Genomic DNA, 72,089 nt, shown 5'->3' with positions numbered 1-72,089 from the left:
GTTATACAAAGAAATTTTGGGGACAGTCAGCAAAACTTCAGTGAGGTAGTTATTAAATCGGAAGTATTTGAAGATTAAATAATAAGATAGAAGATTATCTAGGTATTTCTTGGTCATGCCATGTCATACAAAAACTGTCCTTGCTGTTAGAAAACAATATTACTTAGGGGTTTGAGTAATCTACTTTCAAATGATTTGAGAGAAGATCATTTGAATTGTTTTTGCAAAATTTTTCCATTTCAAACTATGAGTAAGTGAAAAAGTTCTGGATTTTTCTAGAATTATCTTCATACAGAAATAGTTGTAAGTATAGAAGTACTTGTTTATATTTTATCACAGAAATGAGAGAATGCACATGTGATGTTTCATTTGGAACATTCCTCCTAAGGGTACTTTTGGCAATAAATGCATGTGAACATATTTATGAGAAGTTCAGAAGTACTCATTTTTAAAAATAGGAGATTAACCATCTGGTTTTTTGAATCACAATTCTTTAAAAATGGTTATATGATCATATTCTGACCTTGATAGAAAACTTAACTGGTTATAATTTGACTGATTTTTCTTGGGTTTATAACCACATAAATTCCTTATATGTAAGAAGCTTCCTTTTCATGGAACTTATTAAAGAATCTTTCACCAAGTACATGCATGTGCATGTGTGTGTACATGTGCATGCGTGTGTGAGTGTGTGGACCCTCGTAATCACAAAACTTAATACTTTCGTTTCTGTTTTTATGCATCATTTTGAAGCAAAAATGAAGAACATTTGTTAATTTAAGAAAAATGGTACTGGCGTTAGTGAGGTGGCTCAGTGTTTGAGAGTATTTTCTGTGTAATCATGATGATCTGGGAATCCACATAACAAGCCATGTACAAAGTGAAGGATTCTGACAGGATAATTATCGAGGTTTGCTAATTTCCAGTGCAACTAACAAAATGTGAGCTCCAGGTTTAGGGAGAGTCAGGACCTCAAAGGAAAGTGATACAAGGGAAAACCTGATCCTATTTTCTGGCTTCCACATACAGGCACAGCTGTATGAACCCTTACATACATATGTACATATATTCACACAGATATACACAAACACTTGTGTATACAAATACATAAATGATCTAAAAAATAACATCAAATTCTGTCTGAGGATTGTAATTGTCTGAACAATCTTGTTGATCATCAGTTACTATTGTACAATTACCTGATATATTTTTTTCTACAAAAATAAAATAGCTGTGGTTTGCTAAACTCAAAACATAAGAGTGACTGCTTTGAGAACTCCAGTGGCAGTTAGGCTAATGTTATCTGTGACTTAAGTAACAGGTGGATACTGAACTGTCAGAATCTTAGACTTTCAGAAAGTTTAGAACAGCAGAGAGGAAAAATTTACCACTCTCTAGATTATCTCTCTCAGGATTTCATTTTATGGATTCCTCTGTCTAACACTTGAACCTGTTCAAGTCAAAACTTTAGGACCATGGAGAACTCCTCTCTCTCTCTCTCTCTCTCTCTCTCTCTCTCTCTCTCTCTCTCTCTCCACACACACACACATACACACACACACACACACACACACACACACACACACACACACACACCCAGCATACTAGGAGGAAAGTTATGGATCAGTGGCTCATTCAGCAACTAGTGATTGCCAGTAGTTTAATAAGTATACCCCAACTCTTATTTTTGTGTGGTGACTAAGCCCCTACTTTATATTATTTATCATCATACCTTCTGAGAATAGGCTACAGTTGACTTCTAAATTCTTTCCTCTGTCACCCATATCCTGTAAACATTTCTTGCACTAACTAAATAAACTACTTGGTATCAAATACTAGTGTGGAGCCTGATACTATATTAAAAAAATAAACGAAAGCTTCTTTAAAGAAAAAAAAAAAAGAATCCATAGCACAAATACTGATAATTAAATAAGGATCATGAGAGAACTACCCAACTCAGCTCTATGTATAACGCTAGTCGATATCAGGTTGCCCAAAAACCTAGGATGATAGAATTCTATGACCAATCATACTAAAAACATTTTTTAACCACTAAAATTATCTGCACTATGATTTCCTCCAATATGCCTACTTCCATGTCTTCAATGAATAGGAATACATGCTCACTAGAAGCACAGATTTAGCTTCCTAGGAAAACCTTTTGTTCTAGTTAGAGAATTAGATGGTCAAACCTTTGCTTGGGAGTACCAGATAATATAAATTCCTCCTCCATTAGCAGATATTATAATATTTGTATACAGCCATATCCTCTTCTTTGTGATCTTTCCAGACTAAATGTTTTCAAATTCTTTCCATCTATATTAATGACAAATTGTGTGAAGTCACTCTGTGATCTTAATCCCTTAGTTATACATAACAACATTGGGCCAATAGGGCTTTCTGGATCTCTTAGTATAACACAACAAATTCAAGCGTCTATCTGATTGTGTAGGCACATAGGGGAGGAGGCAGTTTTACCAGTTAAGACCACGGGTTGCTCTTCCAAAAGACCAGAGTTATATCCCCACTGCCTATATAGGATCTAACAACCATTTGTAAATTCCAGGGGATCCAGTAAATTCTTCTGTCTGCCACAGGTGCCAGTGACATATGTGCACAGATATACAAGCAGACCCATAAATTAATAAAATCAAATACAAATTTTAAAAAATGGAAGGGGATGTTGTATTGGTGAAATTGCTCAGTGGTTAAAAGAACTGTCACTTTTAGAGAGATTTCGAATTTAGTGTCCAGTACCTGCATAGAAGTTTACAGGCACCTATAAACTCCAGATCAAGGTTTTCTGATACCCTTTACTGAATTCTGTGGTCACTAGGTATGCATATGGTACAAACCCATACATACATAAAAACACTTATCCTTATAAAATTAAGTAAATGAATCTAGGAAAGGCCATCCAGAATCTGTCCCACCTGGGGATTCATCCCATATGCAGTTATGAAACTCAAACACTATTGTGGATGCCAAGAAGTGCATGTTCAACGGAGCCTGATATGGCTGTCTCTTGAGAGGCCCTGCCAGAGCCTTACAAATACAGAGGCGGATGCTCGCAGCCTACTATTGGACAGAGTGTGGGGGTCCCCAATAGAGGAGGTAGAGAAAGGACTGAAGGAGTTGAAGGGGTTTGCAACCCCATAGGGAGAACAACAAAATCAATCAATCAGACATCAACAGAGCTCCCAGGGACTAAGCCATCAACCAAGGAGTACACATGGCTCCAGCTGCATATGTAGCAGAGGATGGCCTTGTCAGGCATCAATGGGAGGGGAGGTCCTTGGTCCTATGAAGGCTTGATAGATTCCTCAGTGTAGGGAAATGGAGGGCAGGGAGGTGAGAGTGGGTGGATGGGTACAGGAACACCCTCATAGAAGCAGGGGGAGAAAGGATGGGATAGGGGGTTTCTGAAAGAGGGGGCTGGGAAAGGGTAGAATATTTGAAATGTAAATAAAGAAAATACCCACTTAAAAAATAAATGAATCACAGAGTGGAAACAGACTTTACTTCTTTTCTGTACATTGTATGAATACAAGCTGTGCGCATACATGAGAGTGCTGTGTATTTTTCTTGTTGCTTTTAATTTCTGTGTATTTTTGCATGTGCGTGCATGAGCACACAAGTGCACACATATGTGAATATGTGCTCCCATGAGTATACATGCAAAAGGCAGAGGTTATATTTGGTTGTCCTGCTTGATCGGTTTTCTCTTATTGTTTTTAAGACAGCATTTCTCACAGAATCTAGAGCTTGCTAATTAGTTCATGCTGGCTAGCCAGCAATCCCTAGGATCTACCTGTCTCTACCTCCCAGTCAGGGTAACATAGGCAAGTTATTACACTGAATTTTGTTTCCCTTTTTAAAATTAAATTGTTTTATTTATTTACATTCCAAATGTTACTCCCTTTCCCAGTGCCCCCTCCCAGAGCTTTTCAACCTATATCTTCTCCCCTTTGCCTCTGAGAGAGTTCTCCCTCACCCACACACCTCCCCCGTCCCCTCCCCCCAGCATCACCCTTCCTTGAGACATTAGGTCTCCACAGGATTAGATGCATCTTCCCCCACTGAGACCAGACAAGGCAATCCTCTGGCACATATGTATTGGGGGCCATGGACTAGACCATGTATGCTCATTGGTTGGTGGCTTTGTCTCTGGGAACTCTGAGGGGTCCAGGTTAGTTGACATTGTTCTGCTTCCCATGGGATTATCAATCTCTTCAGTTCCTTTAATCCTTCCCCTAACTCTTCCATAGGGATCCCTGACTTCAGTCTAATGGTTGACTGTAAGTATCTGCATTGGTCTCAGCTGCTGGTAGTGTCTCTCAGAAGACAGCCATCCCAGGCTCCTGTCTGCAAGCACAATATGGCATCAGTAATAGTGTCAGTGTTTGGTGCCTGTCCATGGGATGGATCCCATGTTAGGCTGGTCACTGGATGCCCTTTTCTTCAACCTCTGCTCCATTGCTGTCCCTGCATTTCTTTTAAACAGAAATAATCCTGTGTCAAAAATTTGAAGGTAGGTGCGTAGCCCCATGCCACTATGTATTGGAGGTGCTTTCTTCAGTTTCCATCTCCCCACTGTTAGGCATTTCAGCTAAAAATCATCCTCATTAAGTCCTGGGAGCCTTTTACATCCCAGGTTCTGGGACTTTCTGGAGGTTTTCTCCCATCCCCACCCCCTGAAACTGCATATTTCCATTCATTTTCTTGACCCCCTTGGCTTTTCTCCTGTCACCCCCATAACTGATCCTGCCCCCCTTTCCCCTCCATCTCTCGTCTACCACCCAGGCCCCTCCCTCCCTCTGCCTTCCATGACAATTCTCTTCCCCATTCTAAATGGGACTGAAGCATCCTCATTCAGGCCATCCTTCGTGTTAAACTTCATACAGTCTGTGAGTTCTATCATGGGTATTCTGTACTTTTTGGCTTACATTTCTTGAATAGAACACCAATGGCTCAGGTTCTAAGATCAACAACTGACAAATGGGACCTTACGAAACTGCAAAGCTTCTGTAAGGCAAAGGATACTTTCACTAGGACAAAAGGGAAACCCACAGATTGGAAAAAGATCTTCACAAACCCTACATCAGATAAAGGGCAAATATCCTAAATATATAAAGAACTAAGGAAGATGGACTCCAAAAACTCCTAAACATCAGAATTAAAATATGGTTGACAGAGCTAATCAGAGAATTCTCAAGAGAGGAATCTTGAATGGCTGAGAAGCAATTAAAGAAATGTTCAAGATTAGTGAAATGAAAACCAAAATGACCCTGAAATTTCACCTTACATTAATCAGAATAGCTAAGATCTAAAACTCAATTGATGAGAATGTGAAGAAAGAGGAAAACTCCTTTATTGCATGTAGGATTATAAACTGATACAATTACTCTGGAAATCAATCTGGCAGCTCCTCAGAAAATTGGAAATATTTCTACCTGACTACTCAGGTATACCACTCCTGAGCACATACCCAAAAGATGTTCCACCATACCACAATGCTCATAGTAGTAGCCTCATTCATAGTAGCCAGGAGCTGGAAACAACCCAGGTGTCCCTGAACTGAAGAAAGGATACAGAAAACATAGTTCACTTACATAACAAAATACTATTCAGCTATTAAAAACAAGAGCACCATCCATTTTGCAGGCAAATGGATGGAACTAGAAAATATCATCTTGAGCAAGGTACCCCAGACCTACATGCATGGTATGTATTCACTGATAAGTGAATATTGGCCAAAAAGTATATTGGTTTTGACATGGGTGCTGGGGCCCTGGATTTAGAACTTTATGCTTGAGCATTGATCATGTTGGCTGGTGAGCATCTTCTTAGCTCCACAAGTTCAAATTCAGTCAAAGATAATACTAGTGTTATACACCATTTCTTAATCTGGAGACAATTTTCACAGCCTGTAATAACAGGTTCAATGGCCACTCAATGTTAGTCTATGCACATACTTCTACTATTTCTAATCTTTACAGATAGACTAGTGGTATTATTAGACCCAAATTCCCATTTATTCCTAGACAAACCAATAAAGTGAAATATTGTTTTTCTAAATATTTTGGGGGGTTGTTATAATATCTTTAAATAGAGTAATGGCAGTGGAATAAAAGAACCCCCTGTAGTCCCCAGTACAGAACTTGCCAAAGCAGTATAAAAAGTTGTGGTATTTTTATTCCCATTTTTTTTTTCTGGATAGGGTATTAGGATAGCAACATCTGCATAGGCCCAGGAGTATCTGTGAATAAAAATATCATAATGTTTTATTCAAATTAAGGAAAAAAACATTGACACAAAAACCTCAGGATATTTACAATGCTTTCTGGGCTAGAGACCTGAGTCTGGTACCTAGAAATAGTGCCAGTGGTGGTGCAACTTGCATAATGCAAAAGCATCAAAGAGTAGACAACTAGACAGGTGAGGAGAGGTTAGTCAGGTAGCACCACTGGGATGTGTCCTGCTAGCCTTTGTGATTTAATGAGGTTTACCAGAGAGCAAAAAGTAGACAGGTTAAGTTTTATATAATGAGTTTAATTCATAGGAGTGAAAACAATGAAGGCTTTGCTCACATTTGTTTTTAAGAGTACATGAAACTAATTGCATCAAAACAAGCCGGGCGTGGTGGCGCACGCCTTTAATCCCAGCACTTGGGAGGCAGAGGCAGGCGGATTTCTGAGTTCGAGGCCAGCCTGGGCTACAGAGTGAGTTCCAGGACAGCCACGACTACACAGAGAAACCCTGTCTCGAAAAACCAAAAAAAAAAAAAAAAAAAAAAAAAATTGCATCAAAACAGCAAGAGCAACCATATTAGAAGAAGGCGCTCCTCATTTTACTACCTCCACTTGTAAAACTTGGGAGGAAAATAGAGCACAATGACCTTGTCAGGGTCAGTTTCTTCTAAGTCATTGCTTATTGTTCACCTCTTCTACTACACTTGGTTTGCATGTGGAGACATCAAAGTCTTTTATGGAATATCATGGTCAAGTCTAGACACAGGATTTGAACATCTTTGGACAATGGAGCCAAGTTAGGCAAAGACCAGTGCCACAGACTGGTCTCAGTCAGGCCCCTCCATTCATGGGAGAATCAGGGTCCCAGTACAGGGGGCAAAAAAGTGACAGACACAAACACAAGGGATTGTTGTACCTGAATGTATTTTTTCTCAAAGCGAGCATCAGATTATTAATACAGAAGAGAATAGGGAAGTTAGGCGACACATCAGCAAGGTACAATGAGGTTACCAGATGCTTAATGACTCTTACACAAAACAGAGGAATGAACATAAAGACTGGCAGGAACTGGATAATAAAACAACTGATACAAAGGCAGCTCTATCTAAGGTCAGCTATATTCTTAGAAGCCAGGTGTAAGATCTTTACACTCCCAGGGAAAGGGCTTTCACAACCAAGCCCTAGTTTTAATTAGGGAGTTCTGTTCTAGCTAACCTTTTCATGAATAATGCAATACTCTAGTTCCTCCTTAAACCACAGCCTGATCTACTTCCTAAACCATTGTAAATTCCTGTATTTGGGAGTGACTCGGCTTTTATTATGATTGTGTGGGAGGACTTTCTACTAATAAGTAATGTAGTCTACCATACATAACTATAAGAATTCTAAACTTACTTTGCTAAGCTTGTCCTGAGGTTTCCAGCTCTATGTAGTAGATGGTAATGTCTGATTTCTTTCACTATCTGTCTTACAATACTAGAGGCAATTCTGAATGTTACTGAATAGGAAACATTCTTATTGATTTCCAAACCCAGGGTCGGCTCAAAGACTACCTAGGGCTTTGGTGAAGGCCAGGAAGCAAAGTTCAATTTTGCTTAGGTATTTGGCAAGTCACTGCTTGGAGGCACCTATAAAAAAAAAACAATACTGAAAGAAAGCACACAGATCCATTCACTGACTAATGCAAGGACAAGTTTGGAGCATTCGTTTTACAGGACGCCATGGTTCCAGGAGACTGTTTCCATGAACTTTTTGCCTCGGGTCTGCATCCAAGTTTTTAGGCCTGTCACGTGAATCACTACTGGAGTGGGTGTGGCAGACCAGAATCTAGTATCCAATGGGGGTGGATGGAAACATCCTACCTGTATATGTGTACCTGTCTGATGAAATATAGAAGATATTTCAATAAGAAATTTATTTATCCCTCCTTTATGTCTGCAGCCTTTCTTTTTGTGGGACTGGAGATCAAACTCACTTATTTATGCATGATAGGTAAGCATTCTTGTAGTAATATACATCCTTAGATTCTACATTTGTAAGATATTGTCTTATTAAATACCTCTTCCTAGCCTTGAACTCACTAAGCACTCCTGGTTGCTCTCACCATCTCGATCCACATGTCTTTACCTTCCAAGGGTCAGTATTATCACCATGCATTCTCATGTCTGGTTCTTTGACTTTTTCAGTGTGAGAATTGTTACTACACTAGGCAGAAAAACACACTACTTTCTTTACATACAATGTGCTTAAAACATTCTGATTAATTTTTTTCTTATTTTGTATGAAATGGAAATTCTTAACTTGGGTTACTAGGTTGCTCACGCTGAAATTTTATAAGCAATTTGTCACAAATCTCATTTGTGTGTGTGTGTGATCTTTTTCACATCAATGAAATTGTTTGAGAGTCATGTGTCATAGTATAATGGGAATACTTTATAATTCTTGTCACATAGTAGCCCATTAATTAAGGTTGAATGTGAATGAATGAAGTAAGATCCTCTAATTGCTGACTCGAGTTATCAGATGCAAACACATGAATGGGTCATTTCCCCATTTTTTTTCAGTGTACATATCTGGTCTATGTAAGCTTCAGGCTAGCAATTGAAAAAAGTTCTATCTCTGCTCCCCCAACACCTTTTTCTATATTCTTCATGTAAAGACTTGTTTTTCATAATTACTCCCTTTCTTCCACAGAAAGCAAGATGTGTGTGTGAAAGATATGTCAGGCTTACTTATCAAATTCATTTAAAATAGTATTTACTGATTGATTCATGCCTTATGTATATTTTGGACAGAGCCATGTTGTGAAGTCCAGACAAACTTCAATTATGATCTCTTTTCTCAGCCTCAAACCAGTTATGATTAGTGGCATGTATCACCATGCCCTTTAATGTGATATAATTTAAGCAGTTTCTATGCACAATCAATCCCAGCTGGCTCTAAACTTTGGCAATACATGAGTGTTTGAATGAGTGGCATGTTTTCTGTATACATTTATTTCCCTGTTGCCATCTTCTGTGGAAAGAGTTCCCTTTCGTCTTGTATCTAACACTCTGAATTATTTTTCTTGAGAACTCAGAACTTATTTTCTCAAAGGAATTCTGTCAGATTTACCTATCAGTTCTTCCTGAGAGTCTTTTAGAGAACCCATCTTTAGTAGCTAGAGGAGTCCCCAGAAATATATTATGTGGCATGTGTGGAACTCTATCTGAAGAATTGCTTATTACATTCTTTATTTTTAATAGATTTAAATTATGCATTAATTCCAAGACTGTTAGCATTTGCATTTGCCTATGTTTCTGACATTTATACTCTAAGGTATGTCATTATCAGAATGTTGAATATGAGTTCTATAACTATGACTACCCTGAATAAATACATTTCTCCTTTATTGGAAAACACAGTTACTCAGTAGCTATTTGAAATATTCATTGAAATATATGACTTAATATTCATGTTTTATGTCCATTAATTACTTAACCACAGTGTGCTAAAATTCAGCAGAAGTAGTTTCAGAAAATTCAAAGAATTTTCTCAAAACATAAACCCAGGATCTACTGTATGTGATAGAACCTTATAGTCTTTTAATTATTATTTAATTATTTTCTTAATTCATGGAGTCTATTTGATGCTGCTCATATGAGTATGGGTTGGGAGTTAACTACTCGGGCAGAACAAAATTTTGTATGTTCATTTACAAGATATCAAATTTTGTGTTTATTATCTGGATTACTTACTCTTCCATAACTATAATAAAAATACCGTGACCCAGGAAAATTATAAAATAGTAAGTTTGGCTGAGAGCTCTAGAGGAATGAGTACATGAGGACAGAGTGGAGGCTCAGCAGCTGTGGCTGGCAGTTAAGACCTTACATCTAGAACCCTAAACACAAAGCAGAGAGAACAAATTGGGAATGGCTCCAGTGTTTAAACATCAAAGCCCATCTCTCAAGACATACTACTCTCAAGACATACTTAAAGCATACCAGGGTCCACCTGGTAAGCCTGTCCAAATAGCATGAACAACTGGGAAGTAAATATTCAAATGCCCAAGACTAAAGACGATGTTGTGTTCAAGTCACTGCATCCTCCTCAAACATGATGACTTAGGGTATATTTATAATACCCATGTCAAGAATGGCATCTTTTTCTTATGAATGAACAGATTCATGAATAGCATGGATCCACTTAAGAAACCCACAGAGAATATCAGAGACACGACACTGCAAATGACTCTTTTACAATGGATTTTAAAATGTTTGTTTTTAAGTTGTTACTGTATTTTCATCCAGTTGTGACAAACTCACAGGAACTTATTAGTGTAGTTACTCTTGGTCTCCTTCAAGTAGGCCTTTCTTGAATTAAAAAAGCATGTTTGAAAGCCAAATAAAATAATGAAATGGTCAGGTTATTTTTTTAAAGGTAGTTGGTATCAGTATGTTTCTCAATCTTAAATAACAATGAAACAAATAAAACATAAAAATAAAACAAAAAATATCAAACAAACTTTTGCAAACAAATGCCAACATTTCTTGACTCATAAAGCATTTATGTTACACCTATATATTAGTAGAAAAGAGTGAACCACTGGGGGCGTGGTAAAACCAAGATTATGAATTCATTTTTACCCTATGATCCAGGCACGATGTTCAATTAAGTTATTTATAATGCAGTTTAACGTAAGTTACATTAATGAGTACATCCAATTCTTGAAAGATACAGGGAAACATTTTAAAAAGGAGCCCTGCTTAAAAAAAATAGGTTAAATGACTTGGCTGTACAAGTAAAAGCTCGAAATATATTTACAAATTGTGATTTAATAAATGTTCTCCTGTGACTGTAAAACAATATCATTTTTCTGCATATGAAAAAGGTATGGGGAAATGGGATGCACTTAAGTAGAAGGCAATTATTGCTACATACCTTGCTGTAGTCATAAATAGGGGAGAAAACACAAATGCCTCCAACTGGGAATTTGTTACAAAGCCTATGGTGCCTTTACTTGATAAAATACTATGTGATCATTGGAATTATAATTTTAACAATCTTATAAGGACATGGAAAATGCTTATGGCACCATATTAACTAAATTTACTTTGCTTTCACTGCACCTGTATCAGTAATCCCTTTATACCTAATCTTCCATGCCTTTGTTCCTGAGAAACAGTTTGGAGGATTCGAACTCATATTTCTAGCCCCATGGCTCCCTCTGTAACATGTCTTCATTAAAATCTAACAGCTTACTCATGCTCCTGGGAGACTAGAGAATCTAAGTAGAGATGTAAAATTGATACTGCAGGGATGAGAAGCCTGCCGATGAACAATACCACAGTTCCAATCGTGGATGAAATTCTATATCATTTTTTTTCCTCGTTTGCTTCCCGGAGATCCTTTAAAATCTTATTTCTCAGTGAGTAATTTTGTCTTTATGGTACAAAAGGTAATTCCCATACCTAATATTGTTTCTAAGCACACGTGAGTACCCTGCTGAGTTATATATGAGTTTTTTTATGAATATGACACAAAATGAAAATTTCATTCCTAGACTCGAAAAAAGAATGTAAATTGACTTTCATGCTCAAGTGAGTTGTTTTAGAAACTGGGTTGGGATAGGGAGCCACAGATTCCTTCATTATATTCATATGTAATTGATATAACTTTTAGCAATTGTTCTTCATTTACTGGCTTCGTATTCAAAGCGTAAAGAAACAGACATTATTGGTTTTAAACAGAATTAGTTTGCCTTCACCCAAAGTTGTCGCCTCTTGGGGAAGGCATTAACAGTCTCCATAGAAAGATTGTAAACTGCTGAGAGCTACAAGTTTTAGCCTCATTTTGTTGAAGATTAGATTCCTGATATCTGCATTAAGTCTATTATGTAGTAAGGAATGGGCACCTGGACCTTTAAGCTGTCATTCCTAATATTATTTTTTCAACTTTAAGCAGTTGTCATAAAGTTCTTGAGATGAGTAAACAGTACTTTGATATGACACAAGGAACTGTAGTGACCCCAGCTGATCAGAAAGGAGAATCTGGTTCCTACCAGAGCAAATTGTAAATAGACAGCAGAACGCAAGTTTCCTAAAGTTCCACAGAGAAAACATGGTAAAAAAAAAGACAGTGATATTGAAGGTTTTTCTACTTATGTGTGAAGTGAAGTGTCACGTGTTGTATACAGTCTCCTTTATCTGCTTTTTTTTGCTATCTGAAGTTTAATGTTTGAGGTCAACTGTTGTCCTAGAAAAACATTAAGTGAAAAAATTCCACGAGTCAATAATTTGTAAGTTTTAATTCCTACACTGCTTCATATACTGTGTATTGTATTGAAAGTTCACAAGACTCCAGTGTCTTACCCAGGCTATGAATTATGACTCTTTTCACTGTATCCATGCTACATCAACATCCATCTTTTGCCACTGACTAGTTGGGTCAGCTATCATAAACACTGTCAGAATCACAGAGTGCTATTCTAGAGATAGTTCAGCCATGGAAGTGGGAGGATGGAGTTTGGATATTCAGTATTGACATAAATGCCACTTGAGTGGGTCACATACCTCTAACTACAGTCTGAAAAAGTTATTACTAGGGTATTACAAAAGCATCTAGCTTTCTAGATGCCAAGCTAGACTAGTTGATTCCCAGAGTTCTGGATAGAAGTGAAAGATCTGCCTCAATATATAAAATACAAGACAAAGAAATGGTGACTCTCAACCTTTTATCTCCACGCGCATAGGCTCACACATGCAAATGCGTACGTATGCACAACACACACATAAAAGCAAAAAGTACACACACGCACAAAGCAACCTGTAATGATGGTGTTCAAGTTTGTTACAGTATGTATTTATAAAGTTTGTCTTGTTTGACTTTGTAAACTAAAGATAACTTATAAATTAAAATTTTCCATAGGTATGTTTAGAAAACACACTTATAATGTTTATAACAATCTTGTTAACAATTATATATTTATTAATTATTAATAACAATTACAACCAGTGCATATATACACATATATATGATTTGGTATTATTTTGGGTTTGAGAATTCTACTGTAGTAGTAGTTGTCACATTTGGATGCGGAAACATGGAAAATACAGTGGTACAATGAAAAAATAATTCACATAGACATCATGCCAGTAAAGCATATTTATTTCTCATTTGGAGCAACAGGTTCTAAACTTTGATTATTTAGGTCTAGGCGTTTTAGCTAAATGTGGAGTTAGTTGTCATGTCTAGGTTATGTGACTGCACATGTGTGTGTGTGTGTGTGTGTGTGTGTGTGTGTTGTGTGCATGGTAAAGAAATTCCAAGTGTAGGCTAGTGATTTACTTTCTTACTTCTGAGATCAGTCACCATTTTTTTGTTATGTTATATACCTTTCCAGAATAGAATAATACATTGTTTATGGGACAGAAAAACAAAGCTCCAAATAGGATTTAAAATGAATATATTGATGTTTTAACAAATGAGAAAAGGTATTCCATTTGATCCTGTTATGACAACTAAAACATGCTAAGAGCCAGTTGAGTCAGCACCATTTGTTGAAAATGCCGTCTTTTTCCCACTGGATGGTTTTCCAGGATAATGCACTATTTATTATGTCAGTTACCTGTATTATGTGTCTCCACATAGAGATGTCAAAGAACACTGGGAAATACTACATAGTATCTAGCCAGTGGATCACAGAAGTGTCTTAAATTCTAGGACAACTCCCCTCCCCCATCATTCTACAAGGGAGACAATAGACATGACTTTACAATTTGAGTGAAGTAGTCTGTTTGGAAATCAAGCCATATAGTTCTTTAGTAGATATAGAGTTTAAGCATTAGACTAACTTGGTAGCAAAAGAAAAAACTGTTTCTAGGGAAATCATGGCTTTGTGATCCAGCCAACCTACAAATTTATTTTTAATTCTGCTTCCCACTAACACTGAAGTCCTCTCCCACCCTACATTTTCACTCAAGCATTCCATTATTTAACTTTGCAATGATTATTAGCAATGCTATTGTTATCACATTTACATAACACATTAATTGAGTTTATTTAGTCGAGGATATTTTCATCATGAAAAAATAATACTTGAAATGACATTTGCAAAATTTTCTTTGAGAGAAGGCAGGCTTTCAGCATGAGGTGTGAATAGCTTTGTAGTTTCACAATAGTAAAATTTCCTCAAGAATATAAAGTGATAGTGTATTTTTCATGACATTCCTAACACCCTTAACACTCATTCTTCACTTATTGTGGAGACTTTCATAAGTTAAAGGAAATTAAAAACAAACGCAAATAAAACAATGAAGATGGGGCCTCTAGTGGAGTCTCTCAGTGAACATGAACTAGGCAACAAAGATACTCATACTGTAACATGCTTCTAACTGGGAATGGTTAGAGATATTAGCAACGAAGTCATTGAATCAAGAAATTCATTTATTCTCTTCCCCACTCTGCTTAATGTCAGAAATGAGACTTTAAAATGAATGTTTGTATGTATTGAGATGTTTAACTCAAAATATATTTCACAACAATTATCTGAGAAATTGTCAACTTTTAAGAACAATATTATTGGTCAAATATATAAAAATAAGAAAGGTGAAAACCAGGCCAATAAGTTACTCAAGAGCAATCTAATTTTTTATGGATTATAAAATCTAATTTTGTAATAACATGGCTTTTCTTTATAAGGAAGTAAAGAAGAAAAGAGAAACAATGTTAATGCCTACAGGACACTTGAAATAGAGGCAGAGTTACTTCCAAAATAAGCACAGTATTATTGGCATGGATGTTGAAAACTGACTAGTCTTTCTAGTGTACAAACAATTACTAAGCATAATAAGGGGTATCAAAATTAATATAGTAGTCCAGAAACAACAGATTGGTGTCTAGTCCTTGTCCCTTGTCTCTGGACTTACTAATTCACTCCTTGCTCATACCTAATAGGCAGGTTTTATACTATCCCTCTCATGTGCTCAACTTACATCGTCCTTGCTTATTGTCAGTACAGGAGTTTGAGATTCATAAATGCCAGACACAGTTACCAGAATTGGTTGTCACAACTGTGTGGACCATGTATGGTTTCAAGTGTCCTTTTGTAATACCCCGTACATTCTGTGGGTGGAGAATCCTTGCTGCCAAAATGTTTCTGGAGTGGGGTTTTAGAGGTTAACAATCTTCCTTTTCGCAGTCTTCCCATGGAGGAAAAGACATACCAGGTTGCATTCAAGTAGGACAATTACACCTTTTGAATAACTCATTACCTTGTCCAGACTGTCCAGTTAATGTGATGCAGCTACCCTTCTCAGGAGGTGTCCTGTGTGTTTAAAGTATGACAAATGTGTAAACATGTTTCACATACTAATATTCAACAGCTCCTTCAATCCTATTCTAGATTACTTTAATCCATTTTAATACTATATTCCGACCTGCCTTTAATCACTTCTACTTTGTTTGATCTCCTTCTTTGAATTCTCACCTCAACAGAATATTACTTAGTACTGTCTCCTCAGATATCTTTGCTGAGTGACTTGGTTTCCTCAGAAGAAATGTCAAAGTGTGTCTCCTTCCATCTGACAAAGTTTTATGAAGGGGAAACTAGGTAATAACACAGACAACATCTACCAAAGAAAAACATGCTTTCTCCATGGAATACTTTAACATTGAAGAGCATATATGGCCATCTTTGTTAATTGCTGTACAAAGTGAAGTAAAATATTGATGCCTATTACTTAGTGAACTTGTGCTCTCCTTGGGAATATGAACTGCAATCTTGATCTTTTCAAGGTGGTAAGGGCTGCTCATTTTTAACTGTTGTTCTTAGTGATACAGGTTTCAGTAATGATCTGGGTCATTGTTATTTGAGTTCTTTCCTTATTTGGTATATGCACTTAAACCAATTGGTTTCATGTTTGGATACTGTTGTGCTTTGGATACTAACTGTCCGGTACACATTTCTGTTTTCGGGGTATGGTGCCTAACTAGTGATGCTACTTTGTAAGATAGAGGAAAGTCTAGGAAGTAAGGAGTAGGTGAAGAAATGATGTCACTGGGTAGGTGGGGGGCTTTGAAGGGCATCTTGTCTGGGGTTTGTTTCTGTCTATCACCCTCTCTTTTCTGTCTTCCAAGAGACAATCAAGTTTCCTTTACCACATTCTTCACAGTTGTCCCAGATACAATAGAGCTTGGTGACCATGCACAATAACTTCTGAATCCATAAGAGCCCCAAACTTTGATCTCTGAAGTTTACTTTTTCAGACCTTTTGTGACTAAAATGAAAGCCATCAAACACAGATACTACAATTTTGTCAAAGGAATATTCTTTCATCACAAGTTGTGAATTCTATATGATTTCTTATTTCTTCCTCAAAAAACTTGTATACAATGGTGACTAACTCTGTTTCCTTTTAGTAGTGGGATCCAGTGGCTGCTATCTGAGAGAAATACAAAGCTTATCCCATCAAAAGTGTAACAGGATGTATTCATGTGGCAATCACATAATGAGTTGTGAAATCATGATTTTTAATGAAACTCCATTGTCTGCTGTTCAGATGAGAGTATGACATCCTCCTGAACAAGCGGAAACATTTCCAGATTGATTAAGCCATCTTTACTGAAGCAGTGTCTCCTTTAACCCCTAAGAATAGTAGCTGATTGTAATTGCATAAATGGCATAATATTTTAGAGACCTATGGAGAACTTAGGCAGTGCAGAAGCCTTTTGTGAGCAGAGCTTGCCATTGTGCACAGTTCGCATTCATCATTCCTGGTTTCATTAGTAAGGACATTTGTATGGAAATGGATTAAGGTTTATAGGTTTATTTTATTGTGCTGTAGATTCAGCTGTAATTATACCACTGATGGATTGTATTAAACTACTTTGTGGGAAGCTTTCAAAACACATCACACTCGGAAGTGCTTGTGTTCTAAAAAAAATATCTGCTACTTTTCGTCTCACCTGTAGTTACTGATGGAGAATGCCTTCACTTAGCTCACATGGACCTTTCAATGCATTTTATTGTTCTGCACATTTGGAGAGTTAACAGATATTAACTTGACTGTTGTAAATACCTACATCAGTCACTCTAGTCCCTAGTATTTAGATGTTTATTTAAAAAAAACAGAAAAACTGAATAATGAGAGTAGAAAAGAATAGCCAATTTGTTTAATTATACTATAGCTTAATTCTATATTCTGTATAGAATATTCTATTCTAATATAATAAAGAATATTATATATGGCATGTCTGTATTCTATATAGAAGAATGGTTCTATATACAGGAGAGTTCTCATGAATATTTGCATTACAAAACCATGAACATTTTGGAGACTTCAATGTGTTTATTTTTAATTATTTATTTTAATTTTGTATATACAATGGTCTCTATGCATGTGTGAACGCATACCACGTGCATGTAGGAGCTGTCAGAGACTGTAAGAAGGAGCTAGGACCCCTGGAAGAAGAGTTACACAATGTTGTGAACTATCAAGTGGGTGCTAGGAACCAAATCTCTCTCCTTCTCAAAAGTAAGTGGCTTTTACCACTAACTTATCTCTTCAACCCTTTAATACATTTCTTTCTGAGGTGGTACATTCTTTCTGAGGATCTTACAGAGTTTGAAGATCCTCAAACTCTGTAAGGTCTTTGACCAGTTATTTAACTAGGTCATATTAACGGGTTGAGTGCACATATAATTTGGGCTATGTGTGCTCACAATTCATTTATGTGAATACACACATACAAACACAATACACACACACACACAAACACAACACACACACACACACACACACACACAATTTTGATGTTTGAGAGCTTATAAAGCCTTTCCCCTACCTATTCTCTACCTATTCATATGTCCTTAGTCTAGAAAGCTGGACTAAGAATTATTAACTTATATAATTTTTAAATCTGAGAACTTGGATAGAGGAACCTAAGAGCCTGGAAGGCGGGGGAGAAAATAAAGAAGTATAGAACAAGGTAAATGTATCGGCTTTACCCTAAAAACTACATTTGTATATCTACTAATCCACCCATATGTACACACCAAATATGACTCTGTTTTCACCAGTTTAAACAGAGGTTTAAAAAAATCTCTGTTCCCCCAAAAGTCCTGTTATTACATCCATAATACTGTTACCCTATTTTTGCTCAAGTTTATCTCATGTCAGTAATGTCACCATTTCTAGGGCAACAAACAAACAAACAAGAGAAAAACAAAAAACAAAAAACAACCTAACCCACTAAAACCAAACCAAACCAACAAAACTCCTTGAGACCAAAACCAAAATAATAGTCCAACAACTTAAACTATTTTGGTGATTCTCACATATGTTATAAGACAGGTCTCAAGCTACCAAAGCTCAAGATTAAATATTTATCTCAAGTTGACCATGTCTCCAAGCTTCAGAAGAAATGTCCTTACTATAATAGTTATGATTGCTGTTGTGGGTGCTGAAGCCATTTTCCCATTATTATGTATTTCTGTATTGGCTCTTATTTGTTTATGATACTTTTTCCATCTGGAGGCCAAAATAATCTGATAAAATTGAATATCAGAACACACCAATTATGCAGTTTATCATAGTGCAGCAATGTAACTTTAGTCAGAAATTTTTATGTATTGCTCATAGGCTTGCCTTTCTTCCATTGTCATCCCCTACACACACACACACACACACACACACACACACACACACAATTGCATCTTCAGGCTTCTTCTTGCTTCTTATTCTCATCCATTGTTGGACAACATATAACTCATCTGATCATAGTGAATTATATTTTCTATTTTATCTACTTGGGGTACTATTTTTCAATATTTTAGGACTTTAATTTGTTCTTTGAAAATCTTGCTCACAAAGACCTTAAAAACATCCATGGAAAACCTTGTAAAACTACTGTACCTCTGCCTCATACATTTTATTTCCTGTTTTTTTTAAACCTCATTGTAATTCTCTCAAAAACAATATTTCCTTTTCAATTTATTTCTTTACCTCTACCTTATTTCTCACCATTGATGCTGCTGGTGTTGACGAAATCCTAGCTTAGTGCTCAAGACAGGAAATATTTGATGAAATAATGATCACATTATAGATTGGATTTAAAACCCTGATTTTGAGTGCTGAGAAGAACTTTAAATCTCTGAAGCCTAAGAAGAGGGAAGACAATCTGAGACTAACCAAAAGAAATACTAAATATGGTGGACCCTTGACTTCCTGTCCATGAATTTATATCCCAAGGAGATATTTAGTCGTCCATAGAAAAACAAACAAGTCATCAAATCAGCTTGATGGAATGGATGGGGACAGTAAAGGAGACATGAGATCATTTAGAAGCTGCAGACTGTCCCTTTAGCAAATGACTGAATACTGTACTTAATTGGATGTGCTCCACTAGAGAAAACAGTCTACTCATTAAAACATCAATACACGAAGTTCCAAGCAATCTGGCTTCTCTTTTGAATTACAATATGTGCAAAAGAAAGACTTCTAATATATTTTATCCCAATAGGATAGTTGTTACATATAATTTATAGAGGTTGCACAAGCTATAATACTAAGAATTTTATAAATAATCATCATCTAGTTCTGGGTCAAAAATACAAGGACACACAGAAATATTTGTTAAACTGATAAAGTGTTAAGGGAAACACATTTTTAAATCTTTCTTATGTTGAGTTGAAACTCAAATGGAAAGACAAGTTCTATATAGTAGAAATACATACATAAACACACACATTTATATACACAGAGAGGCAGAGGGGAGGGCGGGATGGAGAGAGAGAGACAGGGAGAAAGAGAGAGAGAGAGAGAGACAGAGACAGAGACAGAGAGAATAAAGCTCAGAGTTCCTGTATGTGATTTAAATTTGAGTAGCTCATTAGGCCTAGGTTAGTCTTTTAAAAACCAGGTGCTCCACATATAAACTCCAGATGGTTGAAAGTCTGTAGTGAAATCAATTTATGACTGATTTCCAAATGAAAACATACCTTTAGAGATGTTATAAAAACATTAAAATTAGCACAATAGTGACCATTGTGATAACGGTTTAATAAATTATCTATTTGCATATTCATTAGGAAGTACAGTGCAACATTATCCAACAGTGTTGCAAACCTTACAGGATGGCTCCCAACTGTACCTTCCAACTTACTGATATGTGAAAATTTTGTTTCAGCATTAGTATGTCAGGCCCAAAGCTGAATAATGTTCTTCCTGTTTTTTGGAAGTTTCTTTTTCCACCTGCCTCTATCCTTTGCCTGAAACATTTGATGCATCTCCAAAAACACGTTCTCAGAAAAGCTATCTTTGACAAGCATACATAAACACCCACTTCTATGATTACCTTCCTCAAAGATATTACTGACATGTTTTACAATGTCAATTTGTAAGGCACCAAGGCCCAATACATACTATCAGAAATAACCTATTTAATGCATCTGTAGATTATTTTCTGTCCTTTTGTCTCACCTGCTTCTAGCAGGCAGTCATAAACAAACGTTCATTTTTTATTATAATATCTCCAGGCAAGATACTTGTTATGGGAGTCGGGGAGGATGGACTAAATGATAGAAAGATGGAAACACGTGACATAAAATTAACTTCTTGGATGAGCTATGGCATTCTTTGGCAATTAATTAAAACTCAGGAAATGACACAGGGAGTATGGTCAGCTTTGCTCTTCTTTCATTCATCAGAATGTAGGGACACAATCTTAACTGTAATGACAATTGGTTCCAGCAAATTCCTAGAAAGAAATGGCACATTAGGCATGCAGCTATCATCCAGTGGCCAAGCGAGGGACTAGGAAAGCCATGGCAGTAATATGAAGACTAAGTGTAAAACTCATGGACTGAAGATCAAGCAAGAGAAATCACAGGTCTTCACCTTTCTAAAAAATTAACCTTAACTTTGAAAAATTTCCTTTCTTCAAGAGTGCACGGCTGTTCGCTGCAACTACATATTAGATTTGCTGTTGTATTTTAGTCTAGAGAAAGATTTATTAATATTTAATTATAAGTGAGATTATTTTAGAATTTTCACCCTTGGAGAAATTTCTAATTCTGCTGCCTCTGAGCACCATATGGACTAGTATCCCCTAGCTGTGACTATGTGATTTAAAGAAAATTTGAAAGTCATCTCACTAGGCATAAATATTTCATCACTTGGTGTGAATAAAGCATCATAGAGATTATGGCAATTCTTCTTTAAAGTCATTTAGAGAGAGATAGTACTGTGATTGGCTAAATAATCAGAATACTAAACATTTCTAATTTAAAATGATGACATAATTTAAAATAATTTACTAAAATAATTGTTACTATTATTATTTGTATTTTATGAATTGTATATAAAATAACCAAGAATGCTGACCATGAAGCGATTTAATCATTATATTCCTCTTTGTGAGGCAGTCCTCCAATAAAATATACTGTAAAATATTTTAAAATAGTTTACACTCCATTTGAAACCCTGAGTTGTTTAAAATCTCCCCATGTAGAAACAGGGTTTCCTGATGATGCTGTATGGGTTATAAATTTGGAAGATTACCTGACAGAGCTAGGTATGAATAAAAGGAAACACACACACACATGTTAAAGCATATCATTTTTTCTCTTACTGAAGTAAGATTCTTTTTTCACATATATCACATAATATATCCTGATTACAGTTCTCCTCCCACCAGGTTTCCTCATTTCTGGATGCATTTCATTTCTGTTTCTCATTAGAAAAGAACTGGATTCTAGGAGATAATAAACCAAAATATAACAAATAAAATACAATTATTTAACAAAATAAAATATAGACAAAACAAAAGAGACTATATCAAAAAGTTGGACAAGACACAGAAGGAAAAGAGCCAAGAGCATGCACAAGAATTAGGGACCCACTCACTTTGACATTTAGGAGTTTCATAAAAACACTTAACTTGAAGCAATAATATATAAAAAAAGGACCTGGTGTACATGCTGGCAGACCCTGTGCATGCTGCTTCAGCCTCTGTAAGTTCACATAAACTCTGATTATTTTGATTTAGAGAGCTTGTCTTCTGGGTGTCCTCCATCCTCCCTGGTTCTCTCTGCTTCTCTTCCACAGGGTTCTCTGAACTCTGTGGGTAGGGATTAGATGAAAGCATCCCATTTAGGACTGGGTAGTTAAAGCTCACTTTCATTCTCTCTGTCTCTCTGTTTCTTTCTCTCTCTGCATAATACCTGGCTATGGCTCTCTGTACTTGTTCATGTCTATTGTAGGAAGAAGCCTCTCTGGGAATGGCTAAACAAGACAGTACGGTACATGTAGTAGAGTACAATTGGAAGTAATTTTGTTGCTACATTTTTGTTTGGTTCCTCTCTCTCTCTCTCTCTCTCTCTCTCTGTCACCAGAGGTATCAGTGATATTTGTTCTTTTTCTAGGTTCTTTGCTTTCTAATCTCAGGTTCTTGTTCATCCAAGCAGTGTTGGGTATTGCTTCCATCTTGTGGAGTGAGCCTCAAGGCAAATCAGAAAGTCATTGATTATGCCAAAGCTTTGTGCCACCATATCTTTGGCCTAGCATATCTTGCATCAGGATATCATTGCAGATCAAAGGAGTTTGTGGCTTGCTTGAGCTTTATATTTCTCCTTTGGTAGCAGTCACAGTACCTTTCTATACAGAAGACCCTGGAACATAAAGGTGCAGACTAAATGTAGGCATCAGCATGAGTTTTTCATATCCAATGAGTTGTGTAGGTGATGTCTTCAGTCATGGGCTTTGATGTCCCTTTGTGGAGAGCAGCTTAATTTCTTGGCAAAAGCCTGGTTTTATTTTTGTTTGTTTGTTTCCCATGTTGTTTGGCCAATAAATCAATGAGATGTAGCCCAATCTGATGAATGGAAGGGTTTTTTTTTTTTTTTTTTTTTTTTTTTTGGTGACTAGAGATGTCAAGTTGGGACTCTTGTCTACTTTATTATTTGGTGATTTCATTTAGATCACTTTAAATACTTCAGGAGGTTTCTACTGTATTAGGTCCTGTATTCCCTTTTTCTACCTCTCCCCTTCAAAAGTTGATCTTCCTGTTCCAGCATGTCCTCCTTCATCCATAATGATCTATTATCTTTCTCTTTACTAACAAGATCTATCGGTTCCTGCTACTCCCTTATTCTGTTCCTAACCTCTGTGGTTCTACACATTTTAGCTTAGTTATCCTTGACTTAAGAGCTAATATCCACATATAAGTGAATACATTCCATATTTGTCTTTTTAAATTAAACATTTAGTGCTGTAAATTTGCCTTTTAGAACCAACTTTCTTGTGTCCCATAAGTTTGAGTATTTTATGTATTCATTTTCATTGAATTCTAGATTGTCTTTAATTTATTTAATTTCTGTCTTGGTGGTGGTTAGATAGGATGTAGGACCTTATTTCAATTTTCCTTTATTTGTTGAGATTTGTTTTTTTATACTAGTATGTGTTCAATTTTGAAGAAGACATTTTGTGTGTGTGTGTGTGTGTGTGTGTGTGTGTGTGTGTGCGTGTGTGTGTGTGTTTGGGTGAAATGCTCTGTAAATATCTGTTAGATCTATTAGATCTATTTACTTTATAATATCGTTTAGCTTCTGCATTTCTGTCCTTAGTTTTTGTTTGGAATTATCTGTCAGTTGGTGAGTGTATAAGGGGCAATATCTGATTTAAGCTGTAGCAATGTTTCTTTAACAAACATGGGTGTCCTTATGTCATAGACATTAAGAATTAAAATGGCATCTTGGTGGATTGTTCCTTAGATGAGTATGTAGTCTTTCCCTGTTTCTTACAATTAGTATTGCTTCTGAACTCTATTTTGGCTACCAGCTTGATTTTTTTTTAATTTTTAATATTTTTTATTACATATTTTCCTCAATTACGTTTCCAATGCAATCCCAAAAGTGCCCCATACCCCTCCATTTCCCTACCCACCCATTCCCATTCTTTTGGCCCTGGCATTCCCCTATATTGGGGCATAAGTTTGCAAGTCCAATGGGCCTCTCTTTCCAGTGATGGCCGACTAGGCCATCTTTCGATACATATGCAGCTAGAGACAAGAGCTCCGGGGTACTGGTTAGTTCATCATGTTGTTCCAACTATAGGGTTGCAGATCCCTTTAGCTCCTTGGGTACTTTCTCTAGCTTCTCCATTGGGAGCCCTGTGATACATTCAATAGCTGACTGTGAGCATCCACTTCTGTGTTTGCTAGGCCCCGGCATAGTCTCACAAGAGACAGCTATATTTGGGTCCTTTCAGCAAAATCTTGCTAGTGTATGCAATGGTGTCAGCGTTTGGAAGCTGATTATGGGATGGATCCCTGGATATGGCAGTCTCTAGATGGTCCATCCTTTCGACACAGCTCCAAACTTTGTCTCTGTAACTCCTTCCATGGGTGTTTTGTTCCCAATTCTAAGAAGGGGCACAGTGTCCACACTTTGGTTTTCATTCTTCTTGAGTTTCATGCGTTTAGCAAATTGTATCTTATATCTTGGGTATCCTAAGTTTTGGGCTAATATCCACTTATCAGTGAATACATATTGTGTGAGTTCCTTTGTGATTGTGTTACCTCACTCAAGATGATGCCCTCCAGGTCCATCCATTTGGCTAGGAATTTCATAAATTCATTCTTTTTAATAGCTGAGTAGTACTCCATTGTATAAATGTACCATAATTTCTCTATCCATTCCTCTGTTGAGGGGCATCTGGGTTCTTTCCAGCTTCTGGCTATTATAAATACGGCTGCTATGAACATAGTGGCGCATGTGTCCTTCTTACCGGTTGGGACATCTTCTGGATATATGCCCAGGAGAGGTATGGCTGGATTCTCCAGTAGTACTATGTCCAATTTTCTGAGGAACCGCCAGACTGATTTCCAGAGTGGTTGTACAAGCTTGCAATCCCACCAACAATGGAAGAGTGTTCCTCTTTCTCCACATCCTCGCCAGCATCTGCTGTCACCTGAATTTTTGATCTTAGTCATTCTGACTGGTGTGAGGTGGAATCTCAGGGTTGTTTTGATTTGCATTTCCCTGATGATTAAGGATGTTGAACATTTTTTCAGGTGCTTCTCTGCCATTCGGTATTCCTCAGGTGAGAATTCTTTGTTCAGTTCTAAGCCCCATTTTTTAACGGGGTTATTTGATTTTCTGGAGTCCAACTTCTTGAGTTTCTTATATATATTGGATATTAGTCCATTATCTGATTTAGGATAGGTAAATATCCTTTCCCAATCTGTTGGTGTTTTTTTTTTTTTGTCTTATTGATGGTGTCTTTTGCCTTGCAGAAGCTTTGCAGTTTCATGAGGTCCCACTTGTCAATTCTTGATCTTACAGTACAAGCCATTGCTGTTCTATTCAAGAATTTTTCCCCTGTGCCCATATCTTCTAGGCTTTTCCCCACTTTCTCCTCTATAAGTTTCAGTGTCTCTGGTTTTATATGAAGTTCCTTGATCCACTTAGACTTGACCTTAGTACAAGGAGATAGGAATGGATCGAATCACATTCTTCTACATGTTAACAACCAGTTGTGCCAGCACCATTTGTTGAAAATGCTGTCTTTCTTCCACTGGATGGTTTTAGCTCCCTTGTCGAAGATCAAGTGACCATAGGTTTGTGGCTTCATTTCTGGGTCTTCAATTCTATTCCATTGGTCTACTTGTCTGTCACTATACCAGTACCAGAAAGTTTTTATCACAGTTGCTCTGTAGTAAAGGTTTAGGTCCAGCATGGTGATTCCACCAGAGGTTCTTTTATCCTTGAGAAGAGTTTTTGCTATCTTAGGTTTTTTGTTATTCCAGATGAATTTGCAGATTGCACTTTCTAATTCGTTGAAGAATTGATTTGGAATTTTGATGGGGATTGCATTGAATCTGTAGATTGCTTTTGGCAAAAAAGGCCATTTTTACAATGTTGATCCTGCCAATCCATGAGCATGGGAGATCTTTCCATCTTCTGAGATCTTCTATAATTTCTTTCTTCAGAGACTTGAAGTTTTTATTATACAGATCTTTCACTTCCTTAGTTAGAGTCACGCCAAGATATTTTATATTATTTGTGGCTATTGAGAAGGGTGTTGTTTCCCTGATTTCTTTCTCAGCCTGTTTATTCTTTGTGTAGAGAAAGGCCATTGATTTGTTTGAGTTAATTTTATATCCAGTTACTTCACCGAAGCTGTTTATCAGGTTTAGGAGTTCTCTGGTGGAATTTTTAGGGTCACTTATATATACTATCCTATCATCTGCAAAAAGTGATATTTTGACTTCATCTTTTCCAATTTGTATCCCTTTGATCTCCTTTTGTTGTCGAATTGCTCTGGCTAGGACTTCAAGTACAATGTTGAATCGGTATGGAGAAAGTGGGCAGCCTTGTCTAGTCCCTGATTTTAGAGGGATTGCTTCAAGCTTCTCACCATTTACTTTGATGTTGGCTACTGGTTTGCTGTAGATTGCTTTTATCATGTTTAGGTATGGGCCTTGAATTCCTGATCTTTCCAAGACTTTTATCATGAATGGGTGTTTGGATCTTGTCAAATGCTTTTTCAGCATCTAACGAGATGATCATGTGGTTTTTGTCTTTGAGTTTGTTTATATACTGGATTACGTTGATGGATTTCCGTATATTGAACCATCCCTGCATCCCTGGGATGAAACCTACTTGGTCAGGATGGATGATTGTTTTGATGTGTTCTTCGATTCGGTTAGCAAGAACTTTATTGAGGATTTTTGCATCAATATTCATAAGGGATATTTGTCTGAAGTTTTCTATCTTTGTTGGGTCTTTTTGTGGTTTAGGTATCAGAGTAATTGTGGCTTCATAGAATGAGTTGGGTAGAGTACCTTCTGTTTCTATTTTGTGAAATAGTTTGTGAAGAACTGGGATTAGATCTTCTTTGAAGGTCTGATAGAACTCTGCACTAAACCCATCTGTTCCTGGGCTTTTTTTGGTTGGGAACCTATTCATGCCTGCTTCTATTTCTTTGGGGGATATAGGGCTGTTTAGATCATTAATCTGATCTTGATTCAACTTTGGTACCTGGTATCTGTCTAGGAACTTCTCCATTTCATCCAGGTTCTCCAGTTTTGTTGAGTATAGCCTTTTGTAGAAGGTTCTGATGGTGTTTTGGATGTCTTCAGGATCTGTTGTTATGTCTCCTTTTTCATTTCTGATTTTGTTAATTAGAATGCTTTCCCTGTGCCCTCTAGTGAGTCTCGGTAAGGGTTCATCTATCTTGTTGATTTTCTCAAAGAACCAGCTCCTTGATTGGTTGATTCTTTGAATAGTTCTTCTTGTTTCCACTTGGTTGATTTCGCCCCTGAGTTTGATTATTTCCTGCCATCTACTCCTCTTGGGTGAATTTGCTTCCTTTTTTTCTAGTGCTTTTAGGTGTGTTGTCAAGCTGCTAATGTGTGCTCTCTCTAGTTTCTTTTTGGAGGCACTCAGAGCTATGAGTTTTCCTCTTAGAAGTGCTTTCATTGCATCCAATAAGTTTGGGTATGTTGTGGCTTCATTTTCATTGAACTCTAAAAAGTCCTTAATTTCTTTCTTTATTCCTTCCTTGACCAAGGTATCATTGAGAAGAGTGTTGTTCAGTTTCCACGTGAAGGTTGGCTTTCTATTATTTATTTTGTTATTGAAGATCAGCCTTAGTCCATGGTGATCTGATAGGATGCATGGGACAATTTCAATATTTTTGTATCTGTTGAGGCCTGTTTTGTGACCAATTACGTGGTCAACTTTGGAGAAGGTACCATGAGGTGCTGAGAAGAAGGTATATCCTTTTGTTTTAGGATAGAATGTTTTGCAGATATCTGCCAGATCCATTTGATTCATAACTTCTGTTAGTTTCACTGTGTCCCTGTTTAGTTTCTGTTTCCATGATCTGTCCATTGGTGAAAGTTTGTGTGTTGAAGTCTCCCACTATTATTGTATGAGGTGCAATGTGTGCTTTGAGATTTACTAAAGTTTCTTTAATGAATGTGGCTGCCTTTGTTTTGGAGCATAGATATTCAGAATTGATATTTCCTCTTGGAGGACTTTACCTTTGATGAGTATGAAGTGCCCCTCCCTGTCTTGTTTGATGACTTTGGGTTGGAAGTCAATCTTATCAGATATTAGAATGGCTACTCCAGCTTGTTTCTTCATACCATTTGCTTGGAAAATTGTTTTCCAGCCTTTCATTCTGAGGTAGTGTCTATCTTTTTCTCTGAGATGAGTTTCCTGTAAGCAGCAAAATGTTGGGTCTTGTTTGTGTAACCAGTTTGTTAGTCTATGTCTTTTTATTGGTGAGGTGAGTCCATTGATATTAAGAGATATTAAGGAAAAGTAATTGTTGCTTCCTGTTATTTTATTTTTTTTTTTTGTTAAAGTTGGCATTCTGTTCTTGTGGCTGTCTTCTTTTAGATTTGTTGAGGGATTACCTTCTTGTTTTTTCTAGGGCTTGGTTCCCATCCTTGTATTGGTTTTTTTCTGTTATTATCCTTTGGAGGGCTGGATTCGTGGAGAGATAATGTGTGAATTTGGTTTTGTCGTGGAATACTTTGGTTTCTCCATCTATGTTAATTGAGAGTTTGGCTGGGTATAGTAGCCTGGGCTGGAATTTGTGTTCTTTTAGTGTCTGTATAACATCTGTCCAGGTTCTTCTGGCTTTCATAGTCTCTGGTGAAAAATCTGGTGTAATTCTGATAGGCTTGCCTTTATATGTTACTTGGCCTTTTTCTCTTACTGCTTTTAGTATTCTATCTTTATTTAGTGCATTTGTTGTTCTGAATATTATGTGTCGGGAGGTTTTTCTTTTCTGGTCCAGTCTATTTGGAGTTCTGTAGGCTTCTTGTATGTTCATGGGCATCTCTTTCTTTAGGTTTGGGAAGTTTTCTTCTATAATTTTGTTGAAGATGTTTGCTGGTCCTTTGAGTAGAAAATCTTCATTCTCATCCACTCCTATTATCCCTAGGTTTGGTCTTCTCATTTTGTCCTGGATTTCCTGGATGTTTTGAGTTAGGATCTTTTTGCATTTTCCATTTTCCTTGATTGTTGTGCCAATATTCTCTATGGAATCTTCTGCACCTGAGATTCTCTTTTCCATCTCTTGTATTCTGTTGCTGATGCTCGCATCTATGATTCCAGATTTCTTTCCTAGGGTTTCTATCTCCAGTGTTGCCTCATTTTGGGTTTCCTTTATTGTGTCTACTTCCCTTTTTAGGTCTAGTATGGTTTTGTTCATTTACATCATCTGTTTGGATGTGTTTTCCTGTTTTACTTTAAGGACTCCTACCTGTTTGATTGTGTTATCCTGTTTTTCTTTAAGAACTTGTAACTCTTTAGCAATGTTCTCCTGTAATTCTTTAAGTGAGTTATTAAAGTCCTTCTTGATGTCCTCTACCATCATCATGAGTTCATGAGATATGCTTTTAAATCCAGGTCTAGCTTTTCAGGTGTTTTGGGGTGCCCTGGACTGGGCGAAGTGGGAGTGCTGGGTTCTGATGATGGTGAGTGGTCTTGGTTTCTGTTAGTAAGATACTTATGTTTATCTTTCGCCATCTGGTAATCTCTGGGGTTGTTATAGTTGTCTCTGTTTAGAGATTGTTCTTCTGGTGATTCTGATTACTGTCTATCAGCAGACCTGGGAGACAGGCTCTCTCCTCTGAGTTTCAGTGGTTAGAGCACTCTCTGCTGACAAGTTCTCCTCTTACAGGGAAGGTGCTTAGATATCTGGTGTTTGGACCACCTCCTGGCCGAAGAAGAAGGCCCAAAACAGGACCTTTCCCGGATGCTGTGTTGCTTTGGCAGGTCACAGAAGCTATCAGCTTCTGTGGTGCACACTCTCACCTGTGCAGACTAAGTTCCTAAGTTCGGAGGAGTCCAGGATCCAAGATGGCGCTCCCTGCTCCTGAGTCAGAGGGCTCCCATGCATGGCGGACCTCCGGCTGGGAGGGTGCTGGATGTCTGCGGCCCCAAAAGGGTGCTGCCTCAGCGGCTCTGTGGCTCCAGCCTGTCCCAGAAACTGTCTGCCTCTGTGGTGCACACTCTCACCTGTGCAGACTAAGTTCCTAAGTTCGGTGGAGTCCCGGATCCAACCCAGCTTGATTCTTAAGTAAATTTCCTTGATAAATTCTTTTCTAACCATTTGTCCTGAGATGATGTCTATTCTAGATGTTAAGGTATATTTATTGGATGCAGCAGAAAGATAGATTCTGTTTTGCTATCCATTTGGATAATTTGTTTCTTTTTATTGGGGAGTTGAGACCATTGATGTTGAGAGATATCTGTTATGCTTTCAATGTGAATGGCCCTCATAGGTTCATATATTTGAATATTTAGTCATCAAAGAGTGCCACTAGAAGGAGGTGAGTCCTTATTGGGGTAGGAATGTACTTACTGGAGGAAGTGTATCACTGGGAGTGGGGTTTGATGTTTCAAGGGCCCAAGCAAGGCCCTTCCTCTTCCTGCAGCCTGCTGATCCAGATGTAGACCTCCCAGCTACCTTTCCAACACATGTCTGCCAGCATGTCACCATTGTTCTAGCCATGATAGCAATGGACTAAACTTCTAAAACTGTAAGCCAAACCCAATTAAGTGTTTTTCCTTAAAAGAGTTGTTATGAATTTTGATTCTTGTTTATTTATTTTTGGTGGTGGCAGTATTGGTGGGAGAGAGAGACGGGGGGGGCAGGGATTTCACCCATTTAATTGCTGGTTTGGAATTATTTATATTTTTTATTTCTTGGTTTTAGTTAACTTCAATATATTGGAATTTATATTGGAGTTTTCTTTTTTTTTTTTTTTTTTTTTTTTTTTTTTTTTGGTTTTTTGAGACAGGGTTTCTCTGTGTAGCCCTGGCTGTCCTGGCACTCACTTTGTAGACCAGGCTGGCCTCGAACTCAGAAATCCGCCTGCCTCTGCCTCCCAAGTGCTGGGATTAAAGGCGTGCGCCACCACGCCCAGCTTATATTGGAGTTTTCTTTCTTTTTTTTTTTTTTTTTTTTTTTGTGTGTGTGTGTAGTAGAAGGCTTGATTTTTTTTTAAAATTTTTAATATTTTTATTACATATTTTCCTCAATTACATTTCCAATGCTATCCCAAAAGTCCCCCATAGCGCCCCCCACTTCCCTACCCACCCATTCCCATTCTTTTGGCCCTGGCATTACCCTATATTGGGGCATATAAAGTTTGCAAGTCCAATGGGCCTCTCTTTCCATTGATGGCCGACTAGGTCATCTTTCGATACATATGCAGCTAGAGACAAGAGCTCTGGGGTTCTGGTTAGTACATCATGTTGTTCCAACAATAGGGTTGCAGATCCCTTTAGCTCCTTGGGTACTTTCTCTAGCTTCTCCATTGGGAGCCCTGTGATACATCCAATAGCTGACTGTGAACATCCACTCCTGTGTTTGCTAGGCCCCGGCATAGTCTCACAAGAGACAGCTATATTTGGGTCCTTTCAGCAAAATCTTGCTAGTGTATGCAATGGTGTCAGCATTTAGAAGCTGATTATGGGATGGATCCCTGGATACGGCAGTCTCTAAATGGTCCATCCTTTCATCACAGCTACGAACTTTGTCTCTGTAACTCCTTCCCTGGGTGTTTTGTTCCCAATTCTAAGAAGGTGCACAGTGTCCACACTTTGGTCTTCATTCTTCTTGAGTTTCATGCGTTTAGCAAATCCCATACTTTTGATAGGCCTGGATTTGTAAATGGTTATTACTTAAATTCTGCTTGATTATGGAATGCCTCACTTAATTATTCTATGTGACAGAGATTTTTTTGGGGGGGTATCTTGGTCTGAACTGGTCTCCTGGATTTATAGGACATCTGCCTAGGCACCTCTGTCTCTTAGAGTCTCCATTGAGAAGTCATGTGTAGTTCTAATAGTTTTGCCTTTATATGTTATATGGTCTTTCTCCTTTGTAGTTTTTAATATTCTTTCCTTGTTCTGTGCATTTCGAGTTTTGATTATTATATGTCAAGTGTATTTTTTCCTGGTCCAGTATATATGGTGTTCGGTATGCTTTTAGTACTTTGTTAGACAACTATTTCTTTATATTTGGCAAATTTTCTTCTAAGATTTTGTTGAAAATATTTTCCATGCCTTTGAACTGGATTTTTTTCTACTTCTTCTATTCCTCTTGCTTTTAGATTTGGTCTTTTCATCATGTCACAGATTTCCTGGATATTTATCATTTTCTTTTTTGTTGTGTGTGCGGTGTCTCTTCCATCCCTTGCACGCTGCTAGTGAAGCTTACCTCTGTGTTTCCTGTTCAAGTACTTAAATTTTGGATTCCAGAGTTCCATCAGCTTGGGTTGATTCTATATGGAATTTTAGATGTTGAATACTATTATTTATTTCCTTCCACTGTTTATGTTTTCATAGATTTGTTTAGGCATTTATTCATTTCCTCTTTCAGGATGTGTATCATATTCGTAAAGAATACTTTTACTTTAATTGTTTTGTTTATTTACATTGCAAATGTTGCCCACCTCTTTCCAGCCTGCCTCCAAGAGTTTTTCACACCTCCTCCCTTCCCTTTGCCTCTGAAAGAGTGTTCTCTCCACCTCCTAACCTCTGCCCTCCCATTCCCCCCCACCTCCCACCCTACTTTAACCCTGCAAACCCACCTTTCCTGGGTCATTACATTTCTACAGGATTATGTGCATTCTTTTGCACTGAGGCCAGATAAGGCAGTCCTCTGTTACATATGTGCTGGGGTTCCACAGAGCAAGCCCATGTATGCATGTTGGTTGGTGGCTTAGTGTCTGCTAGCTCCCAGATGTCCAGGATAGTTCATAGTGTTGGTCTTCCTATGGGGTTGCAATCCCCCTCAGCTCCTCCAGTCCTTCTCCTAACTCTTCAATTGGGATCCCCTACCTCAGTCCAATGGTTGGCTCTAAGTATCTGCATCTGTCTCAGTCAAATGGTGGTTTTGGTCCTTTTTCTTATGCTTTAGCTATGTTGGAATACTCAGGGCCTGGTGTGGTAAGGTTGCTTGGCTCAAGTTAAAATAGATGGCCCTGACTATTGTTGATCTTTTTTTTTTTTTTTTAATATTGCTGTCTTGGGCATCTGATATTGGACTATTGTAATTCTAGGGCCTGATATCTGGTCTTATCTTTGTTGGAGGGGTGTTTTTTTCCCTGGTTTCTGTTTCCTTTCTGACTCTTATAAGAGTGTGGTAGTGTATGTTTTCTAGTAAGAAATTCTTCTATGAGCTGATAAATATGGCCACTAAGGGTTGAAGGTAAAATATATTTCAGAGTACTGGGAGCTGGTTCTTGAGAATGGGAAATGTGGTTGGCGAGGGCTCACATGAGTTAAGCAGCACAGGGTGTACCATCAAGACCTTCTTAGTCCTATGGGGATGGGAAAAGAGAGTGAGGAGAGGCTAGAGCAGAAGATCTTTTATAGAGCTGGGGATAAGATGGAGAATTCGACTTGGAAGAGCAGAAGTAATGATGAAAATCTGCAGCTAGTCTACTTGCTTCCTTGGACAGAGTAGCCTGTGGGTTCTGCGGGAGCACCTACTGGTGTCAGGGACTAGGGCAAAACAATGGGTAAAGGGAAATAATTTTGGAGGGGAAGATCTGCGTGACCAGTGGAGTTGAGTGCAGGGTGGTGATGCAATAGAACCTGTAGCAGGCATTCTGCTGCAGAGCAGGGAATGAAAAGAGGGTATTTGCTTTGGAGAAGCAGAAGGAGAGGTAAAGATATACAGTTAGCCTATGTGCTCCCCTGTCTGGAGTGGCTTGTGTGTTTGCAGGGAATGCCTGTTGGAGTTGGGGTTTGGGGTGGGATAAATAAGTTCTGGGAGGAAGGTTGGGAGAAGAAGATCTGTATAGTACTCCGGAGAAGGTGACAGGGACGAAGGCAAGTCTCAGCAGGTAATCTGGTGCAGATCTAGGGATGAAGATTGGGGTATGATGAATTGAGGGAAAGCTGAAGAACTGGGTTTAGCCTCTCTGTTCCCTGGTGGATGGCCTGTAGGTTTCCAATGCATAGGTTCTGAAGTTGGTCTGGAATCTTAGCAATGAATGGAGAGAATAAAGTTTTGGGGAGGTAGATATGTGATCTAGTGGAGATGGGTAGAGGGATAGGATAATATGGAGTCTGCAGCTGCTGTTCTGCTCCAGATCTGGGGATGAGACAAGGGATTAAATTTTAAGGAGTAGAGGTAGAGGTGATATATGCTTCTCTGGCCAGAATGGTCTGTGTAATCATCTTGAACCATGAACTTCTGCTGCGTGTATTATTAATTATAGATATACTTCATTTTAACATATTTATGTATGACATATTCTATATAATTCTGATTTAAAATACACAAAATAATTGTGCATATTTATAGTCTATAATGTGACCTTTCAATCAATATATGTATATGATGAGTAGTATTCAGAGAAAGGTAAGTAACATATCATTACCTCAAACTTTTATCATTTCTTTATGTTTAGGACATTGAAAATATGCTCCACTAACTCAGAAATAATCGAGCTATGTAATAGTCAAATTAATTAAACATCCTTTTACAGAAAAATGACTTGTTTGCTAAGTGCCAGAGGCAGGTGTCACTTGGATTATCTCAAATGAAGTTGATAGCTGGAGGTTCCCTGTCAATCCCGGGGTTCTACGTGAATATGTAGAATGAGCCACAGTGGAAGCATCTCAGAAACTTTTTTGTTGTTTCCTTCCCATTCTTACCCTTGTACGAAATATTCTTTTTATTGTTTGTCTTTTCTTACCAGGGAAAAACAGGCATATTTATGTTTTCCCGTGTATGAAATTGCAATCTAATGTGAAGGAGAGTATTTTATAATGCTCTTACTTTTGGTGTGGCTAGCTGTGAGTTCAGTACTTTCCACCCTGCATTGATGGGATATCAAAGCCTGGGAGCACACTGATAAGTGTGCAAACATTCATGCAGATTCATGTCTTAGCATATCATTTTATTTAATATATTCCCTGAACCACACATTTAAAAGATTGCTTTAAAATATGCACCATTTATATTGTTTGCTTTTCAGTGATGACTTTCTAATAGTGACAAAAATAATGGAAGAAATTAATTTTTAGGCCTGTTTCTACATTTATATGTAGGCATGTTTGTATATGTGTAAACACTTATATGTAGGGTATATATGCACGTTTTTGTGCATGTATGTGGAGGCTAGAGATTGACTCTCGATACTTATGTATTCAGGGAAACTCCCTCACTCAATCTTATTGCATGCTGATTCTTTCAGTCTAGTTAGCCAACTTGTTCGAGAGATCCCCAGATCTTTGCCTCAAATGTGCAGGGTCTACAAGCAAACGACCTTGGGCACCAGGTTATCACATGTGCTGGGGGGTTGAGAATTCTACTCCTCATGTTCAGGACAAGAACTTTTACTTACTGAGACATTTTTGGACTCCTTGGGACATTTTGTATTTGACTTTCATAGATTCTTTATGAAAATGAAATCAATGAACTTCGTTGAATGAGTGTGTTTTCTTTTCCTTTCACTTTGTTTCAATTTTAACAGTACTTCTTTTCCTTCTTTAATACTTAAAGATCACTAGTTATTGCAGATTATAAATCATATCAACCATCATTCCAATATATTATTTTTCTGCTATGATACAGTGCATATTCTTGTGTCACTTGGGAAAGATTTTGTAATCTGTGGTGTTTATGTTTTCTTTGCAATGTCAGCTTTGGTACTGAATATGTGTCTCACAAGAATTTATAGCAAGAGACAGGCAACAACCCAAAATGTTTGATTATAACTGCTCTTAACATTTAAGATCATCTTTTTTTCATTTTAGTTCAGTAGACTTTAAAATGGAGCAGTTCTGCATAAAGTAATACATCTTTCTTTCTTTTTAGTCAAAGGCAGTAAGTGTTAGCTCAGCTGGTTTACTGCTGACATTTAGTAACAGGCTCATAATACTGAATTACCTGGCAGATGCCAGTGAAGACAGAGTGCTTCAAAGGTGGTGGTCTAGATATCAAATCTAGTCATATATATATATATATATATATATATATATATATATATATATATCCTGATCAGAGTTTTCTTGAGCCACTTGAAAGTTGTTTCATCCATGCACTAAACAAAAATATTAGGTTGCATGTAATAATTATTAAGCATGATTTATGATTTTGGAAGATGTATGGAATTCCAATATCTGCTGTTTTGGATACTCAAAATTTCAGAGAAGTAAGGTGTGATAAAGTACAGTGTTCAGATTTGGAATGTTTACATTATTATTATTTTCTTAATGTTTTCAAGAAAACTAATAGTACAAGAAGGTTTTCCCTCCCTGAAATGTTATCTCACTGGAATTATGAGTGGAGCATAGAGTGCTTCCTTTTAAAGCATGACTTAACAACATTATGTTTACTTAGTGTGTGTGTGTGTGTGTGTGTGTGTTTGTGTGTGTGTGTGTATGTATGTATGTATGAGAGAGAGAGAGAGAGAGAGAGAGAGAGAGAGAGAGAGAGAGAGAGCACTTGCACTTGCACCCACAGGGTCTCATGCAGCAGTGATGGTATGAAAGTCAGAAGGCATTTTGTAGGCATCAGCTCTCCTTCCTACCATGTGATGCAGTGTGGAACAAAGTCATGCTGTCAGGTTGAGAGGAGGTTCTTTTATACCTTGAGCCATTTAATTGGCCATCAATATTATTTTATTGATTCCTCAGAATTTCATAATATTGATATTATCAGGAACCTTACTTTAATTACTGTGGCCCTTAAAAACCAGATTGATAGTTAGCTATTGGTGGCAACACATGTTTATAGCTCCACTCTTACATAAGTGAATTATTTTTCCTATTTATGTACCAAATCAGTAATTATCTGCATGTATGTAGACAGATTGATCATATCTAAGAACTCTTTTTTCACAAATGTAAGATCTGCTCTGTGCTGCAATCGACCCTGAAGTTCTCTGTTTGCAGAAGAAGTAGGCGAAGGAGCCTTTTGCACATTTATAAAGTTCAAAATGATCATAGCAAGAAAACAACTGAGAAAGCATCTTCATAGACACAGGATGAAAAACAGCATCTGAGTCTACGTCAACATCGAGTTAGGTCATGTGACATTACACAGTCACCTCTATTGTCAGGAAAAGCCAGATGACCCTAACTTGGCAGTTGTACTTTTTTATTTCATGCTTCTCATTGAACTATCTCATCAGTAATTCAAAAGACTCCTATAATCTCCCTGGATCTTCAATTCTGAATCATAATAACTTTCCCACAGTACTTACCTCTTTGAAGAGTAGCTCAATGGTTTTTTTTTCTTAGTAAATTTTCTACTATAGTTATAGTCATTCCTATTTCCATTATTCATGAAGATATACAAACAGTTGGAAGTCTCAAAATGTGAGCCCAATGATTTTTGCTTTCTAAACATTCCCTTGCATGAGTTGTCTTATAAATTATATTTGTTTTGCTTACTGGACATGAAATTTGGACCAACTAGAGAGATTTTGGCAGCTTGTAACTGAAACTCAACATTTAAGATGATGTAAGTGAAAAGGAAACATACTAAGTTACTAAGCAAGGGGTTTTGCTGAAACACGGAATATCAGGCTACTACAGTGAAGTTGTGTCAATAAGCAGACTCAGGACTAAGGCAGGGAGATTGCCATGAATTCAGAGGCTTTTCTGGCTGCAGAATGAGATCATGTTCCCTAACCAACCAACCACCAACCAACCAACAAACCAAAGCAAAACACTCAACAAAGCAATCGAGTAGCAACAAAAATACCCAAAATCTTAAAGATACAAATATTGTTGTGGGATTCTAATCCTCAGTGGGTATATGAATGGTAAAAATGGCATCTACAATAGGTAATTCAAATTGATATAGGACGTCTGCTCTAGGAAGTCATTCCAAAAAGTCCTTTCTGTCTTGTCAGTCTAGCTTTAACCATGATGTAACCTTTACTTTGCCTGTTTATTTTGTTTTATTTTTGGTCTAATCAGTCATACCTCTGTATTCCATACCTTGGGAGAGGAATGAGAAGAAATATATACTAATTTCCTTATAAAGAGATTACATGGGAGTTGAAGACTTTCAAAGTTGTTTTCATACTGTCTCCCTGGACTGTCCTCTGGTCTGTATTTAGCTTTATGTTTTGATTAAATGAAGCAGAAGGAAATGCTTTACCAAAGGGAGAGGAGAAGGTAGATTCTAAGGAATTAGTAGCACCAGGCCAGGCCAATTACAGGATGCAGGCAGAGAGGCCCTGTAATGTGAGCAGTGTTTCCCTGATTCTTCTTTACTGCAGATGATGCATGGCTCTTACTTTGTGATATTTCACTGTCCTGAGAAACTCATCAATAATCTACAAAGTCAGTTTGAATACAATATTCAAGGTATAAAAAAAGATTCTTGTAAGATTTTTTTGGGGGGGCATTGGAATGGGAAACCATTTATCCTTACCAGCCTTGCTTCGAACAGCATCAGTAGGCCTCTTTCCAAAGGCTCATTGACGGGCTCATAAATTGAATCAGAGCATCATAAAGGCTTTGGCCAGCTAGTATAATGACTGATTCAGTACTAGATTAAGATCTCTATATCAGTGAACTAAAGATACAAAACAAACCCCAAATTGTATTTTTCAAGGAAAAATGGGGAGAATAAACAGGAAGAACTCACTGCTATTGACCTTCTGCTCTGAGACTTTCTCCTTTAGGATCTAATATTGAACTTTACCTGCGTCTAGGACATCTATGATGGCCTTCCTTCTTTCCCTGTAGACAAATAAAGTCCAGATAGTTTAAAATATTTACACAATGTAACAGAGCAAGCTAATAATTATATGGGGATGCCTTTTTCTAATAGCCACCAAATCATACAGTGTGCTGGGTAAGAAACAACACAGCCTGTGTTTCAACATAGGCTTCTATTGATAGAACAATAGCCAGGTAAGTCTGTACATAATGAACAAAGAGCTATAATCCACTGCAGTTCTTCTCGAAGGGGTTTTAAAAATAATTATGTTGTAATTTCCACTCTTCACCTTTCCATTAAGCAAATGTTTTTCTTTTCAATGACTTTGATCAGGGTCTGACATTTAAATTTTCTGCTGTTTTAAATTAAGCAGTTCGAATTCAACCACTATTGTATAGCCACTCTGTGTAGACAAATGAAAGGGAAGGGAGTTATTCAAGAGGTGTGAACTCAGCTGGAAGAAAATGAGAAAGCAGAAGGGTTAATGTAAGCCACTGCCCAGTACAACATGATCTCAACTAAACCAGATTCTATTATTTAAAATTGAGGTAACTGTTGGCTAGCTGATCAGTGAGTCCCCAGGATCCTCCCATTGTCACTTGTGCAGAATGGGGGTGACAATCACTCACTGACATGGCACACTTTTATGTGGGTCTTGAGGATGTGCAGCAGGACTTTATCCACTGAGCCATCTCTGCTGGGGAAACATTTGTGGATTTTTTTATCTGGGTGCCCATACCGTCATCTAGAAGAAGTAACAAGGAGTAGACCATTCAGTCTAGATCTAACACACACACACACACACACACACACACACACACACACACACACACACATGGGGGGGGCAGAGAGAGAGAGAGACAGAGAGAGACAGAGAGAGAGAGAGAGGCATTACCCAGCTCAGCTCAGCATTGTGGTGAGAAGTCTTATTTTAACTGAAAAGCCACACTGGCCATTCAATCAACCTTCTTGTTTAGTTTGAAATTGTATATGCCGTTGGTCATATATTGTGCTGATTTATAGATACATGTGCAAGGAATTCAAGAGTTAGCTTATTTCCCCAGTGCGTGCTGTCAGGAAAGCACTGAAAATAAAAGGTGTCTCCCGTATTAGAATTAGACTGCACTCCTCTCACGGTGAATAACTTCTTTTTCTGCCTCTGTATTAAAATAGATGTCCTGTCTCAGAAGTGTAACATTCCTTCAGTGTGACATCTCATTTAAAATTGTCCTTCAGAGGAACTCCTAATATTATTGTACCTACCATCTTAATTTTGGTCAAAGTCTGGAAAAAAAATGACCAAATTTGTTAAGTATTTTTATGTAAAGATGATTATTAAGGCATTTTAAAAAATCACAAATTGGAGTAACACAACTCAAAAAAAGACTGGTTTAAATCACACTTCAATAAAAGACTGTCTGAAATTCAACAGTAAATCGCATATTAATATAAACCTTATTGGCTATATTATAAAGAAGGCTTTCTGACAGTGAAGACTTCGAAGTGCCCAAGTCAAAGAAGTTTTTTTTTTTTTTTTTTTTTTTTTTTTAAATCATGCTGCAAGGTACTAGGAAAAAGTCCAAAGGTGTCCTCATTTTTAAGGGTCAAACTGGAAACTGGGTGGGGTCACATACCCACAATGGGGCAGTGGAAGAAAGCAAATTGAAAGGTTGAGGCCAGCTTAAGTTACACAGTATGGTTTGTATATGCTGTGCTCAGGGAGTGGCACTATTAGAAAGTAGGGCCTATTAGAGTAGATGTGGCCTTGTGCAAGTAGGCTTGTCACTATTGGCATGGGCATTATGACCCTACTCCTAGCTGCTTGGAAGCCAGTATTCTGCTAGCAGCCTTCAGATGATGTAGATCTCCAAGCTCCTCCTGTACCATGTCTACCTGAATGCTGCCAGGTTCCTGCCTTGATAATGGACTGAACCTCTGAACCTGTAAGCCAGCTCCAATTAAGTGTTGTCTTTATAAGAGTTGCATTGCTTATGTTGTCTGCTCACAGCAGTAAAACCCTAACTAAGACACACAGTGAATCCCTGCCTCAAGAAAGTACAGAAAGAAAAACACAACAATCAACAACAACAAAAACCCAACAGATAAGAACAGTGTAGTCTCATAACTAGCTTTAGTAGTTGATTGGCAGACTAGAATTTGGATATCCTGTCTCCCAGCCTTACTTCTTCCAGAAGCTAGTATGTTTGAGGTGAAGGGAGTATATCTTTCTAAGTGTATCCATTTGTACCTACTCCCCAGGTGTACACATTATTCATCCCCCAGGGCATATCCACTGTAGCCATTCCCCAGGGTGTAGCCACTGTACACATTTTCCAGGGTGTATCCACTTCCCAGGGTATATACTGTGTACCCACTTCCTAGGGTGGGTCCAATGTACTCACCCCCCAGGGTAATATTTGTATTGAAGAACTGAAAGTGCTCATTAAGTAGAAACAAAATCAAAACAAAACTCTTTTGTCATGATCCAATAAGGCTTAGAAACACCCCATGCACACCTCTCCTTAAGCATGTTTGATCCACATTTGCATATGAAAGGTATGTAAATTAATTGCAATTAAAAGCTTAATTAGTTGGAAAGACATTCAGCTTTGTCTATATTATCTTGATTATGGATTGTAAGTTCTTGGAACACCAGTTAAAATTCCACAATCTGCAGCTTTCTGCAGGATATGGAAACTAGCCAAGCTCTATCAGTGTCTTAACCCTGCTTCCTTTTTCTAAAGGCACTTTCCTTCCTGGCCTAATTCTTTCTTTCGCCCTCAGAATCACATACTGGGCATCCTATCTCAGAGGTGAGAGGCCTTTTTTGGTCCACCTCTGAGAAGGGGAGGCTCCTTCTTAATAAAAACAATAGATGTATTTATTCTTACTTTATTTGTATGTGCACATGCCTATGTGAGTTTATGTGCATATAGCATGTATGCAGGATCCTGTGGAAGATGATGTTGGATCCCCTGGGACTGGAGTAACAGGTATTCATGAGTTACTATACTCGTGGTGGAAACAAAATCCAGGTCCTCTGCAAATGCTCTTAACTGCTGAAAACCTCTCAGCCTCTGGGTGTTCCTTTGAAACATTCTATGAGGATTTTTTTTAACAAGTTGTGTCACACAGGAACTTATATTGAGCTTTTGCTCTTTCAAAAATGAAGAAGAGGAGAAGAGGAAGAGGGTGGAGGAGGAGGAGGAGGAGGAGGAGGAGGAAGAGTTCGAAGAAGCAGAAGCAGCTCATTTCACTTTTGTTTGTCCCAGAATGTATGAATTAAACCCCAGTAAACAAAATTAGTATGTTCCTAAACATCATTAGAGAAGAAAATCCCAATCCTTCTTTAGAAATAATATATTGCATTTTTCTTTATTTAAATGTATTATTTTGTCAACAAAATGTGTTTCCAGTTGATTGTTTTTGTTTAATAATCTCTCTTACCTTTTTACGTTTTTGCATTTGAGGATATATATTAATTATTGACTTTAAAATTCTATCCATACATAGTTGGTGTTTCTATTGCTGCAACAAAACACCATGACCAAAAACAAGTTATCGAGGAAAGGATTTATTCTGTTTACACTTCTATATCAATGTTCATCAAAGGAAGTCAGGACAGGAACTTACACACCTGGAGGCAAGAGCTGCTGCAGAGGAAATGGAAGGGGTGCTTCCTGGCTTGCTTCCCCTTGCTTGCTCAGCCTGTTTTCTTATATAATCCAGGATCAGCAGCCCAGGGTTGGCACCACCCACAATGGGATGAACCCTACCCAATCAAATCACAAATTAAGAAAATGCTTTATAGGCTGGCCTGCCGTCTAATCTTACAAAATCACGTTCCCAACTTCTGTTCCCTTCTCTCAGATGACTACAGTTTGACATAAATCTAGCCAGCACACATATATAGAACTATTAGAAGAATAGTTTGATAATGTTAAATTTACTAATCTGTTTATAATTCTTTTAAAGAAGGTGGGTGTATTTATTCTTATCATTTGATTGATTGTATGATTGATTAGAAAGGTAGGTGTTTATTTCCATTCATTCTGCTGATCCTCTGGGCTTATCTCCTGTGTACCTCCTCCAATACCTGATCTTGTTCCCCTTTTCCCCCTCCTCCTCCCCTAACCCACCCTCCTTCTGCCTCCAGTGATTATTTTGTTGCCCCTTCTAAATGTGATTGAAGCATCCTCATGTGGCCTTTCTGCTTGTTAAACTTCTTAAATTCTGTGGATTGTATCCTAAGTATTCGGCACTTTTGGGCTAATATCCACTTTTTCGTGAGTACATATGATATATGTATGTCCAGTGATGGGTTCATCTGGGTGTCCATTTCAGTGGGAGACACCAAGACCTGACACTATCACTAATGTTATGGTGTGCTTACAGTCAGGAACCTAGCATGGCTGTCCTCTGAGAGGCCAAACCAGCAGCTGACTGAGACAGCTCACAGATACACACAACCATTGGATTGATGTTGGGAAAACCTATGATTGAATTAGGGAAAGGATGGAAGAAGCAGAAGAGGACGGCGACCCCATAGGAAGACAAGCAGTCTCAATCAACCTGGTCCCATGGGAGCACCCAGATACTGAGCTACCAGGAAGCATACATGAGCTGGTCTGTGGCCCCTGACACATATATAGCAGAGGACTGCCTTGTCTGGACTTAGTGGAAGATGATGTGCCTAATCCTGGAAACACTTGAGGCCCCAGGGAGGAGGCCTGGGGATGGGGGAGCATCCTCTCAGAGACATGGGGAAGAGGAATAGGATGAGGAACTGTAGGGGTAGGGACCAAGAGGGGACAAGGGCTGGATTGTAAATAAAATAAATAAATAAATAATAATAACAAATAATAATAAAGGAAAAAATAGATAAGTGCTGATATTCTACCTATCTCCCTGACTTTGCCTATCACTCTAACCATCAGTTACATTACAATATTGCAACCTTACAGGATCTAGGTTAGTCTTTCAGATTGGATGTGATAAGTTGTATAAATATAAGAATAAGGAACTGTAGCAAGACTATAACGAATTTGGTGACTGAACAATATATCATCATTATCATCATTATATTTATTTATTTACTTATTTATACTAGCATGTGAAAGGGTAGACATTAGCTATTCTTCTCTGTCACTCTCTATCTTATTATTTGAGACAATATTTGTCTCTTAGTGAAGCCAGAGTTCACTGTCTCCTAGATTGTTTGACCAGCAAGCTCCCAAGTACCTTTTGCCTCTATCTTTCCCAGTGCTTAGATTTCAGGAGTGTCACTACACCTAATATTTTATCTTTTATTTTACTTTTTCAAAAAAATATTTTTATTGAAAATAGATTTTTTTCACCCAATAATACCTACCGCAATTTCCCCTCACTCCACTCCTGCCAGCCTCCTCCAGCCTCCCTCCAATTCCCATGTCCACTCTCCATCAGATCTACTCCCTGACCATCTCCCTTCAGAAAAGAGCAGATTTCCAAGAGAAAAAAAGGAAACACAACAGAACAAAATACAATAAGACAAGGCAAAAGCCCTCTTATTGGGCAGGACAATCCAACCAAATTGGAAGGAGAGTTAGTTACAAGAGCAGACTAAAGAATCAGAGATAACCTCACATCCACTGTTTGAAGTCCCACAAAAAATACCAAGTTAACAGTCACAACATATATGCAGAAGACCTGGTGTAGATCCATGTAGGCCCCCAGCTTGTTGCTACAGTATCTTTAAGCCCCATCTTACTTGGTTCAATGGGGTATGTTCTCCTGGTGTCCTTTATTTCCTCTGGCTTCTATAGTATTCTCCATCATCACCTTGCATCTTTCCTGAGCTCCAAGAAAAAAAAAAAGCATTGGAGACCTCCAGTTTCCTCTCTCTCTCTCTCTCTCTCTCTCTCTCTCTCTCTCTCTCTCTCTCTCTCTCTCTCTCTCCAGTATATTTTTAATTAGAAGGCTTTGTGGCATATCTCTATTCTTCTCTATAGACAATGGATTGAAGTTTCATGAACTATGGGATATCCAAAATGATCACAGAGCTAGTTAGTCTATTGTGTCATTGGATATCACAACCCATGTCAACGTTTGCAGAAGTGAAAATCTGTTACATTAAAAATGGCCTTTTATTTAAGTTGTTTAAGTTCTTGTTTAAGTTCTTTCCAGAGCAGGTATCACTAGTTGATATGGTAGTCAAGGAATATTGCAGGCAGGAAATAAATTAAATGTAGTGGTAGAGGATAGTACCACAGCAAATCTCCAAATACGGCCACTACACCAGAAGTACAGCATGACTTGGGAACATACAAGAGATACCAATTACTAGTCATGAGACTGGAACATGGAATCTTCCTTAATTGATTTAGGGTCCTCTTAATAGAGGACCCACAGAACATGAGAAAAAGGCTACTTTTAACAGGACTCTGTTTATAATATATAAATAATATAAAGGATGCATTCAAAAAGATGGTACCTACATAGAAAGAAAAGACCAAGAAAAGTCGTTGAGAACAAATTGTGGACACACACGTGAGCTAGATTGGGAGACACAATCTGTGTCTTAGTTGTCATGTTAAACTGCTCCTTGATTTCAAGGATAACTTTAAAATGGAAATGGATATTGTTGTAGTCATTTTCCTCCTCCTCTTCCTCCTCCTCCTCCTCTTCTCCTCCTTCTTTCTTCTTCTTAAATAAATAGTAATAATATTAAGAATGGAAAGTGTGGTAATGAATGATTGTATGTCACGAAATAAAATCATCTTCCGTTTGAAAGTGCCTCACACAGCAGCTAGTGCAGCAATGTGACTTACTCCCAGGTTTCCTCAAAACTGTCCCTGTCACCCAGTGCATTTTTTTAGAGAGAAGTTTCACTGTGTCCAAAAAGAAAGCCATCATTGTGCACTATTAATTGTCAGTATAAAGGAAAATATTTTCCTTATCTTACTCTGAATCCCCCTAAATTGCTGTCTCCAACACAGCACACAAACTAATTAACCTCCAAGGGCCTTGGAATCTCTTCTTTCTCTGGAAGCAAGATAAGTGTGTCAACCTTGCAAATGCATTTGTTGTAAAGAAACCCATGGAGCACCAACCAATGAAGGTTCTCTGAATGGAAACTTGTGCAACAAGAAAGGAGCTAAGGCACATGTACATGAAACCATCTAACATTGCTATTCCCTAAAATAGTTAATTTATATGAAGCAACATTTTCATATAGGAGATTTCTGAAAAATAGTTTAGCATTACCATTAGAGGATATTGATGAAATAAGTCAGGTGAGGGTCCTACAAACTTCATCAACAGTTTGTAGTATGGTTTTCTAACAATTCTTATCTTAATATTTCTCATAGCTAGTTTTGAGAGTGTCTTTGACATCACTGACATATGGTTTCTAAACTTGCTTGTTTATTTATCCCCCATTCCTCCTTGATACATTTCCCCATCTAGGGTTGCAAGTGTTTGTATGCCACCTGTTTGTTTACTAATTCTTTATTTTTTGGTCTTCTTTTTTGTACTCTACAGATTTCTGTCTTTATCATCAGGTCCCTTTTCCTTTCTTCTTTGTCTTCTTTATTAGTGACAGCTTCCTTACAATTCCTCTTCTCTATTTGCCTCTCCTGTGAAGCCAGTGACAAATTTTAGCTCATTCAATTTTGCCACCACCAGCTCTTCAAGTCCCCCTGCCCTGACTCTTTTTTAGCAGTCTAGGAGTCATTATATTGTAGACATCATTTTCAAATTGTCATGTAAATAAATTCACAAGGCTTGGGAAAATAGGAAAACTAAAAACACCTGTGAAATAATGATTACTTTTGCCTTACCTCATGCACACTTTATGTTAGATTTTTCCAAATACTCTTGCCAGAAGCTGATACAGCTACACTCTAACTGTGAAATTAATTATCAACTAGGAGGGTTAAGGACTTAAGGTGTGAAAATTGTTGGTTGATAAAGGCCAGGGCTCTATTACATCTTAAAACTGAAGTAGACAGGGTGAAGGAGTCTCCAAACTTGTTTTGTGTTCATTAGTCTGTTAACAAGTGGTCCCAGGGGGTACCCAGGGAAAAGAGGGAGTCAAAGGACAAAAATAACAACAAAATAAAAAAGAAATAGGCAACTTATATAAAATCTTATTGGGATATTTTTAAGCAGGTGCTTGAGCACAAAGTACCAGGTTATCTTTATCAGGGTTATAGGAGATGGAGCTATAGACTCATTGGAGCAGTGAGACCTATTTGGAGAGTTGTTCTTTTTTCCAGTTATATAGTTCTGGTAGTGTTTTTGGTTCAGTGCTCTGCCCATAATGCTATAATATGTGTGGGCAGCATAAGAGACCCACATTCCCTAACTAACTCTCTAGAAGAGGGACCACTATATATGAAATATTTGAAAAAAGAGGGACCAGTCAGAGACTTCTTCAAAACTGATAATCACATGCTCTGTTGTACGTTTAGCATTGTTAGCAAAATGCATTATAGAGATACTTGCACATGCACACTTCTTGCAGCTCTTCTTAGACAGGTAAATAGTGCTTCCAATCCAGGAATCTAACAATGAAGGAACGTGTAAGCATAATAACTGTGCATGTATATTAGCTGTGGTTACCACATAAGGGTTTTTATACAAGAAAAATAAATGAATTAAGTAAGCTAAAAAAATGAAGAATGAAGTAATACCTTATGCAGGAAAAATATTCTGAACCAGGAGATAACAAGTAAATGTATTAAACTATCCTCAAAATGACAAATATATACTTTTGCTCATTTTTGGCTCCCAGATTTCCATATAGATACTTAAAATTCTCTCTCTCTCTCTCTCTCTCTCTCTCTCTCTCTCTCTCTCTCTCTCTCTCTCTCGTTCGTGTGTGTGTATGTGTGTGTGTGTAAAACAACAAGGAAGAATGGAACTTCCTATGGAAAGAAAGAGAATAACGGGAGGGGGAGAAATTATAGATGTTTTGGGGGTGGGAATGTGTTTAATACAAAATATGCACTTGTTTGATAGTTTTATGTAACATTGTACCATATAAAATGAATGTATACAACAAAAATACTAAAAATTAATATGATATAAAGTTGCTTGTGCTGGTATTGTCTATGACAATCTTTCTTCCCTTGGAAGAATATTTTGTTCTAGCAAACAGGTAATAGATGTCAAGAAATAAAGGTAACATCATGAGAGGGAAATAAATAAACATAAAATTTCTTCATAAAATTGCCCAAAACTCTAGTTGCACTTCTGTGTATGCCAGCTTTGGCCCTGGAATGAAGGTTTCATGAGTGAATACATTTTCTTTCACTTTAGCAGTCTCAGCTGGCTTCAGATAATTGCTACCAAAATAGTAATGTGGAAATATCAGGAGAGTCATCTTGATTTCAAGGTAGGCTATTCATTGCTTTGTGTGTAAGTATGATACTCTTACAAAAAGTGTTGATAGCACAGATGTATGTAAGACACAAACTTCTACTTCAATGGATTGTTTATATCTTTTAGAAAAGGAACAGTGATCTTCAATATCCACTTAATATCTTATTGTGAATAGAAGTGCTCACAAAACAAGGAAAAGCAAATACACTATCAAATGGTCTCCAGAAGTTTGATATTTGCAAGCTGAAGCTGGGAAGTAAAACCACAGCCCGGGTGCTTTACTAACAGGTACCAAACAGCTTCAAACATTGGCTCAAGGTCCTCTTCAATGGAAACCAACATTTTAAATTTTTATTTATTAATCATTTTATTTGTTTACATTTTAAATGTTATCCCCCTTCCAAGTCTTTCCTCCACAAACCATACCCCTAACCCTTTGCCTCTAAGAAGGTCTTCCACCATCCACCCACCCACTTCGGCATCAGCCCTCTAGCATTCCTCTTCTCAGGGGCATCAAGCCTCCACAGCACCAAGCTCCTTTCTGCCCAGATGAGTCAGTCCTCTGCTACATATATAGCAGTAGTCATGGGTATGCCCTTGTATACTCCTTGGTTGGTGGTTTAGTCCCTTTCATGCAAATTAAGATAGTGAGTATCTGAGACATCCATTATAATGATTTAGATTAGAGGCTTTGACAAATACAAGGGAAATGATGTTTTCTATGTATTCACATTCTTCTTCTTCTTCTTCTTCTTCTTCTTCTTCTTCTTCTTCTTCTTCTTCTTCTTCTTCTTCTTCGTTATTTTATTTATTTACATTTCAAATGTAATCCCCCTTCCTGGTTTCCCCGCCACAGACCAATTCCCCCTATTCCTGCCTCTATGTGGATGCTACACCACCCACCCATCCACTCCCACCTCAGCATCCTAGCATTCCCCTATGCTGAGGCATCAAGCCTCCATAGGACCAAAAGCCTCCCCTCCCACTGATGCCAGATAAGGCAATCCTCTGCTACATATGCAGCTGGAGCCATGGGTCCCCCTATGTGTACCCTTTGTTTGGTTGTTTACTCCCTGGGAACTATGAGGGGTCTGGTTGGTTGATGTTGTTTTTCCTATGGGGTTGCAATACCCTTCAGTTCATTCAGTCCTTCCCCTCACTCTTTCATTGAGAATCCCGTGCTCAGTCCAATGGTTGGCAGCAAGCAACCTCATCTGTATTGGTCAGACTCTGGCAGAGCCTCTCAGGGAACAGCTATACCAGACTCCTGTCTGCAAGCACATCTTGGCATCAGCAATAGTGTCTGGGATTGATATCTGCAGATGGGATATAAACCCTAGGTAGGGCGGTCTCTGAATGGCTTTTCCTTCAGTCTCCTCTCTACTCTTTGTCCATGCATTTCCTTTAGACAGGAGCAATTCTGGGTTAATAATTTTGAGATGGGTGGCCCTCAGCTGGGGGCCATGCCTAACCTCTAGATATGTTCTCTACAGATTCTTTCTCCCCTTTGTTGGGTATTTCAGCTAATGTCATACCTGTTGGGTCTTGCTTTCCTGGCATCTGGGACTTTATAGTGGATAACCCCAGTTTCCTATCCCCCACTGCTACACACCTCCATTCACATTCCTGACCCTCTGTACTTCTCCCCTTCTCAAAAAAATAAAAATAAAAATCAGGTGTCTTGTCTCAGAAACTTCTTTTACTATTGCAGAGAAGCAAAATTTTGACCTGACAGCCTCTCAGGAGACAGCTATACCAGGCTCCTATGACCAAGCTCTTGCTAGCATCTGCAATAGTGTCTGGGTTTGGGATGGAGCCCCAAGTGGGGCAGTCTCTGGAGGGTCATTCCTTCAGTCTCTGCTCCGACCTTTGTCTCTGTAACTCCTTCCATGGGTATTTTGTCTCCCTTGCTAAGAATGATTGAAGTATCCACACTTTGGTCTTCCTTCTTCTTGAGTTTCATGTGTTTTGCAAATTTTATCTTAGGTATTCTGAGGTTCTGGGCTAATGTCCACTTGCCAGTGAGTGCATATCATGTGTGTTCTTTTGTGATTGGGTTACCTCACTTAGGATGATATTCTCCGGATCATTCATGAAATTCTTAGACAAATGGATATTTTGTATTTTATAATTAGAGAAATATGCTAAAAAATGCATACAAAATGAAAAAGGCCCTTGGGTACCATTATTTGAATGATCATATAAATGATGAGAAGGTAGCATCTACTGCAATCATTCTGGGAAGTGTAGACTGGTCCTCTGAAAGAACAAGTGCTCTTTACCAGTGACCCATCTCTCTAACTGAGACTCATTCATAGATTTTTTTTCAGTCTTCTCATTGGTTCCTTTCATATCAACTCTAAGTGTAACAATAATAGACTTATCTAAGTAGACCAACCACATATATTGTCATTCATTTGGGAGATACCCTCTAGAGATACCAGCTATTGAAGAGGTTTTTGAATCAATTTCATAAATAATTGCTGTTCAACCAAATGACACTTCTCTTTTTGAAAAAAATATAACTTTATTTCTTATAAAGTATATATTTAGATATATGTGTTTCATTTGGATTGCCCACAGAGGTCAGCAAACTTGTTATGAGGCAATGAATAGAGTTCTTTTAAGGTAGAGGAAATAGAATTCAGCATTTTATTTATTTCTTTCTTTCTTTATTTATTTATTTATTATTAGATATTTTCTTTATATACATTTCAAATGCTATCCTGAAAGTTCCCTATACCCTCCCTCCGCCCTGCTCCCCTACCCACCCACACCTGCTTCTTGGTCCTGGCATTCCCCTGTACTGGAGCATATAAAGTTTGCAATACCAAGGGGCCTCTCTTCCCAGTGATGACTGACTAGACCATCTTCTTCTACATATGGAGCTAGAGATATGATTTCTGCGGGATCCATCCCATAATCAGCCACCAAACCCAGACACTATTGCATATGCCAGAAAGAGATTGCTGAAGGGGCCCTGTTATAGCTGTCCCATATGAGGCTATGCCAGTGCCTGGCAAATACAGATGTGGATGCTCACAGTCAGCTATAAGATGGAACATAGGGCCCCCAATGGAGAAGCTAGAAAAAGCACCCAAGGAGCTGAAGGGGTCTGCAACTCTATAGGTGTAACAACAATATGAACTAACCAGTACTCCCCAGAGCTCATATCTCTAGCTGCATATGTAGCAGAATTCAGCATTTTAAAGAGTCATGGATGAGGTCTTACCAACGGGCGCTGTGGTGAGACTACAGGGTAGAGGAGGAAAAACCAGATTGGCTAACATTCGAGAAAGTTGTTGGGAATTCACTGCTGTAGAATCTTCCCAAAACATATATATATATGTTTTGGGAAGATTCTACAGCAAAACACACACACACACACACACACACACACAGACACACACACACACACACACACACATATATATATACATATATAAAACATATGTTTTGGGAAGATTCCACAGCAATATATATATATATATATATATATATATATATATATATATATATATATACACACACACACACACAAAATATATATACAAAACATATATATATGTTTTGGGAAGTATATATATATATATATATATATATATATACACACACATATATATAAATATATGCACATATTAAATGCATGTATAAACCATATACATATACAAAACGTTTAAATGGAACTACTCTGTAATGGGGGCACAATATCACTGCTAGACACCACAGTTTAACACATTAAAATGCCATACACAAAGAATGAATTTCCTCTTTTGGAGCTATTGGTCAATATGGACCCCCCCACCCCCAACCCTTATAGACCATTGCCAGTGGTCCTGGTTATTCCCCAGAACTTCAGAGAATGACTCTACTGATGAAGGAAAGAACACAGAGAAATCAAGCTGGTACTGTCCTGGATGTTTCAGCACAACTGGCTAACTTCACAGTTCTAGAAGGTTCTGTGCATGCTAGTACAAAAGAAAAACAAGTCATTGATCTTACCCAGCACTGAATGCTGTGAAGAATCACAACTGGCCAGGCAATATATGTCCCCTGACATGGAAGGTTAGGGGGCCAACCAAATCCTTTCTGATTAGACTTGTGTCATACTCCACAAGATGGAGCCCATACCTGGCATTGTTATCAGAACCAAGAAACTGTGGCTAGATGGGCCGTAAGTCCTGGTGAGGAGAGCTTGCTATTATTATTCTGTTGAATGGATATCACATTAAAATAATTTCAGGGCTGGAGCAGTATCTGCAGATAAGAGCATATATGACTCATGCAGAGGACCTGAGCTCTGTTCACAACACTTACATTCAGCAGCTCACGAACTGTAACATCAGGCCTAGCAGAGACGCAATGCCTATGCCCTCCCTAGGCATCTGTCATTAGCTGCATAATTAAAAAGAATAGAAACGAATCTTTAAAAAGAAACACAACTAATGACATCACTCTACTTATAGGTTAAGTGCACTTCTCATCCCACATCAAATAAGCTTCTTTTTCCAGGGGGTGGTGATTGACACAGAGATCATTGACTGGTTGACATGCCTAGATTACATAACTGAAGAGTGCTCAGCTTTAAATGGGACATCTATATTACACCCCTGCCCTCCACACTCAGGGATCATTAAGAGAGATAGAGGTGGGGCTTAAGGGTCAGAGGTGATGGATGATCACAGGGAACATTATTTTCTGGATATCGCAGGGCAGCTGCAAATCTGAACTCTCAGCGGGTGTGACACCAGGCTCAAGACTGCTACAAGCTCAAGCCTCACAGAATCCCAGCATGGAGTAGTGAGGGGATCCAAGCTTAAAGGCTGCTTAACTGCACGAGACGAAGCTCTAAGAGTGCAGCTGGTCGCAATTTATTTTCAAAGGAAGCCGCTCTTGGCATTACTTATGTTTGTTAATATTTATTAATGCTTGGTTATTTCTAGATATATTATTTAAACATTTCATCTCTTTAAATTACTTAATATGTCTATAACTGTGTTTTGAGCTACACAGTCTGACCAAAGCTGAGGAAATTCTACTGAAGTAATATCCCATTTTTCTGAGAGCTTCTTCTTAATTTAGATGAATTCAATATTTTGCTACAAAATAATTTATGACTCTTAACTCCATTAAGAATTGTGCCTTTAATCAATATGAAATGATATTTTCTGTCCCATATAATGCTGTTTGGCTTTGATTTTCATTCAGTCTGAAATAATATCTCAGGATTACTTGGCAATGATTTTAATGTTTTTGTAATGCATTTATTTAATGTTCATTACAATTGAATGTTCATAAACAGTTTCCATCTATTGTCAAAATTAATAGAGATTTTATAAATGAGTAAAAATTCTAACATATATATTTTTTTTTTCACAGTAGGTAAATAATCATTTCTACTACATTTAACTTAAAGAGCCAAAGTTGATAAACAAATATATTTGTGAATTTGTCTGAGTTAACTGAGTTTTATATTTCTGTATTAATTAGGACAGGACAAATTATGCTGTAGTTATAAATGGACAAAAGGGAAAGAAGGAAGAAATGAAAGAAGAAACCTCAGTTACATAGCACAATAATGGGCTTCTCTGTCATTGTAGCTCATTCTGATTCCAGCAATTCTTCCATTCCTGTTATAAATGATTCAGAAATCCAGGCTGATTCATTTGGTCACAATACAGACATATGGGGATAGAGCTCCTGTAAGGACACTGACCAGTGAGGACTGGGTCCTTCACAAAACTTTCCACACAGCTTTCCCTTTCCCGTGGCTCATATTTTGTTTATTTCTTGGTAAAGCATCTCTCAATTTGTGTTCCTTCTGTTAGTCCAATTTGAGGTCATCTTCATTCCTTTTATTGTCTCCATGCATACACCAATTCTGTTACTGCATCATCTTTCAGCTCCCTTCCCATTTTTCTCATCTGAGAAACAGCTGAAGCAGCTGCCTTTCCTTCTCATAACTGCATTGTCATTCTGGAGACAAAGTGCTAAAGAGAGAAAGTGTTTTTCATAGAGAGATTGAAGCATTTTGGATTCTTTGGAAAATGCCAAGAATTTTCTTAAGTTTTTATCATAACCTTCACTGTAATTTCTGCTGAATGATGGTACATCATTTCCGCTGAATGTTTGAGTCTTGATGAATATATATGCTTATTCTTGTTCTCAAACTGACAGGGATTGGAATTTTTCCCACCTACTTGTTCTTCATGAATGGAGGAGTGCTGTGGTTTTGCCTACAATTATGCTGATAAAAAATGGCTGCTGATTCTCGCAGATGCACTGTTGCTGGCCTAACTTCCTTACCACAGATCCAGCTGAATTTCGAGAGGTCTATGCAGTCCTACCTCACTTCCTTGTGATGTCTCCTGTCACACTAATGAGTCTTACCCTCTTTTCCTGGCTTTCTTACATGTCCATGCTGTTACAACTTTGCAACTGTGAAGCAGTTAGTTGCCTACAAGAGTTTATTTTTTAAGGATGATATGAGACAAAAGACCATTGCCTCATCCCCTGATTTTTATTTCTAAAAAGGTACTTAGCAATTTGAAAACATGGTAATCAAATCCAAAAACAAAAATTAAATTCTTTGTGTTATAATTGGAATGAACATGAAATGTTCTCTATAGGTCTGTAAGTTTAAATACATAACTTACAGTTGGTGGTATTGTATGGAGAAGTTAGGGAACTTTTAGAAAATAGAACCTTGTTGGAAGATGCATATCAATAGGGATCCAAGAATGGATTTGAGGCTCTATTGCTAGGCTTTACTTAGTATTATCTCTTTGGTTGCCATGGTTAGATGAAATGTGGTCTGATAGGATGCTGCATACTCTGCAAGTGTCTTCGGTCACCTTTCTCATCTTTTGATGGACTCCATTTCTCTAGAACCATAAGCCAAAATAAAACCTTTCTCCCGGCATTGATTATTTTTTCTTGCTGTGATAAAACACTTTGACCAAAAAAGAATGGATGGAAGAGTTTGCTTTGTCTTATGGTTCTAGAGGGACGAGTCCATCACGACAAAGAGGTATGATAGCAATTGCTCAGAGCACAGCATCTGAGAGAGCACTTCTTCACCACACACCCCTGCCCCGACACATAGCAGAAAGATATACTTGAAATTGGGACAGCTATAAATGCTCAAGTCTAAGATTTATCTACTGTAGAAAAGAGGTACCCACTAGAAGTTCCATCGTCTTGCAGATAATATCACTGACAGTTCAAGTAAATGGGTTTATGGAAGACATTTCTCATTCACACTGTAAGTTGGTTTTTGTCATAATATTTTATCATACAAGTAATATACTTTCTTTCCCCTTTCCTCATCCTTGACTCTATTTTGTCTTACTACCTCCCAATTAAAACCCTCAGACATACTTCCAATTCTTTTTCAGGCTCTGCTTTTGTCACAGATCATGCTCAGAAACCTAATTTGCCAACTTGATTATTTCGACTCATTCTTCAGTTCGTGGTCTGTATTGAGAAGTGTTAGATGGTGAGCAAAGCTTTTTACTTTTTTGCCTGCATAGAAAGCATTAGTGTAGATTTATATGTTTATGTATAATGCTACCTTTAAATGATTTCCTTACTCTCTAAAATATTCAGCTAGGAATATGTCAAAAGGAGACATCATACTTAACACTTTTTTGTTATTTTCATGCAATTTTTTGAGATATTTTCTTTACTTAGATTTCAAATGTTATCCCCTTTCCTTGTTTCCCCTCCAACTCCCCCTATCACATCTCCCCTCCTCCTGCTCACTAACCTACCCACTCCTACTTCCCTGTCCTTGCATTCCCCACCACTGGGGCAACAAGTCTTCATAGGATCAAGGGCTTCTCCTCTCATTGATGTTCCACAAGCCCATCCTCTGCTACATATGAAACTGGAGCCATGGGTCCCTTCATGTGTGCTCTTTGGCTGGTGTTTTAGTCCCTGGGATCTCTGGGGCTATTGGTTGGTTCATATTGTTTTTCCTGCTATGGGGCTGTAAACCCCTTCAGCTCCTTGGGTCCTTTATCTACCTCCTCCTTCTTTAGCTCCTCCTTCACTGGGGACCCTGTGCTCAGTCCAATGGATGACTGAAAGCATCCACTTCTGTATTTGTCAGGCACTGACAGAGCTTCTCAAGAGACAGCTATATCAGGCTCCTGTCAGCAAGCACTTCTTGGCATCCACAATAGTGTCTGGGTTTGGTAGCTGTATATGGGATGGATTCCCATGTGGGACAGTCTCTGGATGGCCTTTTGTTAAGTTTCTGTTCCACACTTTGTCTCTGTATCTCCTCCCATGGGTATTTTGATTCCCCTTCTAAGAAGGACTGAAATATCTATATTTTGGTCTTCCTTCTTCTTGAGCTTCATGTGGTCTGTGAATTGTATCTTGGGCATTCTGAACTTTTGGGCTAATGTCCACTAATAAGTGAGTGCATACCTAGTGTGTTCTTTTGTGATTGTGTTACTCACTCAGGATGATATTTTCTAGTTAGATCCCTTTGCCTAAGAATTTCATGAATTCATTGTTTTTAATAGCTGAGTAGTACTCCATTGTGCATATGTACCACATTTTCTGTATCTATTCCACTGTTGAGGGACATCTGGATTCTTTCCAGCTTCCTGCTATTATTAATAAGGCTGCTATGAACATAGTGGAACATGTGACCTTATTACATATTAGAGAATCTTCTGAGTATATGCCCAGGATTAGTATATCTGGTTTCACAGATAGTAATATGTCCAATTTTCTGAGGAACTAACAAACTGATTTACAGAGTGGTTGTACCAGCTTGCAATCCCACCAGCAATGGAGGAGTGTTTTTCTTTCTCCACATCCTTGCTAGCATCTGTTGTCACCTGAGTTTTCTATTTTAGCCATTCTGATTGGTGTGAGATGGAATCTCAGTGTTGTTTTGATTTGCCTTTCCCTGATGACTAAGAATGTTGAACATTTCTCTAGGTACTTTTCAGCCATCCAGTATTCCTCAGTTGAGAATTCTTTGTTTAACTCCGTACCCCATTTTTAATGTGTTATTTGGTTCTCTGGAGTCTAACTTCTTGAGTTCTTTGTATATATTTGATATTATCCACCTATTGGATATAGGGTTGGTAAAGATCTTTTCCCAATCTGTTGATTTCAGTGTATTAGTTTCAGTGTATCTGCTTTTATGTGAAGGTCCTTGATGTACTTGGGACTTGAGCTTTTTACAGGGAGATAAGAATGAATTGATTTGCATTCTTCTGCATTCTAACCACTAATAAGCACCATTTGTTGAAAATGCTGTGCTTTTTCCATTCGATGGTTTTAGCTCCTTTCTAAAAGGTCAAGTGACCATCAGTGTGTGGGTTCATTTCTAGGTCTCAGCTCCTGAATTCAGATGGCAGCCAGAAGAACCCTGTCCCAGCTGCTCCACTGCTCCTGAGGCCTGTGTGCTCCTGGCTGGTCCTGCCTTAGACAGTCCCTGGAGAGAAAATGATGATGTCACCTCTGAAGCTGAGAGTCAGAACACTCTCTAGAGACCAGCTCTCCCCTGGCAGGACACATGCACTGAGGGCTGCCTCATAATTAATTCTTACTGAGTTTTGCATGGCTGTGTTTTGTTTGATGGCTTTCTATTCCCCAATATGATAAGTCACCAAGCACCTCTTTCTCCACCATAACTTTTTGATTTTGCCCATTTCATAATTTTGTATAGAAGAAAAGGTAGTGATAAACTTAGTCCAAATTGAAATAGTATATTATGGAAACATCCAGTGATTATATCAAAATCGCTGTTTCAATTTAGATGTGAAATGTTTCCCAAAGGCCTATGTGTTAAAAGCGTAGTCCCACATGTATCAGTGTTGAGAATTTTGTTTTTATGGAAGTAATTAGGTCGTAGTGTCTCAGATCTCTAGCAATGAGTTGATTAGACAGTTCACAGATTATTGGACTATTGGAAAATGGTAGAAATTTTGGAGATAGTGGGGACTCAGAGGAAATAGGTCACTTGGGCACATCCTTGAAAGCCTATATTTTGGTTTATTTCCTTTCCCTTCTCTATATTTTCAATTTCCACTAAGCACTAGGTGACCGTCTTTTCTCTGTCCTCCACACACAACATAATGCTTTGCTCTACCCATACCTACAGGATTGAACCAAAGTATGCCAGAGAGAAATTTCATCTTTTATAAGTCAACATAAATTGTCTCTGCTTAAAGGTTTGGTTTCATAGGTATTGTGTCCAACAATATAAAGCTGACCAACATTAAGAATCTCAGCTTGTAGCAAGCCTGGTGTCTCTGACTTAGGGGAAAGGAATAAGAGTTCTTACGTTTTCATTCTATTCAGTCTAGGCTATTTTCTTCCCGCTGTATGTTAGAGGAAAAAAGCAAAAACTCAAATTCTAAATTGAGCTGCAGAGATGTTAGATAAAGATTATAACGTTCTGGTTTGAGAGAATTTTATACCTTCTGCCTAAAGTTTTGATTGTGTTATCAGTTTAATATGCTAGGTGTTTTCACAGGAAATAGGTGCATTGAGATATGCAAACCTGGCCTGCAATTTAGAAGCCACACTAAACTTTTAGAACCTGTAGTTATATTCTTCAGTAGTTTCTAAGTCATAAAGAAATAATATTATCTTGCATTTTCCAGTTTGCTAAAGCAAATTAACTACATTGTTGACTTTCTGTGGTCTCCTTTGAATGGGAAACGCAATAAAAATGAAATAATGGTAATAATCACAGTTGCCTGAAGGTTTTCTCCAGTGTGCATACAGAGCATGCAGGCACCCACCCATAAATGAAAACCTATATGATCAGACCTTCTTCAAACAGCTGCTAATTAGCTTCTATAATTAATACCTTAGTAGTGTAGAGGAAGCCAAGTAATTATCGGGTATATTCCAAAGGTGAGTCACCTTGTTTTAAGTAGCCATCATCCTAGAAATACAATCGTGAAATAACTACTTCTACTGCGTGTTTAAAGGGGTCATAAAGCCCTCGAGCTGCTCTGACTACAATTATTCCAAGAACCCTTTTGCATGTACATCAGCAGAGATATTCTCCCCCCACCCCACTTACTATGGTGTCAATGAGCAGCTCATTCTTTTTATTACAGCCATCCATATTCCTTGATGCATGAGATTTAAACCTTTGGACACTTCCTGATTGATGAGTACTGAGCCCTTTTCTTTGTAACATTCCATTTTTATGTATTTCTAGTTTCTAACATACTCAGCCATCAGAGTACTTATCCCTTCTGACTAGGTATTTCTAGAGTAAGGAAGAGGTGTGTGGATTAGGGGCAGTTATTAGACAAAAGTTAGAGGACAAAAATCAAAGTTACAAGCTTATGAACTCGATTCATTACAGACGTTTAACATTTTAGATATATTGTTAAAATAATATATTACTCATCAATTAAAACAGTCTTGATCTTTTTTAAAAAATATTTTTTTAGGTATTTTCCTCATTTACATTTCCATGCTATCCCAAAAGTCCCCCATACTCTCCCCCCCCCTACTCCCCTACCCACCCACTCCCACTTTTTGGTCCTGGCGTTCCCCTGTACTGGGGCATATAAAGTTTGCAAGTCCAATGGGCCTCTCTTTCCAGTGATGGCCGACTAGGCTATCTTTTGATACATATGCAGCTAGAGTCAAGAGCTCCGGGGTACTGGTGAGTTCATAATGTTGTTCCACCTATAGGATTGCAGATCCCTTTAGCTCCTTGGGTACTTTCTCTAGCTCATCCATTGGGAGCCCTGTGATCCACCCAATAGCAGACTGTGAGCATCCACTTCTGTGTTTGCTAGGCCCCAGCATAGTCTCACAAGAGACAGCTATATCAGGGTCCTATCTGCACAATCTTGCTAGTGTATGCAATGGTGTCAGTGTTTGTAAGCTGATTACCAGTCTTGATCTTAAGATGGTTTAATGTGTTGTGAATGTCACATGTGCAGTGGGCCACAACCTCCCCACACACACACACATGGTACATACATGTACACATGCTTGCACATATGCAATCACAAAATTAATAAATAAACTTACAAATGTACTAAAGACTATAAAAATTCTTATAAAGGATTTTAATTTGAATATCATTGTGTTAGATATTTTGATTCTAGTTCTAATAAAAATGCTTAGGTCCTAAAGAAATATTTATAGAGAGAGCTATCTGGCTAATTAGCTGATACTGAAGAGTCAGCCCTAACAACATGAAGGTAACACTAAATAGAATCAGTAGATTGTATTTATATGTTGATTTTTTATATCAGAATAACAACAGTGGTTAAAGGTAGGAGACTGAGATTTTGGGGCAGACATGTGTTAGACATGGAGTTGGATAAGTGAAGAGATAGAGGAAATAAAAGAAGAAATAGTACTTTGATTAAATAAATTAAAAATTTAAACACATCTTTAAAAATGATGAGAAATAGAAAAATATTGAGGATAGATGAAACTCTTTTAGCCCCCTGGTTTTGTAAATAAAATTTATCTCAATAGAGTTGGGCTCAATTACTTACATATATATTTTCTTTGACCTCAGAATTGTGACAGTGAACATATAGTTATGAGCAGTCCTCATAAACCATGAGAGCCCCAAATTCATTCTCTGCCTCTCTACAGAAAATGTTTTCAGTGCAAGGTCAGTGCTTTAAGAGCTGTGTTAGTGTATGATTTTGTCAAAATGTTAAAACAACATATTCATGAATTAGTAATCTTCATGAATGTCTTTTTTTATATCACATGGCTTAAACTGAACCCTAATTTGATACTGATATTGTGACTTACTGTCTCAGAGAAGACCATCTTTGTCTAATGTCTCATTCTTTAAAATCTCATTTTCAGAGTATAATACCTGACATGGTAATATACAATATATTTGCCTTATTATGCTCTCATATCACTTCTATCTCAAATATGCTTCTTCAAATTCAAGATCTCTTTCCTTTCAGAATTCAGTCCTTTACTTTTATTTTGATCTTAAGTATTATTGTAATGACCCAGAAGTGCCTCTTCTCCCACTTCTTCCTGGTGAATGTTTTAATTTTCCCATTGCTTCCCATTCCTTCCAATACAATAGGAACACTAACAACAACACACTTCCATAGTATTTGCTGCTTGCCAGACACTATTTACGCATATACCTGTCACCATCATAAACACATTATGCATTTATCATCATAATGGCAGTGAAGAACCTAAGGTACAGAAGAATCATATAACTTGTACCAGTGTGTTCATCCTAATGTGAGGATCTTTATCTTTATACACTCATGCCTTTAGTCTGTATTTAAACATTTCATCTCATCTCTAATACATCCACTAACCCCTGATCTTTGAGTGATGATTTTTTTGAGCCTTTAAGACCCCCCTCACCCTTTAGAGTTCACCCATCAACACTTGAGTCCTCATCTCAGAACCTGAGTTCTGTGGTTTATGATAGCAAAGTAATTGTACCATGGGTTTTCTTATTACGAACCCATAGTGGTATTTCATGACAAGTATCCTTTTGATTTCTGTCTTCTGGAAAAAGACTAAGTGTTAGAGATATGAGTCCTTCACTATGGCCAAGGGTCATGAAAAGCTTTGCAAGATCCCATGTAATCCAAAAGTGTAGAGGGCAAATTCTACATAGAGAGCATTAGACTTGGTTTGGTCCCTCCCTGATTCTATTGATAATTTGGGAATTTCATCTACCAGTCTTCCCATGACCACCCCCTCCTCCCACCCCCCCACCCCAAAAAAAGAAAAAAATGTGACAGAAATAAAAAGAGGAATAATTAAAAACAAACAAAACTCAAGTCTATTTTATGTGGTCCATTACTCACTGACACATCAAATTACTAAGGGCAAGCCACTCAAGATTAGGTGAGTCTTTACCCATCTGCAACCTAGCCAGGAGCCATGAACTTTGCAACACAATACAGTGTGGAGGTGGTGAGGAACAGGGCTAGCTCTCCAGTGTTGGTTCTTAGGTTACATCATTCATCTGATTTTTGCCAGCTGAATCCTACATGCAACTCTCACTGTATCATTTATTTTCTGAACTATGCCCGATCAAACCAATGGTCAGTGTGCTCCTTTAACTATAGCTGAATTGTGTATTCTTCTCTCTAGTTTACTTAGTTTTGGTTTCATTCCTTCTTAATGTGAGAAGTGACTTCATAATTTGACCAAAGATAAAACAGGAAAAAGAATTGAAAGTGAAGAAAGTCTTGGCAGTTTCATAGAGATTCCAACCTACTCAGAGCTCTCACTGACCCTTGGTCATAATGAGGAACTCAAGTCTCTGAAAAGTCATCTTTTCTCAGAAAATATGAGTCCTTGATTAGAAAACTTAATGAAAATGATGCGAAAATGATTCACATATGAAAGTTACATGGCAAATGTATGTATATATATATATATATATATATATATATATATATATAATAAAAACAAAAAAGCAAAATTATCATCTTCTAGGATAAGTATCCACATTGTTTTCCTATAAAAGCCAGGTAGTACTAAACAAAACTATCAAAATAATATAGACTTCAGCCATTTCTCTTGGTTGCCTCCCAGAACTTGAAGGTAAAGGTATTACTGAAGACACCTCATGCTTTGGACACAGAATTTAAAGACATTAAGCTGAAATTGACCAGAAAGCTTCCTTCTTAAGGACTAGCTCTTAAAGCATCTTAAGGTGCTATGCTAGCTGCCAAAGGAAAATCAATAGCCATTCCCAGCTATAAAGCCTATGAACTGCAATAGTGAGTAAAATGGCAGGCAAGATATTCCAAGGGTCCAGTAGTGAAAGTTATATCTTGGGGGTAACCCATGGTCATTTAGTTGGATTTAAGGCCTACTGCTGTAAACCTATCCAACTACCTGTGACTGGTGAGGTCATGGTCTCTAAAGGAGAACGTGTATTGCCACTTTCTTAAACCATTCTAATTTCTAATTACATTCTGATTATTTGTCATAGAGAAGTGTAGCTCTTACCCTTCACCAAAGAAGCTATCTTGTGCCACAGACAACAACCATTACAAAAATCCATAGATAATCACAGTGTAGAGAACAACAGACTAATTTACCCAACCACAGTTGATATATCTACAACATACTGCTTATTCTACAGAAGAGATTATGAAGACTGTAAGAGCCAGAGAACCAGGATATCTGCTCTGAGATAATTTCTTCTAAGTATGATAGGGAAGCTGCATACAATCTAAGAAATACAGTCTGCTTAATAAGACTTCCATAATAATAATAGCAGCTAGCATACTAATATGAATATTGAAAATCCTACAAGGTCCTACAACTTTTTGAAGAGCCTGACAGTTAACCATGACACAGAGGGAGAACCCATCTTCTCCTAGGAAAGCCCATGATGATCAGTTTCCAATCCCAGATGGGCAGCTCTAAGCACATATGAGCAACTTTAAGTTGATTCATCAATTAGCAATAATGCTGTACCTAAAGGAGTCATTTGCAAAATGTAGCTCCACTGTGTATTAGAATAAAATGTAACTGGAGCGCTGCTCTTTCTAGTGCATTTGCATCACTGTATCTACTTCTTTAGGCACTCTACTTTTGTAAATATGACTCACACAAGATCTTTTCCCATTGATGTTCCCATACAATGCAACAATTCTATCCTCTTCTTGAACCCAGGCCAACTTTGTAACTATCATGTTTGAAATAATAACATCAAACAAAGATACATTGTAAAAATATGAAGTCCATCCATCCTATTTTCTTGAGTAGTGACTTTGGCATCCAACTCATCTTGCTGAAAGGAAACTATGCATTCCCAGGAAGAAGTTACATACAGGTGTAGTCCCTGCTGGGCAATCAGATGATAGCAGATGATGCTTGATGTGAGTAATGTATCCAAAATCCAGCTTTTGAGCCTGACCTAAAGAGATTCCAAATAGAGGCAACTCCTCCCTCGTGATCCCTGTTCTAACTTCAGTGGCATCAACAAAATAAATGATGTCATAATTCTACTGATAATGCAATTAGTAACCATCAAGACTTGTCTATCATGACCCAGCCAGTGCCACATTCCTCCCTTTGTTCTAGCCATGCTAGCCATCTTATAAAGATTTCACAATCTCCCTTTAACATAGATTTCTTACAAAAAGTCCATTTTTATTTTTCCTTTTATATTTTCTTAAATATAACGTTGTCAAGAAAGGCTTCTTAGTCATCAGCTTAACTAACTCGCAGCTTTTAAACTTTCCCGAGGTCAACATATGTGCATGTGTGTGTGTGTGTGTGTGTGTTTGTGTGTACACTTGTGGTCACAAATTGCTTATACTTTCTCTATAAAATGGAGTAAAAGTCCACAAAGGTCAGTTTCTTTGTCCTTATCAGTGCAACTTAGAATCTGCACAATACATACCTGAACCTTTCCATAGGATTTGCCAAAATGATTCAGAAACCATTCAAAATATTTATCTAATTCTTAATCTGTCTCTAACAGTTACAGATAAGGAAATCTAGGTAGTGCTCTTGTTGAATTTACATTTTAATGAAACAGAGAAAATTACTGATATAATTTCAGTCACTGATTACATGCTGTGGAGAGAGACTAAGTACAGAACATGGAAGAGAAGTGGGGAGGAGCATCATAGATGATCATTGTAATGGAGCAGAGCAAAGTTTTGTTACAGAGAGAAGAAAGAGCATGAGACAAAACAATATGACTCCATTATACTCAAAGGATTATAAAATCCACAGCAGTGGGCCAGAGGGGACAGGGTGTGACATCAGGGGAGGATGATTCAGCTTTGGATTACAGATCAAGAATTTCTTTTGTTTTCTAACTGTGGAAAGGATCTTTGCCTATACTAAATCAGATAGGGGACTAATATCCAATATATATAAAGAACTCAAGAAGGTGGACTCCAGAAAATCAAATAACCCCATTAAAAATGGGGCTCAGAACTGAACAAAGAATTCTCACCTGAGGAATACCAAATGGCATAGAAGCACCTGAAAAAAGGTTCAACATCCTTAATCATCAGGGAAATGCAAATCAAAACAACCCTGAGATTCCACCTCACACCAGTCAGAATGACTAAGATCAAAAATTCAGGTGACAGCAGATGCTGGCAAGGATGTGGAGAAAGAGGAACACTCCTCCATTGTTGGTGGGATTGCAAGCTTGTACAACCATTCTGGAAATCAGTCTGGCAGTTCTTTAGAAAATTGGACATAGTACTACTGGAGGATCCAGCAATACCTCTCCTGGGCATATATACAGAAGATGTCCCAACTGGTAAGAAGGATATATGCTCTACTATGTTCATAGCAGCCTTATTTATAATAGCCAGAAGCTGGAAAGAACCCAGATGCCCCTCAACAGAGGAATGGATACAGAAAATGTGGTACATTTACACAATGGAGTACTACTCAGCTATTAAAAAGAATGAATTTATGAAATTCCTTGCCAAATGGATGGATCTGGAGGGCATCATCCTGAGTGAGGTAACACAATTACAAAGGAACTCACACAATATGTACTCACTGATAAGTGGATATTAGCCCAGAAACTTAGGATACCCAAGATATAAGATACAATTTGCTAAAGGCATGAAACTCAAGAAGAATGAAGACCAAAGTGTGGACACTGTGCCCCTTCTTAGAATTGGGAACAAAACACCCATGGAAGGAGTTACAGAGACAAAGTTTGGAACTGTGACGAAAGGATGGACCATCTAGAGCCTGCCATATCGAGGGATCCACCCCATAGTCAGCTTCCAAACGCTGACACCATTGCATATACTAGCAAGATTTTGCTGAAAGGACCCAGATATACCTGTCTCTTTTGAGACTATGCCGGGGCCTAGCAAACACATAAGTGGATGCTCACAGTCAGCTATTGGATGGATCACAGGGCTCCCAATGGAGGAGCTAGAGAAAGTACCCAAGGAGCTAAAGGGATCTGCAACCCTATAGGTGGAACAACATTATGAACTCACCAGTACCCTGGAGCTCTTGACTCTAGCTGCATATGTATCAAAAGATGGCCTAGTTGGCCATCACTGCAAAGAGAGGCCCATTGGACTTGCAAACTTTATATGCCCCAGTACAGGGGAACACCAGAGCCAAGAAAATGGGAGTGGGTGGGTAGGGAAGTGGTTGGGAGGGTATGGGGCACTTTTGGGATAGCATTGGAAATGTAATTGAGACTCTGTAAGTTAACAAGTGAGTTTATGACATTTATCACCAAGTGATTTCTGACTATAAAATGTCCTTTGGGTGGAGGCAGGGAGAAGTAAAATTTCACTTAGTGACTGTGATAATGAATTAGATCAGTAGATCAGTGCATCTATATTCAAAACAGAACCAAAGAAATTAGCTGAATGGAAGGATGATCTTGATAGTTCTTAGTTCTCTCTCTCTCTCTCTCTCTCTCTCTCTCTCTCTCTCTCTCTCTCTGTCTCTCTCTCTGTCTCTCTCTCTCTCTCTTTTCCTATGTCTCTCTTTTTTTCCCCTGCAGGCTGATTCATTCTTATCATCTTTAATCCTCTCGAAGTTGAGACAAATATCCTGATTCTCTAACAATTTTATGCATATGTCAGCAAAATTAAAGTCTTTAGGAGTCAAGAGACCTTCTTAGTGAATCTTCTTTCCAGTGGTCTAACTCATTTAACTCTGTGATTATTTTCCTTTTTGTAATAAGCAAAAAATCCTCACTGGGTGTTTCTGTTAATATGTTGGACTTCATTCCCCCATTCCCACATGAGCTTAAATGCAGTCTCTTTCCCCAGGACACATGTGCCACCACAGTTTTACAGGTGAATTAATGGTTCATTTCATTTGATTTTCTTCAAATGAGCTCCAGTTTATTGCTCCTCAATTTGTTTTTGGAAGATTTATTTTAAAAGACTTTTATTTCAGTTCCTAAAGTATTTATCCTCGGGGTGTCTTCTCTTTCCTGTACGATGGGAGACTAATTATTCTTCTTCTAATGAAGTTCTAAGTGCATCCCATATGGTGGCATATGTCTGTGCAGACCAAAGATGTACTGGGATAGAATGAGTAAATTCCTCTCTGGGGGTTTCCTTACAAACTTTGCTTTGAAACAGCAATGAGTTCAAAGATTCATGGACTCTAAGTCACCATAGAGATCATCTGCTGTCTCTAACCTTCCTTCCTTTACAGATAGGCAACAAAGCAACAGAATTACTTAGCCCAATCTTGAAAGAGCTGAAGGCTGGGAATCAAGAAACTCAAGTTCTATTCCCCATCTGCCAGTGACATTTTAAAATGTCTTTTATATCAGAGTCTTTTCATTTCCAGATGAGAAAATTGATTCAAAGAGTGAAATGAGGATATAAATTCCCCAGGGAGATCTTGCATTGGTCTCCCATTCAATGTCAGCATTCTTTCCTTTAAAGTGATTGTGTCTGTAAACAATATGAATCAAGTAATTACACTAAGATTTGAATATCCTCTATCCAATGGAATAGACGGTTCATCCCTTTTGTATACACTAGACACTAAATAAATATTTGTGAAATGAATTCATCAAATAATATTGCTATGTCTCAGGCAGTATAGCAAGTAATAATAAACGAGCAATATATGGAAATAATGCCTTTAAGAAATGAGAAGCTGGCCGGGCATGGTGGTGCACACCTTTAATCCCAGCACTCGGAAGGCAGAGGCAGGCGGATTTCTGAGTTTGAGGCCAGCCTGGTTTACAAAGTGTGTTCCAGGACAGCCAGGGCTATATAGAGAAACCCTGTTTAAAAAAAAAAAAAGAAAAAGAAAATGAAAGAAAAGAAAAAGCAAAAGAAATGAGAAGCTGGAACCAACATCCAAAGATCATACATGGGCGGGACTTAAGCCTCCCCATTCATATGTAGCAGATCTGCAACTTGACCTTTTCATGGGTCCCAAATAACTGGAGCAGGGGCTATCCCAAAAGTTGTCTGTACATGGGATATGCTCTTCTATCTGGGATGCTTGGTCTGGCCTCAGTGGGAGAGGAAGCACCTAGTCTGACAGACACATGAAGTGTCAGGGTGTGGGGATACTTAGGGAGGCTCCCACCAGCTCAGAGGAGGAAGGGGAGTGGGATGGGGGAAGAATTGTGGGAAAGGGTGACTGGAGGGGGGCAGTGAGCGGAATATAAAGTGAATAAGTAAAAAAAAAGAACAAATAAATTTAATTTTTAAAAAAGAGAAGCTGAAGTGAAACTTAAAAAGATTTGAAAAACTGGCAACAACTAATCAACTTGTAGAAGAACTTGGATGTTCAAAATCAAGGCATGTCATAGAACCAAAGCCATAATTAACTCTGTCTCCCATTCAGTCATCATTCTTTCCTTTAAAGTGATTGTCTGTGTTTGTAAATAATATTAATCAAGTAATTACACTAAGGTCTGAATACCTCTTTCCCAATCAAATAGACTGACTGTATATGCTTTTGTTGATCCTATCTTATATACAATAGGCACTAAATAAATATTTGTACAATGAAATGATTAAATAAAATTATCAAGACCTCTTATGTCTAAAGCTGTTTAGCAAGAAATTTACCCATATAAATTAAAGGATAATAATTTCTTCAGGCATTAGTTTAATCTATACAATAAGCTAGTAATATATGGAAATATTGCCTTTAAGAAATGGGAATGGGAAGGAAAACTTAACAAGGTTTGAAAAATTGGAAACACCTAATCAACTTGAAGAAGAACATGGAGCAGGACTCTGTTTAGAAGTAACATGAACCACAGATCCACATGGTCCTATCTTATGGCATCATTTGGGGATGCCAGAGAAATGTAAGAGATGGGACTTTGCCTCAGGAAGTGAGTCTTGGGTAGGTGGGCCTTGGCCTGTCCCTGTCAGAATTTTCTGTCCTTTCTGGTCCACTGAGGTGTGAATCAGCCACCACCAAACTGCTGCAGTAGGGCATACTGATCTCCCATCCCTGTCTTGACAAGCTGCCTTTAGAAACTGCAAGCCAAATTAAATATGTTTTCCCCCATGTTGCTCTAGTCATGTATGCAATTTGTCACAGAAATGAGTTAAAATAATGTTTAAAATTGTTTAATTTTATGATTTCTTTAGCATTTGAAAGATATACCATAAAATATCTGCTGTTCATGTGAAGTACAATGTCACTTGACTGTCTGGTTCGTCACCTGGGTTATTTTCGGTAAACCTGACAACTCTGTCAAAGGAGGACCCTTGCCTTACATACTCTGCTGAGGCATGTATGACCACATTAAAAATTAGACACGGGGAATTTCAGTATGGAGCTAGTAAATACACCCTTCCATCATGTTCTTCGAGGCATTAAGATAAGAACTGGATGGTTTTGCCTCCTAAGTTTTGGGTATGGATTATTAGTTTCCAGTTAATGTATTTGCCTCTGGAACAAATGGATGGAGACAGACGTGGAGAGAAATGTGAAGGGGATGCATGACTGTTGGTTCTGATAACGCCATAGAGTACATTTAATTCCACACCCATTGCAATACTCTGTACTGAGTCAAGCCGTTCAACTGCTTTCCAATGCCAAACTAGTTTTAGAGAAAAATGGAGTCAATTATTTTGAGGTTTTAACTTTGATTAGACATTTTTGTTGTATGCATTTGTGCGTTGCTACATAGTGGCTAGGCATGTGACATATGTACATATGCATGAGATGATACAATTAAGGTGCCACAAAATTTACTGTGAAAGGTAATGGTGTATATGAGATGAAAATGCCAGGTGTTGGGGCCAGACACAGATTAAACTTCTTTATATATCGTTTGTTCTCATATTAAAGCCAGAAGTGCCATATGATAGTCTCTATACTGTAGATCAAAATAATGAATTTGTGCATATTTAAGTGGATCATTGTAGGTCATACAGAGAGTAAGCACTTGCAGGGAGCTTAAATCCGAATCTAAATCTATCTTCAGTACTTTTAAAGATAGCTACTTGTTTATTTGGGTAAAGAGCCCATTGTACATCTAAACTACCTCTTCATTGGATCAGTTAAGGGCTTTCTGAGAATCATATATACCAGGATTAGCAACCACTAGTATATTTGACTGTTTCTCTCATTCTGTTGCTTTAACTGTGGATTTACAGAAAGAAACCTTATATCTATTAATAGTTATAAAAGGAAAATAAGTATCTGAAAAAAATCAAGAAATACAGACCATTTATTTCTTCCATCAAATGTTAGGTATGTCCAACTGTAACACTGTATATTAGAGTGAGAAGTAGAAAGGGAAAGGAGATTTAAGGAAGTGTGAGAAGGAAATGTACAGGGGACTTGGAGAGGTGGGTAGATGGATAATACACTTGTTTCCAAGTAAGAGCGTCTGAGTCTGATCCCCAGAACTCATTCAAAAGCTAGGAGGACCACAAGGATCGCAATGCCAGCCAGCCCATGCTTATAAGTCTCCCAATATATACAGGAGATCCTTAGGGATAAATTAGCTATCTAGACTATATGAACTATTGAGTTTTGAGGGAAGCCACAGAACTTGCCTCAGTATCATAACTTAGAGAGTTATAAAGGAAGACATTTCATATCAACATCCAATATACCTGTACCCACAATGTCCATACATGTTCTCATACATATGTGCCTATAACACAAACACACACATATATGCATGCATACACGCACACAGACACACACATACAAACACACATACAGGACACACACATGTTAAACCAAAAAAGAGAAGTAAGAAAAAATGTATTGTAAACGTTTAAATGAAGTTGTTGTATAAATATCTAATCTAAATCTGGGGCTTCTACCCCACCTTTGATCATTCAGTTTTCAGGTAAAAAGACAAAGCAACTTTATATCTATCTATCTATCTATCTATCTATCTATCTATCTATCTATCTATCTATTAATATTAATAAATTTATTTTTCAATATATTTATAAATCTTCTTTCCAGCCTATACTGGTAGTTTTGTAACTATAACAAGGTCTCTTGGAAAGAAAAAAGACCATTTTTATTATGGCAAAAAGTATTTCTTTGACATTAAATACATTCATTTTTTTCTTTTTTTCATTTTTTATTGAAATATAAATACATAAAATATTCACCTTTATATTTATAACATGCCTTAGCAGTAGAGGTAAGATATTAGTTATTAAATATCTGCCATGTATGCTATTAGAATCTACTTCCTCATCAATATCCCCAAGTTACAATTTGCCATATCCCATATGGGTAGCTGTTAACTCCAATTGTCCAGCCCTCATGGCTATGGTTTCAGGATTTATCTACCTCATAGAGACTTTCTCCTCTCTCCACTTTCTCCCTCCCTGTGGTTCTCCCAAGACCCCAAATTCTGCCTATGTCTCTTCTGCCCAGAGATTGGTTGTCACCATCTCTATTTAACCAATAGCTTTAAATTAAGGAGCAGGGTCACATTGTACATGTGAATTCTCTCATTCCTGGAAGCAACTAGGCTGTGGGGACCAGTATTTAGGATTAAAAATACACAGCAAAATACCTAAGCATGAATTTGTCTCTAGGACCCTACTTTGCACTCTTTTTGGGTCCATGGCTCTTGTGTTCTTCCTTGGAAGCATTCAAATGAGGCCCCTAGAGCATAGTCCAGAGGACAGATGGTATTATCACAGAGTAAAGTGGTATATCCTCCAGAGGTGAGAGTAGACTGTGGGATTGCATTTTAGATAGACTTTATGCTATTTCCTGTGTCTGGGGACAGACATCTTTCCTTGAGTCTTGTTTTCCTGTTCAGGTAACTGACAGGCCAAGTGAATAAGGGCAGGAAAATGATAAGTTT

This window comes from Mus caroli, unplaced genomic scaffold, assembly GCF_978045245.1.
Source record: "Mus caroli unplaced genomic scaffold, Mus_caroli_1 scaffold_10, whole genome shotgun sequence".
Lineage (NCBI taxonomy): Eukaryota > Metazoa > Chordata > Mammalia > Rodentia > Muridae > Mus > Mus caroli.
The sequence above is the reverse complement of the archived record's forward strand: the minus strand, read 5'-3'. Positions refer to the sequence as shown.